We start from the raw sequence: 72,089 nt of genomic DNA, 5'->3' as shown, positions 1-72,089 counted from the left end.
GATTTTAATTTTCAAATTTTATTATAAAAAATAATGAAGTATTTAAATGACTGAAATGAATTTTAGAAATTGTCAAAATTATAAGATATTATTACTACATAACTCAACTTAAAGCAAAAATTAAAAAAATATAACAATCAAACAAATTAACTGTATTTGTACTATCTTCCAAGAATTAAGAGCAAAAACACCTTAAGGATATTTCTGTATTGTCTGTTGCACCAACTCAGGGGTCTATCCCGTTCAAATTTACTGCCGTTTAACGGTACTTTTACACATTCAATTTTAAGAAAAGCGGTAGTCTCACAAAATACTTTTACCATATTTTTGTGCTGCCTTTTTAATGTAATTTTCAAATTTCACAAATTATGACTAAATTTTCACAAAATAGTACCTCTGAAAAAAACTTAGATAGACCCTTGCAATTACAATTGCCAAATATATTTTAAACTAGCAAATTAAAATAAAAAATGCCGCTGTTTGCTTAGGGGTGGCAACGAGTTATACGTTTTGACGTCACTTTTTTTGTGAGTGATTCTGCCACAGATCACGACATGGAAATCTCACCAAATTCTTTCTTTTTGTTATTTTATGCCTGAAATGTCTTAAGCCTTTTTGAAAAATTAAATGGACAAAAAAAAAAAAAAAAAAGAAGATAAAAGAGCCCTAGAGTACGGTAAAAATTAGAGCTCCAGCTCCCGTGAAAACATTCCAGAGCATCCCAGTTCCTTGTAATTATGCATAGATTCAGTAGGCATAATTCATTGAAAAGTAATTGGATATTTCTGTATCGTGATCTGTCCACATCAACTACAAGATGCCAAATAGATTTAAAACTTGCAAAAATTTTACAAAAAAAACATGTAGATGTTTGCCCAGGTGTGGCTACAAGTTATATCTTTCCAGTTAGACCCTTTCTGTGATGTATTTTTTAGTTTCTCACGGGCCGCTGCCCAGACTTGGCAATTATTCTGTTACAGATCACGATACTGAAATCTTCCCAAATAATTTATTTGTGTGGGTAATGTAAAGTAATTCAAAATTAAACTTATTTTATAAATACTTTTCATGTTGTGGGGGCGGAGTTATCGACCATGCCAACCTTCATCTATCAAAAGGTACCTCGTGATTGAATCAAGTTAAAATCTCTTATACCAGTGAATTGATGTTTAATTTTCGTAGTGGTAGTTACGCTACAATACTCCCCCACCAGAATTTTATGAGGGATAGAATTCGATGAATGGATAACACTAGTTGCTGTACTTGTGAAAGACCGGGAGAGCTTTGTTGAGTGCTGAATGTGAGAGGTGTATTAACATCACGTCATAGCGTTCGTTGTTGCATTTTGCAGTCACAAGTCAACTGTTCAATGTGGACTATCCATCGAAGTAGGCGTTAATGTCTAGATTTTTGCGAAGTGGGTTTTACTGCATGTTCAAATCACCTCCGGGTCATCAATGTGGGGGCGGAGTTATCGACCTTGCCAACATGCATCTATCAAAAGGAACCTCGTAATTGAATCAAGTTAGCATGTCTTATATACCAGTGAATTGATGTTTAATTTTCTTAGTGGTAGTTACGCTACAATGTCATCAGATAAAAAATGTGCAGTACATATTCCAGAGACGATAAAAATAAGAATATTACTAATGAAAAGAAATAAATTAATATTCAAAAATATTTATTACCTTTCATGCTGCATACGGAATGCATTTTCATTTCTCGGACATTCAGTTTCACGAACTTTTTCTTTCTGTTGCATTTCCATCACTTCAGCTATAGTCATATTTCTAATGTTTTCTGGATACATCTTTAAACGGTCCATATAAAGTTTCTCAATTTTACAGCATCGTTCAGCACATATACTGTTCATATAATTTTCGAAATTAGTAGCTTCAGCTTTGAATGCATTAAGTAGTATTGAAATGCTTTCAATCTTTGCTTGAGTAAGTGGATCCACATTCTTAACTTTTCTTGCTTTACGTTTAGCCATGTTACTTGTCGGGAAAAATATTTAAAATTTTAATATCGAAGTTTGCTACGCTGTACAACAAACTAAAAAACGTACTCGGCGCTTTTTTAAATGTACGTTCTTAAAATTACTTAAAATTCGCCAAATATCAAGTTCATCATTGGTCAGTTTTGAGCTCCTTAAAGAAAAAAGATAGCTTTAAGCTTTCAAAGCACAATTTAAACTGATAAAAATTTTTTTACAGAATCGTTTTCTTTGCAAAACTTTCACTAATGTAACTTAGAACCTGATTAGAAAAAATATTTGCTCTCAAAAATAGGCTAATCAGATTCCAGCGGATAGCTCTGATATCGCTTTTGTGATTTTTTATGCAGTTAGAATGACTCTGAAGATCACACTTCAGATCCAAAACAATAAACAAAGCTCGTCGCACTCTACAATTCTACGCCTACAAATAAACAAAACCAGTAAACGCAGAGCCGCTACCGTCCAGTTTGGATTTCATTTTTTAAAGAAAACTTGAATTTCAATATTTAAAACAGATATCAGGTCAAATAATAAGTAATCTAAAAAAAAAAAAGCTCTTTTAACGACATAAACCTAAAGTACTGAACCTCTCGCGTACTAAATTAGTTAGGATAATTTATTAAGATATTAATTAAATTTACCTATAAAAATGAACTCTACAAGGGCCTTACATTTTGTTTTTAAAATAGGTGACAGAAAAGAGACTATTAAGTTTTATACGAAAGTTCTCGGAATGAAAGTAATAATTATTAACACATTTTTTAAAAAAAATTTATGCAGTATATTTAAATTTAATAAAATTTTCCATTTTTTAGGTTTTGCGTCATGAAGAATTTGAGGAAGGCTGTAAAGCAACCTGCAATGGGTATTTAATGTTTACACTTTTATTAAAACATTTTATGAACTGAGTTTTCGTTAATGAACATCTTTCTAAATAAAAAGAGGATATTTGTATTTTAGCAACTGAAAGTTACTCGAATGGTGTTAACAAAATGACGTTTTTTCAATGATACTGATTTGACATACTAATTGTTTTACTACTTGAAGATAAGTTGAGAAATTATGTTAAATTTTTTAGATTTTAAATAGTTATTTAGCATAACCTGATTGAAAACTTTCTTCGCTTCAAAAGTTTAGCTCAGGGTCCCAACTTCTAGGGGATGTTAAAATTTTCTGGGAAGAAATAGAGCAGGTTTGTGAAAGATGATTATTCGAAATACTTTTCACACACTTCAATTTTTTACTTGTTTTGATCGTAACATTTTAAAATATTATTAACATGAATAATCAAGTTTTATATTGAATTCCTATAAGGATTAAAATGTTTTTGTTTAATTGCATAAATTATTAAATATTTCTATTTTAATACAGCATTGTAGATGGTTTATGGCCTAATTTAATTATTTTTAAACCAATAAATGTAAAAAAAAAAGAAAAAAGATATAGAATAAATGGTTTATGGCCTAATTTAATTATTTTTAAACCAATTATGTAAAAAAAAAAAAAAAAAAAAAAACATCTTTATCCATCAAATAAGGTTTTAATTTAAAAATAAGTTTTAATTTTTTTTCTTGCTGCATCGAAAAGATTTGAATGTGACCTCAACATTTTAATCAACACATTGTTTCCATCATGGTAAAGTTCTTTATGCTTTTTTTTGTAATTACAATCAAAATTACTCTAAAGAATTAAACATTCAACTATGTATCATTTACACAATCTTTTCATCTTAAAAATCTATGTGAATATTTTAAAACTTAGATAAATTCCTGGAATTATGAACTAAATTGAGATCTATTTAAACTTCATTCATCTGTATTTAAACTTAATTTATCTATTTACTGTAACTTAAGAGAAAGAAGTAGAGGGGGTATATTGAAAGTGAGATATTTGGATGAAAAACTTAAATTCAAATTACATTTTGAGATTAAATAGGATTAATTTCTACAAAAATATTTCATATTAAAAATACACATGAGACACAAGTTTATGTGTGCCTTGCTCAGAAAAAAAGAGGGGGAAAACTAAGCACCTTGACTAACTTTTGATCTAATTATCGGATTATCACGTAATGGAACTTTCAAAGATTTGAGGAACGGACTTCAGATATACTCATTAGTCTGTTGGGATGATATTAAAAGTTTCAAAATCATATGCAAGAACGTATTTTCTCTGAATAAAAATATTTTTTTACGACGGATTATGATTTCTTACCCAAGAAAACAGCAACCTGGGATAGTTTAGTCAGGAGAGCAATTGAAAGTTTCGACCCCTTAATGTTAATTTTACTTTTTGCATTCTTTTGAGAATGTTTTAAGCAAATTAGAATTCTTTTTTTGCACAAAATAATAGAATTAATTCATTCAAAGATAATTCCTCATAAAAATGAATTTTTAATAGTGAAAAAAATTTAATTGCATCATTTTCATAATCTGAACTAAATTGGCTGAATAGTTCCTGAAAAATTGAATTTTAAATGTCTGACTTTTGCGAATACTGGAGACTCCTTTAAGAATATTGGCGTGAAACTTAGAGCTATTACTTTCCTCTCCTCAACCCTTGTTTCTTGAATGGTTTCTTCAGCCATAAATTTCTGGAGAAGATATCTTTCCTGGAAAATGTGGAACTCATTCTATTCAATGTCATACTAGTGGTTTGCAAACTTTTCTTTCCATCATTAGTAATACTTTTACATACAGAATTTTAACTGTAAAAAAAGCTAACCTAAGAATATATCATTAAAAAAACGAAACACCCATAACTGTATTTTTCAAACAGTTTATTTTATAATCGACATCAAACACCCAACCAAATTCTGAGTTTACGACTCTTAATGTTCATATCTGTAGCCTAGTAATTATGAACACAATCCAGAAGACAAGAAAACTCCTAGATCAAGCTTTGGTGGATTAACTTTTGTGGGGAACTTTTTAATGGAGCTATCTCCTATTTGTGTTACATGAGGAGGAAAGCCACAAGAATTTCCCATAGTTAGTCCAATGACATGGGATTTTAACCCATGATCTGTCCACCACTGAGGATATTTATTTCAGCATTGTGTTCGGTGCGAGCCTGGAGCAGAATTCATATTGACCAGCCAACTGTGGGATTTGTGCCTGGGTCACCACGTTGGGAGGCGAGCGCTCAATTCCCAGAGCCACTGTGGCAGAAATATATATTTAAAAAAAAAGGAAATGAATAGTTTTGGGAATATAAAATTTTGGTTTCATTCGGCACCACTGTAATCCAGTGCTCCGGGCGATCGCCTGTCCTCATTTCATTTACATTATTGACATTTTGACTGAAACGAAAGTATATTTAGTTGCAGTTTATTTGTAATATCCAGGCATCTGATTTGACTACAATTATTCTAGACCATTATTTTGTGTGGAAGATGTCTGTATTGTTACCTATGTCTAGGACTGGGCGATATAAGAAATTTTATATCGTGATGCATCGTCAGTTTTGCATCGCGATGTATTGCGATATAGCATTTTTGAAATTCATTTACTTATAAGGCGCAGAAAGTCAGATTTCTATCAAAACTTCATACTCAGATTGATTTAAATCAATTTATGAATTTGATGTATATGTTTTAATTAAGAAAGATATTAATGTTATATTTTCTAAAAATGATCGCGCAAATAACGAAAGATTTCTTAGTTTAAAAATAAGTAATAAGAAAAGAAATAAAATTGAAATTTATCAATATATTTACCTAACAATATAGAAAGAAAATTAAAATATATTTGTATGCTTAAAACAAAGTGCTAAATATTAAACAAAACAAAAAAAAAACTTCTAAAGAAACACTATTTTTTATCATTATTACTTCACGTAAATAATAAAGTTAAATTGAATAATTACCGAATTCTGAACGAAAAAAACAAAGTAAGGTTTAATCTCTTAAAAATAAAAACAAAAGAATTATGATATTCATTAATATATTCAACTGACAATATTGAAAGAAAATTAAAAAACGATTATACTCTTCAATAAAACAAAGTGCTAAATGATTTCCGTTTGTAATAAATTCAATCATGTAAAATAATACTTAAACATATAATATCAAAATTAATTTTCACATTTAAAAATAAAAGAGAAAGTTTTTTTAAAAAAAAAATTTACCTAATTAATTAAGAAACACTTCTTTATATATTCTTTTCAATAATAGATTACGTTCAGAACAAGGTAACGACGGCGATCACAAAAAGTCAGTCCCATTTAAAATAATCTACAAGAAACGATATCAAGTCGCGACAAAGAAGGAAAAAAACTAATCGGTGCGGAAGCGAACATGCCAGATCACGATATATGTTCTCAAAACTGATTCTGATTCTACCACTCATCAATCAAGGCCGTTTCAATATAACAATACGAACATCGTCTTCCCCAGCGCGAGTTGGCATTGGAGCGTCCTTGCGTGTCTTGTATCGCTATATTGTATATCGCTATATCGTTCGTCTTCTTTATTCGACGACTTAAATCAGATTTCTGATGCATCGCCTGGAACGAAAGTCGCTGTATCGGCCTGCCGATACAGCGACTTCCTATGTCAAAATAATCCAGTCCTACCTATGTCAAAATAATCACTAAGTTTTGAAAACTTCAAAGAAGTAATTTGCAAAAAAAAAAAAAAAGGTATCACTAAAGAGGGTTAATTTAAAAGATGAGTCTCTTATCCATTTCTGGGCAAAGTTATATAGATTTAACATTAATTCACTTTAAGTTAAAAAACAGGTCTATTTCAGTTGTCGGAAGAGGTACCAATTTGGAAATATCAAAATTTTATGGGTACTTTTTTATATTTTTGTTTTGTTTATAGGCCATATGATGGAAAATGGAGCAAAACTATGATTGGATATGGCCCTGAAGCTAATCATTTTGTTATAGAACTAACTTACAATTATGGAGTCAAATCATATAAGCTAGGAAATGATTTCTGTGTAAGTTTTGGATATAATATTTTTCACTTCAGACATAAATATTTTTTATTGTTATAAATTATGTTGGTAACTTACGCTTTTTTCCCTTTTAGTAATTCAATAAAAAACAGAGTGGAGATGGGAAATTTTAGCTTCAATTTTACCCAGCTTTGCTGGATAGTTGATTTGCAGTCAATTCGGGATAATCCGAAGTACAATAACATTCCTTTAAATCAAAGTTTTTGCATTCCAACCTCTTTAATTTTTATTCGATGTTAATTTTTCTCAATTACTCGACATTTACTTCTTACAGATTTCTCCCTAGGGTAAAACGGCACTTAGCGTTTTGAAAAGACGCTCACTTAACACTAAAAATTAATCAAACTGTGCAATATCATGTAATAATTAAATTTTATCATCAACAATTTTTAAATTCCCCTCTTATAATATAATATAATATTTTATGGGTATATTTCAAAAAAAGTAATTCTCTCTTATTTTCAAAATAAAAGAAAAATTTGTATAGTTCATAAAAATAATTAAAGGCATATTAAAAAGCAATCTCTGCATATTTTATCATTTTATTTTTTTTGCGAAAAAACTGACAAAAAATGATTAATTGATAAATAACTACAATTTTAACTGAAAATATTAAGAAAATAAGCATTTAAAGTTTTTTTTTAAATATTTATTTAAAAAAATAGTTTTAAAATTTAAAATCACTTAAAAATTTATTAATATCCCCCTAAAAAAAAAAAAATACTTACAAAAATTTAACCATATGAGAGTAAGCCTAACAATCAGAATTAAACCTATTAACACAGATAATTTTACCAGTGTGTAATTTAAACTGAGAATAAATTTTTTTTCAATATAGGATATGAATAAAAGGGCTATGTTTTTTAAGGGATGGCGGCTTATTTTACAAAAAAGGCAAAGAGGATGCTCTTATTGGGATAAAAGGGCAAGCAGGGCGAGCCGCCCTGAAAAAAAAACACTTCGGGAGAACATCGTTTCTTATAATTCATTCTTTTAAAGTGTATTGTTCTTTAAAGCTAAAAGAATACCTTTTCAGACTACCGACGAAGTGAAATATTTTCCAGCTCCTCACACTTGACTCAGCATGCCTTAATCAACACCTGCTAAGTCTCTGAATGTTTTTTTTTTATAAGCATTGTCTGTTTAGGTGCAGTGCCTTGCTTAATTTATTAAATATATTTTTCTTAACATCTGAAAACAACATTTAAACTCATTGAAACTAGTTTCTTGTTATATTGTTTGAAAAGTCCTTTTCTCTTGAGATATTCATTCCTTTACAGTTATCATTTGCAGCCCAAAATCATTTGCCTAGGTGTCAAACATGTCGAACCCAAAATTTAATTGAATTTTGCCGTGGACATGATGTTTTTAATATTGATGAAATGTTTTTTTCTTCTTTTTCAAATGTCTTCCTAATAAGGCAATGCTGTTCAAAGATGAAAATCGCTGCAGAATTAAAATGAGAAAATAGTCTTAGTCAGATTCAATTCTTGTCATTGGTAAGAATCGAAATCGCCATTATTAAAATGTGAAAGCTTTTCCTTTGTAGTCTGAATGTAACAAAAAACTTTGATGGCAACAATTTTTTTTTAAAGATTTTATGAGGAAATTAGTTTATTTCATGTTAAAAAACAAAAAGTAATAATTTTTGTGGATAAATGTACTGTGCATAGTTATCTACATGATTTGAAAACTATAAATTTGCAATTTCTGCCAACAATGACATCAGCGAGATTACAGTCTATGGATCAAGGTATCATAAAGTCTGTCTTAACAGTCTTATAAAGGCATCTTAAACTGTTTTATTATGAATGATTAGTCCGGAAAATAAACGTTATTGAAAACTGAGTCCCAGTTTAAATTGATGTGTTTGTAGTCATGAAGTTGATTTCCAGTGCTTGAAGTAATAATACTAGTGAGATGACAGTGGAAAAAAAAATTTCTGTAAGTATGGATTCTTTAAAAAAATCAACAATGAGCGAGATCCTTGCCTGTGACACTAAATGAACTTAATGAGGCAGAATGTGAAATAGTAGATTTTTCAAACTTTGAAAATATTGCTTTTTGTAGTGAAATTCCAGATGAAGAATTTATACAATCAATCACAGAAAAAATTGATGAAAGTGATAGTTCCAAATGTATCAGAAGCTGGGCTTCAAAAGTTCCCCAAAGACTTAAAGAACAGAGATAATATAGATGCTTTTATATTTTTGCACATTAAAAAAAAATGATGATTTGTTGTTGTTTACAGGGACTCAAAAGTGCTTAATTCAACGAAAAGTCTAATTACTTTATCAAAATGTGAAATTCGATTTAAAAAAAAGTTGTGAATTGTATAATTTTGTTTATGTTTTTTAAACTGTTTTTGTTCTGTGGTTTATGATTATTATATCCAAATTTATTATACATTAAAAAGTAAAACACTGTAAAGTAAAAAGGTAACAAAGTAAAAAAGTAAAACACTTTTGACTGGCATGTTGTAATTTAAAAGTATTTTTTTTTTTCTTTTAGGGAATAACAATAAATTCAAAAGATATATTGGCCAATGCCAAGAATCTAAGCTGGAAAATAAGTCAAGGAAATGAGTTAAACTATGTTGAAGCACCTGGAGGCTATAAATTTTTTGTTGATAACAAACCTTCTTCTAAATCAGGTATTTATTTAGCACTTGCTATTAAAATACCAATTTTTCTCAGGTGAGAAATGCTTTTTACTGATTTAATGGATGGTGGTTTCTACAGCAGGGGGTATTGTACTCTCTCCTTGTGCAAAACTTTCGGGTTATTGATCAGGTCTACTCTCTCCCTATTTGTCTAGCGCGTGTTTTCTTGTTCCCTGCTGTTGATTTTTTGTATAGGTTATTCAAAAAATTTTTCTTGTGAATTGATTTTTTTAACCTCCAACTTTTTATACCTTTCTCAGCAGAAGATTTCATTTTAAAAATGCAAGGAAATTTTTAAATATTTGTGATTTTGTTAAGTGTTTAATGCTCTTTTATTTACTTAATGGAATAAAGTACTTCAAAAATTACTGATTAAAATATGTTTCCTTCAAATGAATAACATGTACAAATTCTTTAAGTCTTCACGAGAAAACATTCACATTTAAAGGTATGGCAATTCAAATTAGTGGCAAATAATTTTGAAGCCAATAACTTTTTGTTTAGCAGCAAGGTTTACATACGACTAAATTATTTCTATACTTTTCGATTAAACTGAAATAAGTATTATACCAGGTCAGTTTGGACACAATCATAGACCTTTAAATTTGCTGTCCTGTTCCAGATTTATGAAAACAAAAACAATTATTCAGATATTTAATTACGCATATGATTTTGACAGCAAGATTTCCAAAAAACAATGAAACAACTGCTGCCAACCTTTATGAAAAAAAAGGGAAAAAGTTGCTGCTCTTGACCGTAAGTCATAATTCTTGTTAACATTCGGTCATAGAGACTGTCGCATCAAATCTATTGGCTTAAGATTTGCACCAAGCAGGTTAGAAAAATTAGTTGTGTTTGAACCATGTTTCTTTACTTAATTTACGTTAAAAATAATTGCAAAGAATCGCTGCAAACTACTGCTTAACTGCAACGCACTGATTACTACACTACTTTTGTTGTGATTTACACTACAAACTATGAAAAGAAGTAGCAACTACAGTAATTTCTCTACTTATAACACGCTATTTCACTACTACTCGTCTGTGTTTATTATCTGATTTAGTAGGTTACCTTAAAATATTGTCTGCGCTAATTAATTAGCATATTTGATGTCACCCCTCTAACCATTAACATTGAATTCTAGAAAGTGAAGATCCGATCATTAGATAAAAAATTAATCCAAGTAATCTGTTCCCCCCCCCCCCCACATTTTACAGGGATTGAATCATCTTAAATAAGTATGGGTTTTTCAATCTTAATTCATTGCTCCCCAAGATTTTTCTTTTGTTATTTTATTTTTTGTGTTTTTTGCATTTGTTAGACATAGTTTTATATAGATATGTCTGACATTAACAAAAGTAGCATTTTGAGTACGTAATATCGTATTATTTTTATGTAGATAGCTGCACTGAGGGTTAGTGCTAAGAAATCCAAGGGATCCAATTTGTCAGAGGTGGATCTAATTTTAATGAAAGAAATTGAAAATTATTTGCGTTATTACTTCAGTCAAAGAAATTAGAAAAACTGATTATAGAATGATTAAAAACTAGTTCTTGTTTTTTGAGCAGTCCTAGTTTTTTTAACATGCAAAATAATTCTGTAAACTTTTTGAAAACATAAAAGGCACCATATTTTAACATTGCTTAAACTATAAATGGCAAGTAGTGTCACCTGTAGTTGTTTTGATTAGTGATTTTGATTAGTTATTTAATAAATTGTTGAAAATGTCTACTTATTATTATCATAATTCTCTTTTTATTTTAACATTTTTGTTGGTTTAAATATTTATTGCAGTTGATTTTTATTTTGTTTCAGACCCTGTCCAAAAGGTTACTTTATCGTGTTCTAATCTTAAATGTTCTGTTGGTAAGTAGATAAACATAAATTGTGCCTTTATTAGTTACTAATTTTTTTCTCATTAAAAGAAAAATTATTAATGTTTTTAGTATATTTAAATTAATCTTGCAGAGCCAAACTTTAATAATACGAACTTTGATAACAAAATTTTTCAATATCATAAAATAGTTTGAATTCCCTGTGTATTTGCAATATTTTTTGTACAAACAGACACCTTTTTTTGCTAAGTATATTTCTATGTCAGCTTCAATTTCTCAAAATATATTTAATTGCCAAAAAACATTTTTCACAACTGCTGAAAATTTAAAATCCTTTTTTTTGTATTCCAATTCCTAAAATTTTGTTAAAGTTTTTTTAATAAATCGTTTGAGATTCTAAAAAAAAAAGGTTTATTATGCTTGAAAAGATATTGACTAAAAATCCATTTATGGAGAAGTAGACATACAAGATGTATGAAGAGGTAAATAATATCTGTTCATAAAAAACAAAAGAACTTATAATTTAATAAATAATTAAAAATTGTTTTATTAGGGAGTGGTTACTGGGAACAATAATGTTTTGGTATGTGATGATTGGGAAGAGTCAAAACTATTAAAGAAAGTTACGGCACTTGGAAATTATCTGAAAAGGAAGATTATAGAGCAAAAGAATTTCAAAACAAGAAGACGTAAAAGCAAAGATATTGACATTGTTTGAAATTAATGTTTATTAAGTTAGTGCATGTTATACAGCTCTTAAAATGTTAGTGCTATCAGATTCAAAAGCGACAATTTGTTGTTGTTTTTGAAACTCAAAAGACTTAATTCAATGAAGAATATCGGATTACTTTTCAAAAATAGGAAATTCAATTAAAAGTAAGGTTGTAAATTTTAAAATCTTTTTTTTTTGTTCTTTACTTTCTTTATTTTGTAGTTAACAAAATTTTTTCTACTAAATGCTCTATTCATGAATTATAATCCAAATTTATTATATAATAAAAGACAAAAAAATGCAAACTAAAGCTAAGTTGAACTTTCAATAAGTTATAGTTTTTCTTTCCCCTCAGATTTGAGTTATCATTCAAGATTTGAGTTATCATTCAGATTTGAGTTATCAAGTTCTGTAAAGATTCATAGAGTGTAGAAGAAACATTTATGTTTCTGTATTTTTGCACCTACAAAAAATTTATATTTTATTGTTTACAGAGACAAAAGGATATTTTATTGTTGTTGCTTACAAAGTTTCAAAAATGCCTAATTTAACGAAAATTGTCGAATTACTTAACAAAGATGTGAAATTCAATTGACAGTAAAGTTGTAAATTTTATAATCTTGTTGATTTTTCTTAAAATTTCTTTATTCTGCAGTTTACAAATTTTTTAAAGCAAATAATCTGTGCAATATTCATAATATCCAAATTTATTATATGCTAAAAAACAAGAAAATGCAAATCGGCTGTAAGTTGAACTTTCAATAATTTATATTTTTTCTTTGGTCCCCTCAGATGTGAGTTATCGTCAATTGACTTTTTGTTCTTCTAAATATACTATTCATTCTTTCCTTATTTTCATTTGGTTTTATTTATTTTTTCAAATAGAATATTGGAATGGATTGCTAGGCATGAAAATTTTCAACCGGGAAGATAAGACAGTATTAATGGGCTATTCTTCTGAACAAGTATTTTTTATTCTTTTATTTTTAAACTCTTGGTTTATATTTCTAAAAAATAATAATACAGGCTTTCAACTTGTATATTAAAAGACTGATATTTTTAAAACTATAAAATAATTTCCAAATTGAACATGAGTGAATAAGCTACAATTTAGAATGAATTTTAAATTTCCATGATAGTTTTATTACTTTTTAGGACAAAAAAAAAAAAAAAAAATTAGGTGTCCTAATATAAAAAAAGGTTAAAGCGAAATTTTTTTATAAAATTTACCAGTTAGTCTTACTGTGATGAATAATTTATTTTAAATTATTTAAATTGTTTTGAGTTAGTAGTCTCAAATGTATTATTTAATCCAATTAGTACCAGCTACTATGATTTTCCCCTAAGCTTATGCTAATTTGTTTTGAAAACCACTATTTGAATGAAAAGTTTGTGCAGATTTTCATTAATGCGATATTTTTGCTAATTGCAATTTTTAAAATAATAATTTTTGTTGTGGTAAAAATTATTGAATTATGATTTGTAGGCAAAGTTCATCCCTTGTGGGATGTTAAAAAATTGCTATTTACCAGCAATTAAAAAAATTTCAACTATTTTTAAAGAAAGCAAGCTTGGAATATTTTTTACATACAATAAAATGTGTTTATTGTTTACAATCAGAAGTACTACAATCTTTTAAAAATTTGATTGTGGTATATATTTGACTGTGGTTAAATATAACAGTTTCATGAAAATATGACAAATTCAAAAAAATTTTGATATTTGTATAATAACATATAGTTTCATTACAGTGCAAACTTGAACTTGTAGAAATAAATGAACCTGTCTGCCATGAACAAGCTTTTGGTAGAATTGCTTTCGCTTGTCCAACTAATGAGGTATTATTAAATGTATCTTCTATTTAATTTTCAACTTTAAGTGCAATTTAAAATTATTTTTTTAATGTATTTAATGAGTTTTAATAACTATAATGTGTGTTGATTTTTTTCTTCTGTTTTTTTAGTAGAATTTGTGTTTTAGTGTTCCATTCTATATGTTTAATTTTGTTTCCTGTTATTAAAGGTAGCCACAAATTTTATCTTAATATTTTTCTAAAATGTATATTTTACAAATAATAATAATGAATGAGTTGGTGGGTGTGAGTTTCATTATCTGTTTGCTCTATTAATATGTGTTAGAGATAATACATCTTGTTGTTCAATTTAAATATTTAAGATATATAAATGAATTTGTATATTAAACAATATATGCTTTTTCAATTTGTAGTGTATATAAAATTTATTTATCTCACTAATGTTCATTACTTCATAATTTGCCAATAATTCTTTTAAAGTTTTGTTCATTAAATTTTTTTTTATATAATTTCACGGCGAAATTGTTTTTTATTTTATTTTTAGTTGTTTATGAGGTAACACAAGTTTGCTTGATTTGCACAAAATCTAAAATTTTACAAAATATGTTTTGTAATTTTCAGAGATTTTTTAATTGTTTGCAAAAAAATACTTTAAATTCCATTTTACGAATTGACTTTTATATTCATATTTACGAAATATATTTTTATAAATAAGGAATAACGCATGTTAAACCACTTCAGAATTAAACAATAATCTTCATTGATTTTATCTAACTTTAATATTTAACTTATAGCATTTTTTAATATTTGAAAAAAGAAAAAATTTTCTAGGGCACATAAATTTTTGCCTTTTTGTAAAAATATACACTACTATTAAATCACTACACAAATGTATAATTACATCTAATAAAACTATCTTCTATCACTGTCTCTGAATAAAATTTTCTGTCATAATTATGATATTTCTACTACAATTGAACTCCAAATATAATGAGGTCATCGGGCTACCGAAGCGGGGGTGCCATCCCCTCTGCAGAGGATCAAAATTGTGATGGCATGTCTTCGGATCATTCTCAGGGATGTTTCACAGACCGTCGCCAATAGCCCATTGTGCAGCTCTAGTGTGACGTAAATGAACAAATCAAACCAAATATAATGAACACTCAATTGCAGTGCATTTTTTTCACTGGTTCCAACTGAACATCTTATTAACTAATGTTATTTGTACCCTCATAGTGGACAGTCAAGAAATTAGTAGTTTGTTTATTCTAGACTCTAATTTCTTTTTTATAGATTTTTCTTTCTTAGTTCTCTAACCTTAATCTTCATGAGTTGTGTCTGCAAAAAGTGGTGTTTCTTTTCAATTTGTCAAATTTTACTTTTTCTTTCTCATCGCTTAAGTTAGAGTCTGCAAGTTATTTGAAAATGTTGTCGTGCTAGTTGACTCTATATCAGCAATCCAAGCAGTTATATCTTTAGAATCCTCAGATTCACATACAATTAAAAGCTATAAAAAGAATTTAGGGTCACTATTGAACCAAAAAAAATATTGTATTGCAGTAGATATCTTCTCATTGTTAAACATGTGAATAATATAGAAATCTCTTCCCAGTGTTCCATTATGTGCTGAACTACTTCCTCATATACCTCTCGAGCCATAAATTGAATATCTTATGCAGGGGTGATTGTGCTCCGGAAAAAATCCGGATTTCCAGATATTTTGCTAACTGCGATCTGAAAGTTTCCGGAAATCCAAAGTCCAGAAGTTTTAAGAAATCATCAATCACATTTATATATAAAAATTCTTCTATATTTTATTTAAAAATAATAGAACCAGAATTTATACTTGGCATCTCATTTGTGAATATTTTTTCTGGTAGAATAATAAATGTGATTAGAGATAAAAGTAAACTTGCACATAATTATTCATTTAAATTATGCTGCATATAATTCACTTAGAATATCTTGTTTTGAACATTTCAATGATTTAAATTTATAAAAATATCAATTCGTTGAATGATTTTACTCAAGAAATTTTCAGGATTTTTGAGTTAGGCCCACAATTATATATCATATGTCACATGCTTATATCATATTTATGTATATATTCTATTGATTGAAAAAAGCAAACTCTGTTACTAATAATTGGTTTTACAGTATGTGGCACTATAGCACCGTTTATGTTTAAAAATTCTAGTTATTTAAATAAGGATCTATAATAAATCTGAATAATAATTTCGTAACTAATAAAACTATATTTACAAAATTATTCCAAATTAATAAATATAGTGAAACCTCCAGGAAGGACCATCTCTATGTAGTGGCCTCTATTTACGACCACTTTTGGGACACATGGAATTTTTTTCATAGACCAGGCAAACCTCTTCACCAAATGCGGAAAAGGTCAAATAAGGAAACACGAAAAAATCGCAACAAAAAAAAATTTAGCAAAACAAATAAGTAGAATAAAATGTATTTAAAATATCTGTGTGAGCTTATTTAGAAAGCTCTTTTCGATGATCTCTAAAAGAGACCTGCAACCTCTTGTTGCAGTCAGAGTGGACTAAAGATGATGAATTATTTATTATCAATGAATTATTTTTGGAGTTGAAGGTTAAATTAGAAAAAAAACTAAGCATCTCAAACAAAGAAACCTCTTCTCAACTAACTATTTTTTATGATACAATCGAACCCCGCTATAGTGAACCGTCTGCGGACTCAGTAATGTGTCCACTATAACTGATGGTTCACTATATCCAAATTTTTTGAAGAATACTTTTTGCATAAGACAGTTGAATGATTGAAAATTGGCTTTGCAATTTTGCATAAGTTATTTAAAAAATTATTAACTAATTAACAGATAATAAAGCAAAAATTGATGGGAAAAGTAATTACGTTGCTAAATATTAGTTTTATTTTCACTTTTTATGAAAAAAATTTGTGATTTTTGATTGAACACAATTTGATTTTAAATTGAGTTCATCAATTTTCTTATCTACAATGTGCAAAGAATGCAAGATTTTTACATTTTGAACAAGATTTCGAACCATCTTAACAAAGCATCTTCTACGTTTTCTCTTTCAGCTCCACACAGTTTTTTCGATGAAACCATGTTTTTGTCGTATGCCGCAAGAATTGCACTTCGATTTTTCCAAATGTTTGAAACTGTAGATTTTGACAAGGAAAATTCCTTACACAGTGTCGATTGATTGGTTCCATCATCAATACGCTTTACAATTTTAACTTAGTCCTCTATTGAAAACGCCTTTCTCTTTAGAGAATTTGCCATTTTCACTGCTTTTGAAATAAAAATCTTGTCTCAAATAGATAATGTAAGAATATGAAGAGAGCATCTGTAGAATGAGTTAAATTGTTCCCCTTCTTGATTGTCAAGGGGTAATTTGTAAAGAATATGGTTTGAACAGATAAGAAAATTCCAAAAATTCAGCAGGTGGCCAAGTTAACTAGTTGTAGAGCAAGCTTGGGGAAAAGAGATTAAGCGAGGCTTGTCAGGGAGGGGGGAGTATAAGATAAATGATCTGTTTGACATTTATTACAGTATAGTTAAAAGTGATAAGCATAAAGGAGAGTAATATGACACATTTTATAGGAATGCATTTATTTTCAGTCCCAACACCTACAAGTTTAAAGATGGAGGACTGAAAAAGATATTTAAAGAAATGAAATTTGAGTCCAGTATAACCGAGTTTCCAAGTTCTAAGCTGTTCACTACAAGCATTAAAAATAACATTATTTAAATAGGAATATGGACGGGACCGCTAAAAAAGTTCACAACATCCGAGTGTTCACTATATCCCAGGTTCACTATAGCGGGGTTCGACTGTATAAAATGAATAGTAGTTTAAACAAAAAACAAAATTGTTTAATTATTTCAGATAGCTCTATCATTAGCTACAGTGATCCAGTTTTTCCACTTGCGGCATTTGCACACCTAGAAAATGACACTGACTAAAATTAAAATCGTGTAACTTTGATAACATTTTGAAGTCAATGGAGGTAACCTCTAAGAACGACCGACCTCCATTAACAACCATTATACTACCTGAGAGGTTTCACTGTACGTAGCATGTAATTAAATAATCAGCATTACTTGAAACATTAATTAAGACAATCCAACAAAATACTAAATAAATACTTAACATTTAACTAATTTTTTAACACTATTTAATTTATACCTATCAAAATGACTAATAACTATAGTAATGCCAATAGATAGGAGCCACATAAGAGAAAAGAGAAATATATAAATAATTAGTATTTTGGAACTTTTTGAAAAACTCAAAATAATTTGCTCTTTTTTTTGTATTTATTTGCTTATGTGTGTTTATATTCGTTGAGTAACCTATTAATTTTTTTGTATTTTATATCATAATCTTTAGAAAAAATTGAAAACTAGATTGTTATTACAATTTTTTTCTTCCTTTTTCAGTTGTCTAAAATACAAGAAACAATACAAAAGGCAGGACATAAAATTATAACTCCTTTAGTAAGCTTGGATACTCCTGGAAAAGCTACAGTTTCTGTTGTGATTTTAGCTGACCCTGTAAGCAATTCATGATTCAAAATGTGTTTTTTTTTCTTTTACAAACACTCTTGTAACAAATTTGATTTTTTTTAAAGAATTTTTAATTTACAATTTTTTATGTCCTTTCAACCTTTGCTATGCAGCCTCTTTGGGGGAAAAAATGTCATCTTGAAACAGAATAACCTTTGGTTTTTTTCCCTTCTGTATACCATAAAAAGTGTTGAGTGGTTAGTTTCCTGTTGCAATTTCATCTGATCTTGTTTGCAATTTCTTGTTTAAAATTTATTTTATGTTACATGAAGTTTCAATGCATTTTGTAAAAACAAAAGAAATGAAAAGTTTATCAACTATCAAATATATATATTATGTAATAAACCAGATACACTAATTATCGTTGAAAATAATGTTTAGTTGTTCAATTTCGAATTAAAACTTTTTCTTAGTAAATTTATTTAATCCTATTTTTTCTCACATGAAGTAGTTTACCTTTTTTAGATAATTACTGCTCCCAGAACCCTCAAATACCCTAATGACTTTTGCTAATTTAAAATACTACTCAGTTTATAGTTATTTAATTACTCTAAAATAAAGTATTGTTCGAAAATTTTTCTATCTTTTTTACCTCTTAAGAAAAAAGGCAGATGAGTATGTTTAAATTAAACTACAAATTTTAATAAAATAATATTGTTTGCCATAAGTATTTTATTTCTTGATCGACTTATTAAAATATATATCTACTTATTAAAATATGCACGTCTAATTTATTAAAATAAAACAAATAATAGTCTAATCCCAAAATGGCATAAAATTTTAACATTTTGTTTATTGTCTCTGTAAACATTTATCACAATCTGAATACATTAATATAAAATGGAAAAGAACAGCTTATTTAACTGTTAATTGTTTTTTTAAATGCTTGCATTTAATGCTTTGGTGTAAATTTAAACTATATATTAAAACTACGAAATCTAGATCATTTATATGGAACAAAGCATAAAAGCTGTTAATAGGAGAGGATTTATTTTATTTTAGTAATAATATTTTTTTACTAAATAAAATTAACTACTAATTTATTTGTTTTTAAGGATGGACATGAAATATGTTTTGTGGGTGATGAGGCTTTCCGAGAGTTGTCTCAGGTTGACCCCCAAGGAGAGAATTTACTTAATGAAGTGAGTAAAACATTTCATGCCATTACTTTTTATATTAATGTCTGATTAGATTTGAGGAAAATAGCGAACTTTTTATGTACTTTATTTATTCACTTCTGAGATTTTTATTGTATATTTAAAATTTGTAAAAAAATATGACATTATAATTTTTTTTAAACATTTATCTAAAGTTTTTAAGAAAAATTATCGATAATTAAGAGAAATTTTTTAGATTGTAATGTGTAAAAATTTTCACATATTGATTCAGATTTTAATGTTAAATGTTATTTTAAAATAGTTCAAGTTATCAAATCTTAACTAAATATTATAAATTCAGTTATTTTTGAGAGACTTCAAGCTGTATAGAATGTAATCAAATGTACTAAATATTCAAATGTATAGTTTTTAAAAATAAGCATTTCACATATACTAATTTCTTAATCTCAAACTTTTGTTATTATTTTTAAACTTAAACTTTCAGTGTAAAAAGTTTTGTAAAATAAAAATAAATTTTTTTTTTAATGCTACTGGAAGAACAACATATTTTTCCTTGAATTTAACTTATACTTGTTGCTTAACAAATAGAGGGTATCTAAAAAGGAACTACTGGCATTTTTTCCATACTAAGTATGAGGTAAAAATAATTTGTTTATTTTAATAATATGTACATTTTTGAGTCTATTTTAATTCCCATTTTTTATCCAGTTTTCGTTTTACCTTTTAGTCTACTTAGTTTGTCCAAATTTATTTGTTTAATACTTGAAAGGTTGAAGGTGACAGGATGGTATTTTTCTAAAACTTAATCTTTTTCAATTTATAACTTTGTTTGTTATCTTTCTTTTGATTATTATTTTTTAAATACAACATTTTTAAATAGTCTATTTAGTTTGTCCAAATTTATTTATTATTGAAAGGTTGAAGGAGAGAAGATAGTCTTTTTCTAAAATTTGATCATTTTCAAATTATAACTTTGATTGTTCTCTTACTTTTGATTATTGTTTTTTAAATACAACATTTTTAAATAGTCTACTTAGTTTGTCCACATTTATTTGCTTAATACAGTACAGAACCCGTTATCCGGAAATCAGAAAACCAAAAAACCTGAACGAAATTCGATAAATTTTCCCGCCATTTTTTTTTTTTTAATGTTTTTTTCCTCATAAGATTTTAGGATTTTTCTCTCTTTCTTGAAAGATGTTTACCTTACCAACATTTTGGAAATAATCATTAGTGTATTACTTCATTGTTTTTTCTTCTTTTTAAGATTATTTCCGAATATTTTTTTTTTAGTTGGGTTTAACAATAAAAAAAACTGCTTTTTGTAGAGATTCAGAAAACCGGAAAACTCAGTTATCCAGAATAGCGATGGTCCCGATCGTTCCGGATAATCGGTTCCCTACTGTACTTGGAACGGTTGAAGGAGACAAGATGATATATTTCTAAAACTCAATCTTTTTCAACTTATAACTTAGTTTGTTCTCTCACTTTTGATTATTATTTTTTATGTACAACACATACATCGCAAATAAGTAAAGAATATAAAAAATGTCTGAAGATGACTTTTAAATTTTATTTACCTACGTTTCAAAAGTTTCTAATTTTCTCCAAAAAGGCAATCACATTCCCAATTTTAAATTGACTAGCATTCGTAAATGTTTAATCTTTTCAAAACTAGTCTTGTGTGATGTTGCAGTATATTTATTTACCTATTGTTTTGCAGGCACTTGAAACTGACAAAAGTGATGAGTGGTTTGCAAAAAAAGGCATTTCGAAAGTAGAGCTGTGATTCCTGCAAAATCAACCTAATGTGCAACAATAATTTATATATAGTTTTTAATTTTGTCTAATTGGTTTACTCTTAAATGAATAATTTGCTAATAAGAATTTTTTTTTATGTAAATAAAATGAAATAAATTCCATGTATTTTTATAATCTTGTTTTGAAACATTCATTTGACATCATTCATTTATGCAATTTCAATAGGTAAAATAGCTTTCAAACTTTTTTATCAACCAGTGATCAAACCAATGTGATGAGTGCCTATAAATAAATCAACTAGATAAATTAAAATTTATTTGACTCATGCTTTAACGCATTTACGCTTTAACGCATGCATTTATTTGACTCATGCTTTAACGCATTTACGCTTTAACGCATGCATTTATTTGACTCATGCTTTAATTTTATATAAAACTTGATAAGTTTGAACTGTCTGTTATAGTTGTATTAAGCGTAGTTGAACAACAAACACATTTAAATTTTGAATAAACATTGATTTCAACTTTAAAAGCTAAAACTACATTTTCTTTTCTATTTGTAATATCTCATTGAGTTTAAGCTCTATTTTGTAGATCAAATTAAATTTATATGCATTTAAATTCAAAATTATTTAGGCAACAAACTTCAGTAATTTTAATTTTGAAGGTTTTATTCAAAACATTTCAAATTATTGTGGGAGATAGCTGAAATTAACATTATCTTTACGAGTTAGATGATAAATCCAACTGACTAGTTTTTATTTACTTAAGTTACTATAGCAGCCATTGATGTTTAATGTATTAAAATAAATTACAATTTTATTCCCCCCCCCCTTTATTCTGTCATCCTTATATTGGCACTTGTAGACAAGATGGTGCACATAGTGTTATTTTAGAGCTATTCTACAGATTACTAATTTGAGAATTCGCTTAATCAAAAAATTTTCTGAAGAAAAAAGTGTTTAACAATGCTTTACGAAAATTCAATTATGGAAATATGGTCTTAATATTTAACTTTTGACATAATTCCTTTATAAATGGAAGAATTGAAAACATTTTATTTTTTCCATAATAAAATATTTTGTTTTCCTTTTCATTAAGCACATGCAGCTTTATGTATATATATATATTTTGCTTCAATGATAAAAATATTAAAATTTAAAAAGCCTTTTGTTTAGCAGCCTCAAATTTTAGTGCAGACATTTTAAAGTGATTTAATGTCTTAAAAGTACAGCGTATTTTGATAATAAAACTAAAGGAAATGGGGAAACATTTATATATATCAAATGGGAAAAAAATCTCACATAAAAGCTGAAGAATAAGATGTATAAACTAAATTGATATTCTAAAATAAAAAAGAATGTGTATAAAGCACAGATAAAAGTACAGAAATTGATATTTTATAGTTTTGGTTTTATAAACCTTCCTCAGTGTCTAAACACCAAATGATCATCCACAAAATTCTTAAATTTATATACTTTCTACATTACATTGACATGTGTTTTATGATATCAACTTTAGAAATAATGAAATAAGTTAATGATTGAGATTCTTTGTACAAATTAATTAGTTAAAAAAGTAGTTAAAAACTACTGTTATCATTGGCAGAACTATAAGATACTTTTAAAATTATATCTTTTTGGTAAAAGGTTATTCATTAAATGGTCATCTTAAAACTAAACACTTACTATTTATCACTGTTATTATAAATAAATAAATACTCAATTTTCAGAATTTATTGATGAAAATGGATAAATAAAAAACAATGTTACTTCTTTAATCTGAATTATTTGATTATCAGAAGTAGGTTTGGTCCCAATAAATTCTTACTGTATATCTGCAGTTTCCATGCTTTCAGTTTCACATTCATTTTAATTACTATGAAAGGGTTTTTGTAATGCCATCCTCATCTTTTATTGAAAAAATTAATTTCCATTTAATACTATTTTTGTCCATTTTCAATCTCAAAGTTATATTACTATTTATAATTTAAATGGTTTAAGTATAGTATAGATAAAAAATTAGTCAATTCAAAGTTTTGAGGTCTTAAAAATATTCCCTAAAAAATCTAATTTCATTGTAAAAAAAAAAAGGAATAAAATTAATCTTAAATGTTTAAAGTCTTTCTTGTTACTGGTCATTTTTGTGATGTCCTAGGAGGGAAACCCCGAGGGGCTTGACACCACAGATAAAGCATACAAGTGTGAAACATAATAGCAGCATAAATAGCCATTTTTTTTAAAGGAAAATTTATCTAACAAATATAATAGTATGTTGAACAGCGTTAAAATAAGGAAATTCGTATATTTATTTAATTTATTTTTTTAACTTCTTTTTCAATATTTTAAATTGAATAAAGTGTTCTCTATATAAAAATAATTATTTTTCTTTGCTAAATAGCGAATAATGGCTGAAAAAGGGACAAAAGTCGTATCAGAAGGCACGCACACATCATACCCCGTAACTCTCTATAATATTAACCTATAAACTTCAAAGTCAACCCGAACTTAGAGTTTAATGTAACGAACAATTGTACCAAAGGAATTTTTTATACACCCATTAGTGGGCCCACAATGACCCAAAATATGTTTTGTTGACTCACCCGGAGGAGGTGTTTTAAGCTAAATATTCTTGGGACTGGCATGTGAAGCGTGGCGAAGTTGGCAGCGCTTTGTGCAAGCTAGACTTGTTGTCCCGGAGACAGTGGGTTCGAAACCCTGCGAGTGTCTACTTTCAAATTTTGTTTATTTATTTTTTATTACTTTTTTAATATATTTTTCGATATTTTAACGTGAATAAAGTGTTATGTATCTGAAAATAACTATTTTTTCTTCGGGAATTAGCGAATAATAGCTAATAAATGGATAAATTTCGGATAATTTTTATTTATTTACTTATTTTATATTATGTTATTCTTTTAACTTCTTTTTCAATATTTTAAATTGAATAAAGTGTTTTCTATATAAAACGAATTATTTTTCTTTGCTAAATAGCGAATAATGGCTGAGAATAGGACAAAAGTCGTATCAGAAGGCACGCACACATCACATAACTCTCTATAATATTAACCTATAAACTTCAAACTCAGCCCGAACTTAGAGTTTAATGTAACGAACAATTGCACCAAAGAAATTTTTTATAGACCAATTAGGGGGCCCACAATGACCCAAAATATGTTTTGTTGACTTACCGGGAGGTGTATTAAGCCAAATATTCGTGGGGCTGGCATGTGAAGCGTGGAGAAGTTGGTAGCACTTTGGACGAATTAGATTTGTTGTCCCGGAGACCCTGGGTTCGAAACCCTGTGAGTGTCGACTTTGAAATTTTTCTTATTTATTTTATATAATTTTTTAAATATATTTTTCGATATTTTAACGTGAGTAAAGTGCTCTGCATATAAAAATAACTATTTTTTCTTTGGGAAATAGCGAATAATAGCTAATAAACGGATAATTTTTATTTATTTTATTTAATATTATTTTTTAACTTCTTTTTCAGTATTTTAAATTGAATAAATATATAAAAAGAATTATTTTTCTTTGTTAACCTATAATATTTATATTGGAATACATAATATATTACCGGATACTAGTGTACCCTACCAGAGGAAATAATTGTAGGCTAATGGGTGTACACAATATGACAAGTTTAATATGTATGTATCAGCAACCAAAATAAAAAATCAATTCAACATGTCAGTGCAAAACTTTAATCAGAAATCCTGGTGTCAAAAGTTCAAGTCAACAAAACATTACTTTGCTCTTCCGCCATAACTGCTGTCTCCTCTGCCCTTAACAGGGTGGGGACAAACCAATCTGGATCAAGCAAATTTTTTTCTCCACAGCCATTTGAATCTTTGAACCATTTATAAACTTGAGAGTGAAATATGAGTTGCTAAAATAAAATTTTTTTAAACTTAAAAAAAAAAAAACATGTTGAAAATAAAATTTTAAAAATTATTTGATAGAATTGAAAACAAACACTCTGGTGTTCATATCGAAAAAATGTTTGATGCTTTTTGTCAATATGTTTTAAGGATTAAAAAATTTTCTTTTTTAATCTCCATATGAATTAGTTCTTGTTCATTTACGTCGCACTAAAGCTGCACAATGGGCTATTGGCGACGGTTCCATATGAATTAGAAAACAAAATGTAAAAAAACAACAAGAACAGTGGCACAGTTAAAGAGGCTTGAGAGTTTAAACTTCTCCCAGAAATCATCCACGTGAATTAAATCAGTTGTCGATAGAACATAAAAGGTATTTAATCCATAAAAAGATGCATCATGGTAATAAGATAATTTATAAATAAACACAATGCAATTATAATTTTAATTTTGGGCAATTAAATTCCTTTTTTTAAGAAGAGATAATTGTGAAACATTTTAATATTAAACAGAAAATATTTTTATTATGAAATGGAACTATGTGTAATTTGTTATTTCTTTCAATCTTAAGTTTATTGTCACACTAGGATTTTTCTTATTGCTATTCCTTACAAACAAGTAAATCAATGAGAAGTTAAGATATAGTTTTATATACACACATGCATAATGTTGAATTTAAACTATCAGTTATTAACAAACTGTGATGATTATTTTATAATTTAGATTGAAAAGCTAAAAATCAAATACATGCACTTGTAAAAATAGTGGCCCCCAATTTACTTTTACAAATTTTACTACTTATGATAAATACGATGAAGAAGTTTTGTTGCTTGCACAAGTCTGAAGCCCCGTGGCAGAATCGTGGCGACACTGTCGCAGAATGTCACTGAGTTCTTGCAGAAAGATTTTTCATTTGGGAAGTAAAAAATTTTGGTTTTCTTTTCTACAGAAATTTTTGAAAGTTTCTATCTTCTTTTCAGAATTATATTCAAAATTATATGCCATTCTTGCGCATCGGAGTTGGAAAAAAAGGCAATAATTTTTCTATTTTCATTTGAGAATAATGAAGTAAAAAGTTTGGTTTTCTTTTCTGCAGAAATATTTGTTCTATTTTTTTTTTTGGCAGTTATTGCTATTGATTTCCAAATAGTTTTTAAAATTTGATATTTTTAATCTGATATTATTTATAACAACAGCTGAATCTTGAAATGAAAACACGCATTTGTAACCCCCCTTTTTAAAGAGTTCGATCTGGGGTGATTTCGCAGTCGATCTTTTTGTTTTTTTCTTTTTCGTTAGTTGCTTCTATGAATTTCACAATTTCTAATTTGTTTTTAAATTTGATGATGACTTACAAAAAAAGAAAATAATTAGTGTATTTTCTCCCTGCAAAAGGCGAGAATATAGAAAAAATAATAGAATAAAAAATTTTACAGATTCAATTTTAAAAATTACATTATTTTTTGCGAAAAAGTTTTTTTTTCTTTCGAAGTTGACGCTTTTGTTACTTTAAATTAGTAACAAATATATTTGTTATTACTAAAAGTATCTTGCTGAAATATATTAATGCTGGAGAGATTTGTCGCAGAAAGCCCGAAAAAATTCTGCCACAGGGGTCTTAAGCAGCTACGTTATTTAAGAAATAGATTAGTTTCATTGCATACTGTTAGTTCTTAGGTTCTTCAACACAAAAACCTATATCTCCCTTGGTTGCAATTTGGTCATGACAAAAATCATTACTGAATCTATCAAAAGAACCGGAGGTATGTTGTACATTTACAAATAGACATGACTTACTACGAGCAAATAACATAAAAAATGCTACTAAAAAATTACCGCTACTACACTATAAGCAACAGAACATAACTATCTTATTTATGCACATAAAAGTTAAAAAGATAATTTTGGGATATCTTGTATAGTGTTTATTAAAAAAATTTTAAACCAACTTAGTTATTTTTACTTTGTTTAATGTTTTGCAACTTTTTTGTTTTTAACCTCCTTGAAAAAGAACACTGCATAGGAACTAAAAGAAAATAATTATTACTACTATTCTGAACTCCTTTTTTTAAGCTCCTTGAAAAGGAACACTGTGGAATTAAAAAAAAATTTCTCTACAATTCTTCATTACATATATTTTCCTAAGAGTAAACTCCAAGTAACTATATTATATTTATAGTTTTGGATATCAATCTTACTTGGAATATTACTTTCAGATTATGACAAAAGGAAATGTATTTCCTTTTAAGTATGCTTTTATTTTGCTAAAAATATTTTTCAACAAGTCCATATGCAAGTAATATTTCATTAAAAGTATTACTTAAAATCCTAACTGAAATTTACTTACCCTGTTATTAGTAAATGTCTCGTGCATTAATTAGATTAACTTTTGTTATGGTAAAATGTTATAATAAAATTAAAATTTGAAAGGGCACAGTAGTGTTTTCTCTCCAAATGATTGATTACCTCATTAATGAATTGATTTAATTTTAACTATAACCCCTTTTTTTAAAATTTACATAGAAATCTAAGTATTATAAATAAAAAATAGTTTCTGAAATATTTGATTTTGTAATATTTCAAAATTCTAAAGTTATAGGCATATATTCTTCTATTTTTGATAATATTTGTTGTTGTTGCAGTCCATTTACGTCGCACTAGAGCTGCACAATGAGCTATTGGCGACGGTCTGGGAAACATCCCTGAGGATGATCCGAAGACAAGCCATCACAATTTTGATCCTCTGCAGAGGGGATGGCACCCCCGCTTCGGTAGCCCAAAGACCTGCATGCAAAATCGAGCACTTTACGGTAGAAAAATTTAACGAGGATCAATACGGCACACCCTCCGTCCCTACACAGACTGATCCAAGTGGTCACCCACCGCACACTGACAGCAACCAGTATTGCTTGACTTCGGTGATCTGTTGGGAACTGTGTCTTAACGATTAGTACTCTGCGGGACTGATAATGTTTACATTTAATGAAATCAAAGCAACAAGACAAAATTTGAAACTGCAATATTTATCTCACAAATCAATCGTAACAATAAAAATGCAATAGAATATTTGGCTTTACTTTCTTGTTCCTATTATGAACACTACAAAATTTAATGACACTCTTTTTGTTTTCTATAAAAAGTAACAAATGCGGAAAATGAATGACACCATTGCTAAATCCAATTTGCACCAAGATTTATTTTATAGAGTTAATAGTTACTATCTAAATAAGTAAATTAGTATATTAATTATATTTAGGACCTCTTGTTATACAATTTCAATAACTCAACAAAACATTCTGAATACAAATGGATTTTAATATAATACAAATGATACACGTAAACCTTTAAGTTAAAAGCGCAGCTGCTTTTCCATTAATTTCCCAATTTATTAGTCTTCATTATGTCAGTAAGAATCAACTCTCTGCATTTTTCTAATGTCCCGAGTTCGCACCAGCCATCTCTTTCATGACAAATATCTTCTCTCCCGTCATTCTGATGAATAAGAGCTTGAACTGATTCCAAATGAATATCGCACAACTGATAAAAACACTGTCTCGCAGTGGGCAGTTCACCAGGTATATATTCCGTCAGAAGACGTCTAGTTTTTAAATCCTGATCGGACATATTTTCATCTTCATCTTTTGCAACAACCAAAAGATCTGTAGTTATAGGAATATTCTTCTGTATAGATGCAGCTTTATTAGAAAGACCAAAATTTTTTGTGCGCGGCTGAATTTTATGCTCATTAATGGGTATGTTGGCATGTATCCTCAGATCCAGAACTTGGAAAGGCTTAGAGGCAGGTGTTGTTCTTGGATCGTAGCCAAACTTAACCCACAATGTCCTCCATGGGCCATTCGTAAAGTAATAAGCTGAACAAGGTAATGGATACTTTAAACGCGATCTATCACATTTCAGTTTATAGGCAATGGCATTCCTGCTCCAAATAGGCTTCTCCTTAAAAAACTCATCGATTTTGACCTTTAACTCAAGGTCAAGAGGGTAAGTTTCCAATTGTTTCAAAGCAAGGGCTTGCGGTTCTGATGGTGTTTCTTTACTATCAAACGTAACGAAGACAGCAAACCCAGCTCTTCTCTTTCTACATTTACCGATGATGTTTTCTGGCAAAGAACGATTAGCCAAACTTGCTTTTGCTTTGTTGGTTTCAATATATCCATTTTGAGGGACATCAAAACGGGAATACATTAAAGGCGGGATAAACAATTCCATTTCTTGATCAAGCCAAGACACAGGATGCAGTTCTGTAGGGATAATGTTTGGAATTAAAGATTTGTATTCGTTAAGCTGTTGGTCGAATGCAATAGGAAGAATTTGAAAATCCACTAAGGACTGAAACTTGTAGGAAGAACAAGAAACTCCTAGTAATTCCATACTGTATGTTGGCTCGTTCTTCTTAACTTCTTTTTTCGAGCTTTTCTTAGTTCGTTTGATTACTTTCATCATGAGGGTAGTGGTTTTAATCATATCTCCGTGCACACACTTGCAGTGGGGATCGTCAGGTCGAAATTTTAGTTCCAAACGTTTCGTACGATTACTAAAAGTTGACCACATTTCAGCTTCTCCTCCTAAAGTTTTTATCATATTATCCAGATTGACAACAGTTCCTGGGTAATCTATTGTTATGAGTTGTTTTGAATTAAATTTCACATCCATATTTTAAATTATTTACGACACGGAATTTATCATTAAGGTTTTCAATCAAACAAGATTTAGAAGAAAAATACAAAAATAGTTCTAAACCCTTTTAACAAATTTATATTAAAAAAGCACCATAGTTTATAGCGTATTAAATTAGAACAACACTAGAATAGCAATATTGAATAGATTTAATTTTAGCATTATGCAATTTTAGCATTATTTTAATGCAAGCATTTCGCCTTCTTTGGCTGTTCATTTCTGCCTTAATCTTAATTATTCGCGATCGCAACACTCGAATACGCCATCTGGGGAGAGACCGGTTTCATGCCTTTAGCCCTTCTCCCTTCCCTCATCTCTTTTTTTCAGTTGTATAGGAATGTACTACGATATTTTCCCTTTTCTTAATATTTTTCCTTTTTATATAATAAAAATATTTCTTAAAATTTCCATGATACTTTTCTTTAGAACTATGTTTAATGTAGTTTTCAGTTCCATATAGTTTTTCAAGTTGAAAGATTTTAATCTATATGAAAATCCAGAGAGAAACTAACGTACTTCCTTCCTCTATGACTTTCCACACGCTAATGGGGAAAGCATGTGAAGTGTTGCCATAGGAAAAGAGTTCTGCTCTACGCCACCTGCAGCCCATTTCGATCGCCAATATGAAGTTAGTTAATTTTTAATTAAAAATTGAATTTAAATTAAAAAAATAATAATGATTTTTAAGTCAATAATATTTTTTCCATGTGTTTATTGTTAAAAGCAGAAATATTTTTGTATTTGAAATTTTGTTGCCATCAAATAATGTAACATTTAACATATCCGGTATCATAATTCTGCTTCCGTTGCAGAATTTGGTTTGTTTTGTTTGCTGTCGTTGCCTGCCGGATCACGGTCTAGAATTCTATTTTTATCATTTTAAGAATAAGTTCATTCCTATCAATTATCCACTATGTCTAAAAATGGACCTTTAATGTATAGAGTCAAACCCTTATATGACTCGCTCCCTAATATAATTCTACCTACTTGTATGTACAAAATGAATAATATTTATGACACCGTGGAACCATCAAGTGTTGTCAGCAATATGAATGTCGAAAATGTAGATCAAGTATTTATTTTGGTTTTACTTTAAAGTCTTCATAGTCAATGTGAAATTTATATGTGACTTTTTCATGTTTCCCGTTGCTAAACTTACGCAGTTTTTGGGAGAATTTATTTATAGGACTTTTTTTAAAGAACATGAGTAACATAATTACTAACATCCGATAAAGTATGCTATAGCTTTAAATGTTTTGTAGCAATAATTAGGGACATTTATAGTATCTTTCTTAAACAATTACCAAGCAGAACTTAAAAATATAGCATTTCTTCCGAGAAAGTACTGCATTTTTTAAATGTTACATCACATGTTTGGGAGATTTCTATATCAGTACATGGGGGATATTTCTGTATCTTGATCTGTCGCGTCAACTACAATCGCCAAGATGCCAAATAGATTTTAAACTTGCAAATTTTAAAAAGTAAACAAACGTGTAGATGTGTTTGCCCGGGAGTGGTTAGGAGTTATACCTCTCGAGTTGCTCCCGTTCTTTGATGTTTTTTTTAGTTTCTCGCGGGCCGCTGCCTGGAAGTTTTAGAGACTTGGCGATTATTCTGTCACAGATCAGGATACGGTTACTTGCACCAAAGTAATTACCAAATAAGATACAGAAGAATTTTTTTTTCTCCTAAAGAAGTTCAAGAAGTACCAAACCATTTGTAAATATTTATTCTTGCAACCACTCTCTGGCAAACCTTAACTTATTATTTTTTTTAAATAAATTTTCTGGACGTTTAAACCAGGGTTGGCAGGTTTTTGACATGCGACAGTTTTTGACAGTTTAAACCATGGTCAAAAACCTCACTGTCGAAAATGTCAAAAATTTATATTCATATGAGAAATTTAATTAATACATAAAATTTATATATTTTTTAAAGGATAGTGTTTCTAAATATGTTCTAGAAAAAATAAATTTAAAATTTTGAAGAAACACTTATATTTTGAATAGTAACCAAAATCTTGTACTTTTGAAAACTCACATCTTTTGTAATATTATGTATTCATTTTCATGTGTTATTGAAAATCTGCAGTGATATTATTAAGAAATTTATTTATAACCAAATTTAGTGTATAGTATAGATTATACTAAAAATTAGACATTTTTAAGGATAAACATTAGCAGTTTTGTACATTAGACATCTTCTTTTAAAGAAAAATCTTTTTAATATTCTTTTAAATCTTCTTAATAATCTTTTTAACATAAGACAATACAAATTTAAGTGCTTTCTGTTAAATACACAGAGTAGTTAGTGTCGATTTACAGTATATTCAGCCTATTCATTTACTATGCTGAAAATTTAGTTTATCCAAATACTTGTGAATTTCATTTTGCTGAATACGATATAGTTTTGTTGAATATCTAAATATTCAGCTGTTGAATAATTACTTCTTGCTTTCAAGATATGCATTATTTGTATTCTTAATACAAGTGGAGAAAAAAAAATTAAGAGATAAAAATTGTTTTAAAATGATAAGTGTAATAATTATAAATAAATATAAACAATATGAATTATATTTATCATTATTCATAAATATAACTACTTTTAAATTCAAATTAACATACTGGATAATAAAGATATTCGGTATAACATTAAAAAAAAATTTTTATAGGACACTTGTATCTTATATCAAGTTTGTATTTATACAACATAACTTGTAAGTTCCTTATAAATATTAGTTATATGTTCCTTATATGTCAAAAATGCATAGTAATAAACTTTTAATTTTCTTAAGTATCAAAAAGAAAAAATTTTTTTTTTAAATATAAATATTTAAACAATTTTTGTGCAAAATTTTTCTGCACATGCATTTGAATATAAATTTCTGAGATTTTAAATCTGTTATTTTACCTTAATTTTAATTAAAAAATATTTTAAAACCTGCTGATTACCTATAGTATAATTAAATTTAAATATAATGCATGGTAACTGTTGGTAGTTTTGAAGTTTATATATTTTCTTGGCAAACTTCAGTTTTTGAAATTTTTGACGGTTTAAACCAGTATTATACCCTTGTCATGTCAAAAACCACTTTTTGACGTCAAAAACCCAACCCTGGTTTAAACATTATGGCAGTTGTAATTCTTGGTAAATAGGAAAGCACTCCTTATCTGCTAGTTAGAAAATTGAATTTTGATAACTCGATTTTTTACATTACTGTTTCCATACCTGTTGTGCCAACAACAATCATAAAGCTGCAAGTGCATTTAAGCTTGCAAAAAGTTTTAAAATATGCCCAGAGGTTCACTTGGAGATGAGCTATAAGTTATAATCTGTTCTAGTTGGTACAATTCTATCTTTTTTTTCTCTTCAGTTGCTTGAAATGACAAGAAATCATTTTAAAATTTTGATCGTAACTGAAGATAATTTTTACGAAAATAAATGATCAACATATACAAAAACCAGTTCGTTCAAAGAAGAGATTAAAATTGTACCTCTGCAACTATTTACTTTAGATTTAACTTTATTTGCAATAAATTCTCTAGTCTGTCAATTTAATTTGTAAATAGCTAACAATCATTATTGATTCTTTATCTTAGTTTTTAAATAATGATTAAATGTACAAATGAACTGTTGATAAGTAAAATGTAATTTCTAAAATGTTTTAACTTTGTAAAATATAAATTATGATTAAGTAAAATAATGATAGAAGAAATTGTATGTCAAATAGAAAAAAATATTAAAATTTTCAGAAGAGCATTAAAATATTTGAAGCAAAAATTTAAATTTGTAAAATAATTTTTCATTTTTGTAGAATTATGTATACCAAATATTTTGTCGACCAGTTAGAATAATTAATGAATGTTGAGAAATTTATGAAATCTGACAAGCTTTTAATTTGAATTTTAGAATTTTTAAAAACAAGAAATTAGAAATAAAACATAATAAATACTTTTCTATTTAAGAAATTGCATGTAAATATTTAATAATATTGAAAATTAATGCAATAAAATATTGAATAATCTTAGGCACTTTTATCATGTATTTGTTTTTTAAATATTTATTCCTTTACTATATCCTACTACTATTTACTATTACATATTTTCATTTATCCTCTGTCTGCTCAATTGTGTATTACTTTCACTTGCCCCCAGAGGTTGGTACACATGTCATAAGTTGGCAAACAGTACTGTAGAAGATTATTTTGAAGATATTAAATTTTATTTTAATATTTTATGATATCAAAGCTATGTAGTTGAATATTTTGTTTATTTTCTAATATTTTATCATCTAAACACAAATATTAATTAAGTTATCCTAATTTTTTTTTATTTTAACTTAGTTTTAATTATTAAATTTTTTTAGGATGATATAAAGTTAATTGAACTAGAAAAACATCAATTGAGTATCATACAAAAACTCGAGGATCTTAAAGAGAAAGTTGTGAAAATGACAGATGAATTAGGAGTAAAAATGGATAAAGTAAGTGATTTTGTTTTTATCAAATTGGTAAAAATGATTTTAAAAAAATGCTATTTGTCATTTGTACCTTAAATGTGTTTTAAAATTTAAATTTTTTTTTTTATGTTATAAAAAAGTTATCTGTTGATAATAACTTAATGCATTTGTTTTGACCAAAAATTAAATTTTTTTATTGCACTATAAAAATGCTCACATATTTTAAAATGATAATTCTGATACATTTTGCTTCGTTGCAATTTTTTATTTCAAATATCATCCTTGTGATAGAAGAAAAATTTTCGACTTATAATGAAAAGTCAGGGAATTTGAAAGTGTCTTCGTACTGGATATCCTGGGCTGTTTATCATTGTTAAATGAAATGATGACTGGGCTGGTTTTTAAAAATATTGACTTCTTTTTCTTTTGAACTTCATATCTTATTCTTCTCCTTCAATACACATATTCTCATTCAATTTTATATTTTTTGATTATTATTGCGTAAAAAAAGTAACAAAAATTTATTTTGATTTTTGTATAAAATTAAGTATCAGATGTCGAATATTGTAGCAAACTGCATTATCTTTTATAAGTTGTATACAGAATAGCACTAAAATTGAGAAGATACTTTCATGTCTATAAATTATAGAGTTTGACTAAAATTTCTTAAAATAAAATTAGTGTAACACGACATGAATGTAATTTTATTCATTTGAAAGTAATACTAATTTTCTCTTAATAATTATTTCTTTTCTTCATAGTTTGGTTCAAAATAACTTTATTTTCTGAGATAAAGTAAAACATTAAGGATTTTAAAAAATGTGTCTCCAAGGCATCAAAAAAGTTGCCATTGATGGAAAAATAAAGCAAAAAATAGTTTCTATCTCATTCTGGCATTATTACTATTCAAGGGGCAACAGCACTTGTAGAAAAATAAACTACCTCTTTGTGTCATGTTTCTGGATGTCCGCTTATCTTATGTAACAGCCCCCCTGTTACGATGGAGAATTTAGAATTGTTATATTGGGACTTAATGAGCACAAAAAAGTTTTTTTTAAACATTTTTTTGGTATTTTTGGCTAAAAAAAAATGAGCTATAATTTAAAAGTTTACAAATGGTCAACTTAATGCAGATGTTACTGAAGCCTGTCATGTTCATACTAATTTTATACAAAACTTACTTACCTATAACTTTTGTATTTACACTTTTCTGATGTAGCGCATTGTTTTTGAGAAATAATTAAAGCCCTCAAAGCACCCTGTTTCTGATCAGGTTTTTTGACCTAAGAGTTGACACTCACCTGGCCTGAGAAGGTAAACTTTGTATTATTAAAATATTACCAATGTAGTTAAAAATAAAAAAGCTTATGTCATTATCTTTTTTCTATGAATAAGCTTGTTTTCTTTACTAACAACTGGACTACTTAGTTATTGAAAGGTTTTGCTATTCAAGCATGTCCTTGATCAGTAATTGTCGATAATTTAAAAGTAACAGTTTATGTTTTATAAACAATGTATACATCAATAATGTGTAAAATTTTGTAATGCAAATTATGTACTGGTTATCAACATTTATGTTATCTTAAGTATTTTTAATGATTTAGAAGAAAAATGTGTTTAAAAAATTTTTGGTTTTGATAACTACTAACTTAATGTTTTTTTAATGTGAAATAGCCTATATTAAAAAAATCTTTTTTTCCACCAATTTTCATATTAATTTTATTTTTTTCAGCCTATTGAAAGCATAGACAAGTTTCAAGACATTGTAATCAGGGCAAATCCTCAAAATCCACCACTTAGTATTTGGGTGTTTTATCAAATATTGTCGCAAAGTGTTCCGGCAAGATTAGTTACTCATCTGCATTCATCTTTAAAAAGTATTCCTGAAGCTATCTGTCATCTCCCAACCTATAATGCAGAGGATAAAAGTAATATTTCTCTGACTGTAATTTGGAGAGATGGTATGTTTATTCCTTGATTCTATTATTTCAAATGTAATCTTGAAAAATATAAATTTTTGCTTTGCTGAAACTATGCAGAGCCTGACTCATATGGAAAGATATTGTGCTTCTTCGATCACTTAAATTCCATGTAAACCAAATTTTAACAGTTCAAGAAATTTTGTTCCAACACCCATAGCTTTTATCACATTAGAATGGCCATCTTATTCATCAGATTTAAACCCTTGATTTTTCAATTTGGTCCATCTTGACAAAAACATGGTTTATGCTAAACCTCATAATAATTTGGCATCCTTAGAAAAATGTTGTAGTGATAAAGGAATAAAAAAATTTATTGCTACCCATAGAATAGAAATTTGGAACGTTTGCTGCTTTGCACCAAGATTAAATACGGTCACTTTGAGAATCCGAAAACTTTTTACATGTAGTTTTTGCATCTTTATTTGAAAGGTTGGTTGTGATATTTCAATAAATTAATTATTTATTTTATTTTTTATAATATGTGCGCTCTAGTTATTTCTTGTCATTCTGTCATTTTAACATATTCATATTTTTTTTTATGAAATATGCTAAAATTAGTTATTTTCTGAATAATAACTTTTTACCAATAAAAAAAAATTTGTTTATGTATTGTTGTAATATTATTATTCTATTTAACGTAAGTCATTGAAAAAAATTCTTTTAAAATATTTTCCCCAAAATAATCAGAATTATTGTTTTTTTCTTTCTTTCTTTGTTCTTCTCATTTTAAAGTGTTATTTTTGAATGAAATAATGCATATCTAAGAGCACTTTTTAATTTCAAATTATTCTACTGCTTGAGATTTTAAATTCTCAAAATGTTTTATCTCATTCTTAAGCATATATATATAATTGAAATAATTAACTCTTAACTGAATATAAGTTTTTATAATTTGTTTTTCATATAATTTGAATTTTAACTTTTGGCCCTTAATATTTTAATCTGATAATGTTGTTATTTGTAGTAATAAATTATACATAGCTTGGATTTTCTGCTAGACCTTTGCATTGTACAAAATTTTTTGTAATTGTGGAAGAGTTTCTGTGAAAATTCAATGTAAAATATGTATTGTGCTTAGCTTATTGCTTGTTTGAGATTTTAAGTAATACTACTAAGTAATCATGTAAATTTCAAATAGAAAGTAGTTTAAATAGTTCAAGAATATTTTTTTTAATCTATATTTTATTCAAAAATATGTTACCTCTATATAAAAGAAATTTACTATCTTTTACTATTCAAATGTAAGAATATAATAAGGCTCATAAGGAGAAGGTAGGAATTAAGATAATTTGCTCAAATTAGAATGCACCTTAAATCTTAATCAGGTAGATTTTTTCAAAATGGAAACTATAATAGGCAAAAATGAAAATAAAAATGTATAAAAAGCCTTACTTATAATAGTTTTTTTTATTTTTTTTATTTACTCTGACTGGAATAATGTTTAAAAATTTTTAAACATATACATAGGGAAAAGTGGGGTTAAACCTGGTAGCTAAAATTTAAAAACTTGTTAGGTCTATATTGTTTGACCTAATCTGTCAAATTTTATAGAGATATTCATTGTTTAGTTTTGTACAATATATCATTTTTGAACAGGTTAGAGATGCACTACTTTTTTACAAAGCTAGAAAATACATTATTATATTAAACAATTGAAATCTAATGTTTTATTGTCTTCTTTGGAAGATCAATTCGTCTTAATTCTACAATCGTCTTCATTCAACTTCATTTAACATCAATTAAGGACTTAGGTTTTTTTTGACAAAACTTTTGTTATTTTGATTCTTCATATGCTTTTCTTTTTTGTTATTTTGTTTTGAGATTTTCATTTTTTTTGTGGAGTTTCTGCACAATGACTTTCTCTTCCTTGATAGCACTTTTTTAAAATCTTGAACCTTGATCTTTTCTTAGCTCTCATGATATTATAAATCGGCCTTATATGGTGATGTTAGTACCTGGTCTTACCCTCAACGGCAGAGATTAGCAAAATGAAACATAAAACGGAACCATGCTACTACTGAACTTAGTAATCCTTATTGCTTGTTTGGGTATGAGTCCTTGATAAACATATTATAAACTTTCTGGTTCCAAAAGATTTTTAATTGTAACTCAAGAACATCAGAGAGTTATCATGATAAAACAAACTGATCAACACAGATGCCTTGAATTCAACAACAGCAATTCACTAATATGGCATCTCCTTTTTACCTGGTAGATTGTAATTCAGTGTCTGTTCTCTAAAAAGCAAAATTATTTTCACTAAAATTTTAGTACCCAGTTCCATCCCATAACCTGGTTTTATTCTACTCTCTCTCCCTCCCTATATATATATATATATATATATATATATATGTGTATATATATATATATATATATATATATATATATATATATATATATATGTATATATATATATAACTAACTAACTAACTCAGTGGCGCGACAGCCCATTAAGAGGGCCAGGGCCGACTGTGCCCATCTCAGTTTTCTTGACCTTGGGCTCTGGGGTGCAGGAGCATATGTTCCGGTCAGGTGGTCAGCCGAACGCGGAACCCCCAGTGTTAGTTCCCAAGCATGCTTGGTACTCATTTTATCGACCCACTGAAGGGATGAAAGGCTGAGTGAACCTTGCCCGGCCCGAGGATCGAACCAGGGACCTGTGGCACGACAGCGCGAAGCGCTACCGCTCAGCCACCGGGCGTCATATATATATATATATATATATATATATATATATATATATATATATATATATATATATATATATATATATATATATATATATATATATATATATATATATATATATATATATATATATATATATATATATATACATGTGTGTGTGTGTGTTCAAAATGAAGAATAAAACAAAGAAAAATTATAGACATATGAAAAAAAGGGGGGTGGGAAATAATAAGTAAAAAATAACAAACAACATTTTATGTAAGAAAAAAAAATGAAATGTTAATTAAAAAACCGGAAAAAAAGCCGAAAAAAAAGATATAATCTTATCTTCAGCCCACACGATTATATCCGCAAAACAGAGTGCTTTCTGATATTGTATCAATAAAGCCAAAGCAAAATATATTTATACAATAGTGTGAGGAGCACTCAAAAAAATTTTTTATAAGATAACTACAAATAATAAAATAGATCATAAAAAGTAAAAATAACATGTAAAAACAGATAATAAAATAAAATAAAAAGAAAAAACATTAAAAAGGGGGGACTATACTATATATATATATATATATATATATATATATATATATATATATATATATATATATATATATATATATATATATATATATATATATATATATATATATATATATATATATCTGTTACGCTTTGAAAGCCTAAACATTGTAAGTTCGTAGTGTGGCCGGTGCTTCTTGAAAAAGATACAGGAAAATACGGTAATCATAATCTAATTTTATTAACGTAAGGGCCAGAGCCCCAGAATGACAACATTACATGCTGGTGGATAGGTATAGAATAGCACATTTGACCTTGGAAAGATAAGAAGACAAAACAAAGAGAGAAATAACAGTCCTCGTTCTTCTTAACCACACCCACGCATTCGAATTTCTAATCCAAGGTTACGAATCATTTTAGAAGCGAAAGTCGATTATCAAAAGATGTATTCAATTATTAAATTAAATATCATTTTCAGTTTTCAATAATAATTTTTCGCGACAGGAAACTATCACTGCCGACTTATCTGTTACGCTTTGAAAGCCTAAACATTGTAAGTTCGTAGTGTGGCCGGTGCTTCTTGAAAAAGATACAGGAAAATACGGTAATCATAATCTAATTTTATTAACGTAAGGGCCAGAGCCCCAGAATGACAACATTACATGCTGGTGGATAGGTATAGAATAGCACATTTGACCTTGGAAAGAGGGTTTTTATATCTTTCTGGACAATATATTTAAATGTTAATGGGTCTCAGTAGCGTGGGACTGATCAATTTCCCAAGCTGCTAAAGCCACATCATCACATTTTTTGAGATAATTAGATCAATATTATTACTTTCTTGTGGGAAAGGTTTTTAAACGTTTGCGCGTTGGATAAATGCTCTATTTATGGATTATATTTAATATATAATTGTTTTAACATTACATATATATATATATATATATATATATATATATATATATATATATATATATATATATATATATATTTCTGTGGGATTCATGATTATGAGTTTGAAGCTGTTGATGAATTTAAATATATTGGGACTACTGTAACCTTCAAAAAATGACATAAATAATGAAATCGATAGCTGTTTAGCAATGGCTAACAAGTGCTACTTGTGTTTAAAATGTTGTTCTACTTGTTCTAACTAAAAAGTAAATTTCTTAAACAAAAGACAAGCGTTAACATATACAAACCACTCCTACGGCCTGTGATCCTATATGGTAGTGAGTGCTGGACTCTTAATAAAAAAGAGGAGAACAAATTGCTGATTTTTGAGAGAGGGATACCTAGAAGAACTTTTGGTGCAGTCTATGAGAATAACAAATAGCGCACCATTTACAATCATGAGCTATATAAAAAGTATAAACTAACTGGAAAGCCATGGCAAGGAATAGATCAAGATGGCAAAAACTTATTGAGGCGGCCTTGATCTGTCATAGGCTGTAGTGCCCAAGAAGAAGAAGTGTGTGGGATTCAGTCTCGGCAATTGCTTGACACATAATGTACTTGACAGGAAATTATTAATTATTATTTATCATTGATATATTATGATTATTAATTATCCATTCCTATAGAGAGGGTGTTTTTAACCTATCTCATTAGGAATGGAATTTTCAGTAACGTTTGAATGCTCTTTTTGATAGCTTTAATAACAATTTTGATAAAGTTTAGTAAAAATTTCTTATATTTGAATTATGCTTGTAATTACATGGTTCTCATAAAGGCTTTTTAATATTAAACTACCATATTTTAAAAATTTCTTCGTCAAACCTATGATCTCATAAAATCTAGACTTGTATTGATTCAGTTCTTCTGTATTCAAAAAATTTTGTATTCAAGTCTTCTTATTTTTGAAACTGAAAGGTATTGAAATGAATATCAACTTTTAATTGTTAAAGTTATGTAGTCTATGAGTTTTATTGTAAAAAATCTCTATAATTCCCTATGTGCGGAATATTATTTATGTGCTGTAGAAGTTTGGTACAATTTTGTTTTATTTTCAAAAAAATACTGGATATAACATTTCATATTTCTTAGACATTATTTGTCATTTCTGTTTATATGTTTAGGTTCAAAAGATCATGAAATGGTGGTTAATCCTATTCATCAAGGACCTATTGAAGGTGAAGTAAATATTGCTAGGTAAATACATGTTGTTCTTTATCATCTTTCATTATTTAACCTGATAAAACACTTTTTTCTTTTGTGTTCTCAAGTGTCTTACAATTTAGTTTCCTTTATAATGTGTCTTTATTTGCAATTTAATTTCCAATAAGCTTATTTGTTTGTACAATTTTAGTGAAGAACTAAGATTAAAGAAAAAGTTTTCTCTAATTTAATTAAAAAAAAAGTAAATTTTTTTTTAAAAAATTAGTTTTAAAAAGTAAAATTTTATTTGTGAATGTCCTTAATACATATGTTGTTATGAAACAGATTATTTAATAACCAATTTATGATCGTTTATTATAAAAATATATTTTTATTCTGTAAATGCATTTTTAAAATTAATTTTTATTAATTAAAAGAAAGAGTATTTTAAGGCGTTTCTAAAAATTGCCTTTGGAACTTATGATTTATTCTTTATGTTTATCTGCTTATATGTATCTCTTTTCTTTGTCAAAAAAGGATGTCTCTTTCAAGTTAAATTTTTTTTATAGCTTGTGCCTAAAGACGTGTCTGCAAAGGTGCAAATTATTACAATTTGTCTGTAATTATTAAGATTTCATTTTCCAGATTATGGTGTTAGAAATAAACTCCCCCTCCTTTACTACCAAGAGTTATAAAATCTGTCTGCAGCAAATATTCATGAAGAAAGCAACACTTAAGCGTTATTTTTTTTTTAAATAGTAAATTCATGCATTACTTATCAATATTAGGTATATACCTATATAGAATATAAGTTTATGCTATATAGAATTAAGCAATTTGAGCTTTTTTGAAGTTATATGTATTATTGCTTTCTGAATTTGAAAAGCAGACACCCCTATGTCTGTAATTGCTCTACATGTCTTCATTTTAATGATAAATGTTTGTATCCAAAATTTTATTTTTTGAAAATTAGTTAAGAAATTTCAACTACATGCCTTTCCAGTACCAGATTAGAAGATTTTTTACCTGTTGCCATAGTTATAATTTTTATCATTTGCCGCAGAAAATAAAAGATTTTGCATTAAAGTGTTTACTATTGAATATAAATTGAGTAGCGATCTACAACAGTGCATAATAATTTTAAAAAGACTTTTTCTATTGTAAACGTAAATTTTAAGAAACAGAAAAAAATATTTTTTAAAGAAAATTTCAATAATTAAACTCAATAAATATTTATGGGACAGGTTATATCTATAATTTACTAATGTACTTACTTTTTCAGATTATTTTCAAAATAAACAATAAAATATAGGGTCTGGTGTAGTAAATAGGGTAAAATGGAGATATAAAAAACAAACATATATTTCTCCTTTTAAATTGAGATAATTTGTTTATTATTTTTAGAGACATTTACTGTTTGCAGCAAGCATTTACATTTTAGTTTTAGGAACTGATAAAAAAGTTTAATGTTTGCAGACTATCTGTTTATGATCAACTTACGCAGTGTGTTAGTTTTATTTGCTGAGGAACTTTCTTCTAATATCATTAAAACCTGGCAAAACTATTAATTTTAGTTCATACTTGTAGAAAAACGTCTAAGGAGCAAATAGGCATAGGAATTTAAGAATAAATTTAAAAATTCTTTTTATTATGAATTGTTTTCTATGGGTATACAGTTAGGCTTAGCTAAGTGGTGTATAACGGGTATTTTTTTTACTTCTGTGTTAGTTTTATTAAGTTTCTAATAATCTGTAATTTATAACAAAATAGCTAAAAAATAATCTACTTATTTGATTATACTTAATAATTTTTGCACTGAAAACAAAATTTCTTTTAAATAAATTTTTTTTTTAAAGAATTAAATGGTAAGAGGAAAATAATAATATAACGAACATATTATACAATTAAGAAATATGACTAAAATAACAGAATGGTACAACTTAGTGAGCATATTTAAAGATATAGCTGAGTTTTAACATAAGTTTCTGCCTTCATATCGCGGTTTTTTCATGGAAAACCAAACAATTTCTTTAAAATAACTAATTTGTATAAAAATGCAGGTCTACTATAAATAGTAAAAACATTTTAAATTATCACTATAGATATTAATTTTTACTCTCTCATTCACATATCAAATATATCCAAAACTATTTCACTTGTCTTGCTTTTTTAAGAAATTGTGTAGAGTTTAGCAAATAATGTTGCATCCTAAGTAAAACATAATTTTGATAGCCTAGTACATTAACTCTTTTATTTAATAATAAATAAAAAAGTATTTTTTAGCTTTTGTTTTTTTAAATATAATCAAAATACATTTATTTAAGTGCATTTTTATTTCTAAAACAATATTAATAAAATATACACTAATTTTATAACTATATCCACTTTACCCCAAGGCTATAACAAAACATGTTCTTTTGAATGCATTACTATAAGAAAACAAACAAAATACATAAATTATGCTTCATATTTACCCCATACAAATCTAATGTTTATAAAATGTATCAAAGTTTTTGTTAAAATTAATTTAATAGTTTGGTTTTTGAGCCTTTTTTATAAAAGCTTTATTTTGTACCCAATCCCACCTAACTCTACTTCAAAATAATATTTGCAAAATAAATATTAAGACATTGCAAATAAACCTATAAAGTATTTTTTCACATTTTCAACTTTACCTTTTTTGGGAGTTCTATTTTATGCATACAGAATTTATTGAATAACATTAATAATGCTTGTGTTTTTACCTTTTTACGTGCTGTTAGTATTTTTTACTATATATAATTGTTTTAATCTATAATTTTATTCAGTTTGCAAACATCATATCCCCTTCGTATCATTTTACCCAGTGTATTTTATATTGTATTCCTACCTTTTTATCTGACTTTATTTATACCTTTTATTCGATTATATAAACTTACTTGTACCGTTTTATCAATAATAATTGTACAATGAAAGTGTTGTATGCACTTTGACCTTTGTTTTTAAACTGTTATACCGTATTGTTTGGTGGAGCATGCCCTTGTTTGAATTTTGTGCCATTAAGCCCTACATTCAATCAATAAATCAATTCACATTTTTTACTATCGTTTTTCTTTTTATATATAGGTACATCTCAAGACTATTATCTTTCAATTATGAAAACGATCCAATTACCTCTACACTCATTGATGATTGGTTAGAAATCGCTCATACTTCTGTACTTCATGGCAATACTAAAGATAGACAGGGTATTCTGCGATCTCTTAATTCACACTTTGGGAAAAGCACGTTTCTGGTCGGTGATAGTCTGTCAACTGCTGACATTGTAATGTGGAGTGCTCTTATTCAGGCAAAACTTCATATAAATTTACCAACTAATGCTTTGAAATGGTTTAAATCACTATCTAATAGTGAGTTTTTTCAGAAATACAATGAGTTTATTTCATTATAAAAATGTATTTAAATAGTTAATAAACATTTTACATGTATTTTGTCACTGATTGTTTGATTTCTGTTATTAATTTTTGTTAATATTATATTACAAAAATAAAAAATAATGGCACTTTCTGTAAATTTATTTGCAATTTAGATCAGAGTAATCACCTTAATTTGTTCACTACAATTCTAGCTCAAATATATATATATTTATATACATTGGGATTATAAAATAATTTATCCTACATCTAATCCCTTGGACAGCATGTTTGAGAAAACAGAATGAGAACAAACCATTAAATTAATTTAATATTAGATTTTTAATTGTAACTAAACAAATCTTTATTTCAAAATTGACTCCTGGTGGCTCAGTGGTAATGGGTTCGATCCTTGGACCAGGTAAGGTTGACTTAGCCTTTCATTCCTTCAGTGGGTCTGATTTTATCATTGAGTAATAATTCTCCAGACTTAAATATAAAATGTACTTAAATTAAAAACATACCTCTCAATGACTTTTGTTTCAATAATCATATTTTCAGATTCTAATGATTCAGTCTTAATGGTCAAGAAGTAGACTTTAAATATACTAACTGTCATACTTTAAACATTTCCTAGAAACTACGCTTTTTTCGACTGATATCCATCATAAGACTTGATTATCAATTCTAAAATTGAAGGATGTGATTTGTTAAAGAGAAAATTATTTAAGGACTACCTTGGATACATTAAAATTTCTTCTTAGCATTCAAAAATAATATTCTGAGGAGGATTATTATTTATTTATTTTTTTGCACACTGTTCATTTTATATTTAATGTAATTTAGATGGAATCATGGTTCTCATGATTTAAATCACCTATTTTATTTTAAATAATTGATTTAATTCAATTAAATTTGTTTGAAGTATTTAAGTTGAATTTTTTTACATAATGTAATTTATTAATATATATATTCTTTAAGGTTATGATTTTTTATTTATTTTTTCTGATTTTAATGATAATGAAGGCTATATCTAAATAATGAAAGAGGGATATTTATAAAATTATTTTTTGATGTCCAAAATAGAATTATAAATGAAGAAACTAAATATGAATGAAAATTAATTAAGAAGCTAAATAGATGAAACTTTAATTATAATTTTCCACTGTTTGTATGTCAAGTAGTTTGATTTTAATAAAAATGTTTTAGTTAAATTCATTTAGATTTAAACTTATTTAAAAACATGACTTTTAAAACTTATTAAATATGTAGTTAGTGTATATATTTAACTTGTTTTTTTATATTTTTCAGTAGTTAGTTAGTTGTAATAAAATAATAAATGTAATCATTTTAGTTGATAAAATGTATTATTTTAGATATGTTTTTGAATAATAATGAATGTTATTAATATATTTTATCAGAGCTTGATTTAAAAAAGTAAAATTATCAAAAAACCGAATTTAATTTAAAAAAATCTAATTTAAATAACAAAATCCTATTTTTATGATAACTTTTTTAAAAAATAATCATTTTTGATAACCCTGGACCAAATTTGAGATTTATGATTTAATAGTGTAAGGGAAGAGAGACACATAGAATGAGGGAAATTTTTTGGGAAAAAATTGAGATTTATCGTATAAAGTTTTTATTTTAGTCTTATTTATCTATATAATATTAATTTGACGCCCGGTAGTTGAGCGGTAGCGCTTCACGCTGTCGTGCTACAGGTCCCTGGTTCGATCCTCGGGCCGGGCAAGGTTGCTCAACCTTTCATCTCTGCAGTGGGTCGATAAATGAGTACCAAGCATTCTTGGGAACTAAACATTGGGGGTTCGGCTGACCATCTGACTGGAACATCTGCTCCTGCACCCCAGAACCCAAGGTCAAGAAAACTGAGATGGGCACAGTAGGCCTTGGCCCTCTATGAGCTGTTGCGCCACTGAGTTTAGTTTAGTAATATTAATTTATTTAAGTTTTAATTCCGATGATTTCCATGCACTGTGCGTAGCGTTTTTAAAAAGTGCTTATTTTCGTTTTTTAAAAGCCCTTAAAGGGGCTTTTTTCATTGGAAGTTTTTAAAATGTGCTTAATTTTCCCTTTTTTAAAATGATATTTTTCCTTTACTAAGTTGATTTTCGCTTCAAATTATGCAAAAAGACTGAGCTCACATTTTTCTATTAAACGTTTTCACAATTAATTCAACCCCAATCTATTTCGGCGTATTGTTAGTCCGTGGCGTATGAAAACGCCATTCGTTTTACATGATTTAAAATTTCATAATTTTTGACAATTGTTAAAAACAATGCCAAAAAGCTTTTTTTTTTTTGACGTGACGGTTAAAACAAGATAAAACCGCCAATTGTCAAAAACTTTCCAACCCTGCCTAGTTATGATATTTTTTAAAGTGCTTAAAAATATTTTTGAAGGCTTCAAAAGTGCTTAAAAGGTGCTTATTTTTGTTGAATAATTTGGTTACGCACCCTAAGGATCTAAGTGACAGTTTCTTTGTCAAAGAATGACGTAAGTGCATTTGGCAGTAACCAATTGACGAGTAGCTTTAGAAAACCTGTTGTTGCCCAAGCAAGCCTGCTTGAAATGAAGGTGCGTTTCTTGTTTTTTAAGTGGCGCCATCTATAGCCAAGAATACGACTTCAGCTACCCATACGTCACAACCCGTTTTAAAGGTAGGACCCAATCATACTGCTTTCATTCATCCACCTAATATTATAATTTTGGCCTGAATCGGAGAACGATCTATCTCCAATTCAAGTATTCTTTCCAGAGGTATTGATTTGTTATGGGTATTTGGAGAACTTTGTGTTTCCAACAGATTTAATGTGCACCAGTCACCATTTAATACAAGGTGATTCTTTTTCGGGGGGGGGGGATTCGTACTCACGAATAAGAGTCCCATGTCCTACCAACCAGGCTATCCTGGTCTTTTAGAAAAACCTGTCTTTTTAGAACAGCATTTGATTTTCTTTTCTTTAAAAAGTACGGGAGAAAAAATAATGCACGATATTGGTAGAAAACATATATTAAACTCAATACTGTTTTCAACCTGCGCTTGGATATCATGTTTCTGAAAGTAGTTGTTTAAGTGCAACATAAAACAAGGGAGAAAAAAAGACAAGAAAGAAAAAGAATGCAATGATTAACACAGATTAAATATGATGATAACGCTCTTTTTTACGTAATGATAAAAAATCATCAATCCTCATTAAAAGAAAACTTCAATTTGCTAATTAGAGAGAAGAAAATCACACCCTGGGTTTTCTTCTAATTCCTTTTGAACTCATCGATATCTGTCGAGCCTATCAGTTGAATCAATCAGTTTTGTTCAGATTTAGCAAATAAATGTTACAATGTTAATATAAAAAATCAATTAATAAAACTAAAATAGGAAACCTATCGTAGTAAGACTTAAAAAGTAAAATCACTCTGAACTCATCGATATCTGCTGAACCTACCAACATCGGTGAACAGAATAGTCAGTGTTGCTTTCACTGCACGAGGACTCTTTCGGCGGTGAAACGCTTTTACAGAAACAGGACGAATTATCAATCAGTTTTGCAAATAATTATCACCATGTTAACTTCAAAAAGCATTTTAAAAAAATATTATAGAAAACCTATTAAAGTAAAAGTTATTTCAAATTTTTGAGAAAATTGGTATGAAATCATGATAAAATTGAAAATTTTAAATTATCGAGACAGGATTTCATTGCGAATCAATGTCTTTAGGAAAAAACAAGCAATTATCGATATAATTAGGATACACACATAAAAATATGTCAGTGCATCATAATAATACCTATTTTTATGTAAATACCTAAAAATATGTAATGTTATGAAGATATTATTTTTTTTCTCAGACGAATTATTACCAATATCAGTTTGCAACTAGGTAATTTAAATGAAAATACTAGAGGGCTTTATCACTTGCTTGCTTTGTTCACTAGCCCCATCGTCTGCTACAACATTTTTCATTACTTGATGATGACTGACTGCTGCATCTAAGTTTAATAGCATTTAATTGAAAGATCCCAAAATGTTTTATTCTATTAAAACAATTTTGGTTTTTCTGATTTAGTTCTCGATTTCATTAGGATAAAATTTAAACCTAATTATTTAACTTGGCAACTATATTTCCATTTCATCTATAACTTCGGTTTTTATTTTTTAAGTTTTTTCATTTTTCAACAAAAATTTCTAATTGCTTTTTAAGAGATTATTTAGCAGTAAAAATAGTTCATTGTTAATAATGTTTTAGAATCCTAATGTTTTAGAAAAAGTAAACATAACTTATTTATTGTTTAATAATTGTAAAAAGGTTAATAAGTTTAGATAATGATTTTTATCGTAAAATGCTACGTAATAAGGTAATATTATAGAATTATTTTATAATAAAGAAACAGTACTTTCAGTTTTGAGCCTTTAATTTGAAACAATATTCAAAATAACTCAAAAATGTAACAACAAAGGACGATTAAATATTACAGGCTAAATATAATTAAAAAACATTACCTATAAGTTACATGCATAAATATTAGAGAGGCTTTGCATAGATCATGTAAACGCTAACCTTATTTTCTATTCCTTTCTGTCAGCGCGGGAAATTTTTGTAATACTTATTACGAAGCTTATTGTTTTTTAAAAAAATAAACCAGAAAAATTTAACACTTTTAGTATTTTTAGTTTACGTTTTATTGAAGCTAAAGTTCGTATTTAATACCCATACGTAAAATTACAATTATTTTAATCAATTGTGAAATAGAAACTAAAAATATGTTTTTTTTTGAAAAAAAAAACCTTTTGTTAATAATCAAATAGAAGTTAAAGCAACGCACTTCTTCATGATACATAACTATAGTATATTTAGCTACTATATGTGATATATTAATTACCAATTACTATTGTGTCGTATTTTTAGAAATTTTCAATTAATAAAATTTATTATTTGTTTTAACTACTATTGTATAATGTTTAGAACTAATTACACAGAAACGTTTTTATTTTCTTTCTTTATGAATAAAATTTCATTACATAACGAAAGTTATATCATTTTTTTTATAGCAGAGGTGTTGAAGTTCACGTAAAAGCAAAACATTTGAAAAATTTCGACAGGGCGCAGTTAATTAAAAAATAATATTAGAATCCAGATTTTTTATTTTTTTTGCAATATGAATAGATATATATTAAGTTTTACAATCTTTTAAAATAAATTATTTTGTTGAAGTTCAGAAGTTTTAAAAATGTCTATTTTTTTCTAAAGTGAACCCCATTTAAAGGCACAAAAATCATTAAAAATGTTTAAAATTACTGGCAACATCAAAGCAAATGTAAACTCTTGTAATTAAACTAACTAGCAAATAAAATGAGAAAATAAATATTTTTTTTATGTTCGTTAAACTTTAAACATTTATTTTTTTAAACTAATTATGATCAACATATAACTCGGTTTCTAAAATTTTATTTTAATCAAGCAAATCCTACAAGTTTAAACGAAATTTTAAGGCGCTAACAGCAAAAAAACTGAAAATATGGCGGATTCTGAAGACATCGACTCTGAAAAAAAATGAGTTTATTGTTTGATTAGATTCAGTGAATATATGCTGCAGGAAAAATTAATAACTCCTGTAGTTTTTGGTGTAACAGCAAAATTTTGGTATCAAATTAAAAAAATTAAAAATTTTGATCTGAAACACCCTTTAAGATAAGTTTTTTTTCTCAAAAAGATCCGATAGATTCATTTAAAAGTAGGTTTACCAACACTTTCTTACACAAGACTGTCATAGTAATTTAATGTTCCTTTTTTTTTCCACCATGAATATTGTATTAAGTGGATTGAGACACTTAATCTTGTTTCTTAAGACGAAGAAAAGCCTTAGAAGAAGAAATGAAGCCTCTGGAATGATCAATCCGTTTAAGACGCTTGACGATAACATTATGTCAGGGGGTATAAAAGCGTTACGGAACCATGGTAAGTTCGCATTCGTGCAAAGCAAAGCGGTTCCTAGTGGTTCTGTTGGCTAGCATTCTTCTACAGAAGCTTCACAGCGCTACCTTGCGGGTGACTACTGTAGATTTGGAGATTTCTGAGCTTTAGGTATAAAAAAAATTTGATTATTATTATAGATAATGTTCAGCATTAATTTTCTTATCTGGATATTATAACTTCAAGATATTTTTCTATTCTGTTAATTGGGTATAATATGAAAAAAGCACAACTACTTCCACTTACTAGGAATAACATTTACCTTTTAGTTTAATTAATAAACTGAGTTTTAAATATGTTCACTAAACTCATAAACTTCGGTAAATCAACAATATAAATTATTTCCAAAGGAACTAGACTAATACAATTCCAACCTGGCGAGTAGCGACTTATAAACAAGACACTTCGTTTGATGCTTTTACTTGTTGCTAGAAATCAGGTTCGCAGAAAATGCTGTTTACTAGTTAAATTTAGTAGGAATAACACGATCTGTGACGTAGGCTATAGTATACCCAATTATCGATGTTGCTGAGTCGGTAGTTGAAATGTTCGACTTCAACTATGGACTTCTTTGGAATATTTGAATATTAATTCTAACTTATGATCTTTTAAAACTCTTTCACCGAATCTTAGAAAAATAATAGTATTATTACTATTTTCTATTCTTTTTTCACATGCGTGTGATTAGAATGAAGGTTTCAAATTAAAAATATAAGCTATATTCAGCATTAATTTTCTTATCTAGATATTATAACTTCAAGATATTTTTCAATTCTGTTAATTATCAATGTTGCTGAGTCGGTAGTTGAAATGTTCTACTTCAACTATGGACTTCTTTGGAAGATTTGGATATTAATTCCAACTTATGATCTTTTGAAACTTTCACTGAATATTAGAAAAATAATAGTATTATTACTATTCTTTTTTCACGTGTGTGATTAGAATAAAGATTTCAAAATAAAAATATAAGCTATGGCAGTATTATTTTAGGAAATATTATTAAAAAGTAATTTCATACTTTGAATAATTGTGACATTTATTATTATTATCATTGAAGAAAACAAGATAACAAAACGTATTACGAAGTATAATAGCATTTTTTTCCCTTCAAAAACTTAAATAATGAGCTAATTAGAATTAAAAAAAAAGAGTATTCTTCGATTGGAGATCTGAAAAAACTTGAAACAATGATATATTTAACTCATCTTCTTTGTTCGGAAGTGCATTTGGTTGGTATGTCTTGAAATTTGGATGCTCAATTATGTTACTTTAAATAAATAAGTGTTAATTAATTTAACTATGTTTAAATTAATAAAACAAGTGTTAAAGAACCATTATTTGAATAGAGGTTTTCAAACCGTATCTGACTTTTTACCTCATCTCAAGTTAGTCAGGTCGTGGTCACTGAAATATAAATTCGCCATTACATCTGATACTTTAATTCCTAATTTTTTTTTATTATAAGCATACATATTTCAATATTTTATTAATTAACATGTGAGTAGATGCAACGTGAATGATTAAATTACGTACAAAAATTATCGTTTCTACAAATAATATTTAACACTGGTAATTAATTAATAGAACTAATTAATTATGATGATTGAATCTTTTACGAATTTTTCTCGCATTTTAGAAATCGAAATATAGCTATAATGTTCACTTCAATGAGATTTAAAAATTATGATATTTGATGTTTAGCCTCTTATCCGGATACCCAAAGATATGGATCTCTTATCTGGAGTAACTGGACACCCAAGGTGTTCTGTAATCACCGAATTTAATATGGATTTTTAGAATCCTTGTCAAAAATGAAATCTAAAAAATATGCAAATTAAAGATCCTAATTATTTTAGCGAGGAAAAGAAGAAAAACACTTATGAAAATTGGGGAATCACCATTGACATTTAAACATCCAAACCTGTTTGATTATCCTTTGAACAGGGAGGAGAGCTATTAAAAACATTTTTAATTTTATTTAGCAATCAAGAAGGCTTTGATGTTTCTAATCCTACCTTTTTTAATAGTTATTTCTCAAATTACGAAATGGTTTTCTTTTACACTTGCTTAAATATTAATTTGCGGTTACCAATGTATATATTTTTGACTTTATTATTAATAAGGATAGAGCACTCGAATGAGGTAACCCGGGTTCGAATCCCAGAGATGGCAGGTCGATACGATTTCCGAACCTGGCTCGCACCAACCATACCCTTACGTAACATATCCTCAGTGGTAGATGGATCATGAATTTGAGTGTTCTTGCCATCAGGCTAACCGTGGGAGATTTTCGTGGCTTTCTTTTCCATTTAACGCATGTGCGCGTCAATTACATCAAAAAGTCCTCCACGAAGGCAAATTTCTTCCAAAACTTTATCCATGAGTTCCATTGTCTTCTGGATAGGATTCAAAATTACAAGGTTATGGAGCTGAACATTGGTAGTGGTAAACTCAAAATTCGGTCAACTGTTCAACGACTGTTATAATATAAAATAAAATTCGAAGTTAGCTGGAACCACGGTGCTAAATAAGCATTATTTTCATTATTTTTTAAAATGGTGCTCTTAAATGCACATTTATTTGCATAAGGAAATACTGAACTAAACAAACTTTTTTTTCTTTTTTTTTTTAGCAAGTTTACTTCTTCCGTCATGTCTTCCAGTGCCTTTTTGGCTCCTCGCGGAATGCTTGGAGCACCAACAAATCTTGGTGCAGCAGTGCCTTATGATGGTGCTTTCTATCCCTACCAGAGAAATGCCACCGTCGTGGACACAGTGCCTGCTGACATCTTGCATATGGTCCACGAGCACTGGTATCAGTTTGCCCCGATGAACCCATTATGGCATAGTCTTCTGGGTTTGGCTATGATCATTTTGGGAATCGTCAGTGTAATCGGCAATGGGATGGTCATCTATCTCATGACATCAACCAAGGTAAGTTGGTAGATTGTTGTGCAAGGTTTTCTTTTACATAAAAATGTTGCAATATGTTATACAAATATACGATCGTTTTTTTATACAAATATGTTTCATAAAAATTAACAAAGCAATGAGTAGTAAACGACTTGTTTAGACTTCCTACTGGAGTTTAAGAAATTACTTGTAAAATACAATGTAAATAAACAATAAATTAAAAAAAAATTATAATATTAAATTGATAACAATTTAATCAACTAGATTATCTTAGCTAACTATTATAAGCCTTATTTTAATATTTCTTGGTTTTATGTTCTAACTCAGGGATTAATTATTCCAACTTTGATTAATGTTTTTTTCTTCTTCTTTAAAACACTAATTTGAATTTGTTTATAAGGTAAGAAAAACCATTAACTGATATGAGATCTCGGAGAAAGATCTGAAGACTTTAGAAAAATCTATAATCCTTAGACTAGATAAATCAACAATCCTTTTACTTAATTTCAGGTTTAGATAAATCCACAAAATTAATATTTGAATAATGAAGCAGTTAACTTAATTATTTCCAAATTTATTATTTCTTTATTTAAGATGTTATTTGGGTAAATATTTTAGGTTTATTACAAAATCGAGCCAAAAAGCGAAATAGTTATGTTGTTAGGTATATGCCCTCATATTCATTAAGGAATTTCGGTAGTTTCAGGAAATACTTTTCCTACTGATAGCAAACGTAATGTACGTATATTTTAAAAAAATTAGAATTAAAAGAATTTAGTTCATCATTAATTTAAAGAGATATATAAAAAACGTCAAATAGACATTAGGTCATTTACTCCAGTTCTGATAAAAAAAAATTTAAAAATTCAATTTGCTTAAAAAATATTTGCCAGTGATGTTTGAAAAAAAAATATTTTACAAAAACAAACGTGTGAGATTGTGTAGATGTTAAATGCGGCCGTTCCTCGACACGTAGCTTTTGGAACTCGCTCCAAACTGTTCTGACGATGCCGTTCGAAAACAAAACTGAAAAATTTAACCGGTTTTCATTTTAAGAGGAGATATTCTTCCTCTTTTTTTGTATGTTTTTATAATTTTGTGTAGAATTCAAATGTTTCAGAAACAACCTTTTCATTTTAATAAAAAAAATTTTTTTTCCAAAGCTGCACCGATAATATTGTTTGGTCATTTGTTTAATCAAAATAGAAATTCATATAAAATATACACTTAGAAATTAAGAAATTGATTGGTGCACTTAACATTTTGACGCAGATAGGACACCATTGTCCTTTTTATATATTTTTTTCTGAATCTTTAATTATGAGCAAAATTATTTTTTGGTATTTTTTAATTATGAAAAACATAATCAAATAATTACTAAAAAATATCTGTTAGGCTACCAGAATTATATTTGTACTAAAATATAAAATCCAAAAAAAAGTAGTTCGAAAAATTTTCATTCATATTCAAAAATTTATCAATGATTTATTTTATAAAGATTGATTTTATATTTTTTAAATGATTCTATTAGATCTAAATTGCTGCAAATAAGTTCACATTTTAAAAAAATATTGTTTGGAAGATTTTACCATTAACGCAGAAAAAAGCCATTACCATAAATTATTAAAAAGCTAAATAAAATATTTTTCTAAATATATATAATTCTAAATATAATATTTTTCACTTATTTTGATCTAAATGAATACAAAATAAGGAAAACAAAACATGAAAAATATGCTTAATAAAAGTCCTGCATCAAAGGATTTAAGAATAACGGTCAAACAATATTTAGTAGTAAACAGCAAGAATATTCCCTAAATTTGTAAAAATTGTGAATTGTATTTTATTATTCTTTAAGATTTCAACTTTTTTATTGTACAATAAACTTCTCAAAAGTTGAAGAAATTTTGAGCAGACTCCAACTCCGTGAGTGAGAGCTCCGTGTCGCGGAACAGACTTAATAATTTAATAGTTCACACATAACTTTTTTTGCAGAGCCTTAAGACGCCGACGAATATGTTGATCGTGAATCTTGCCTTCTCGGATTTCTGCATGATGGCCTTCATGATGCCCACTATGACTGCTAATTGTTTCTCTGAAACTTGGATTCTCGGACCCTTGATGTGCGAAATATATGGAATGGTTGGCAGTCTCTTTGGCTGTGTTTCCATCTGGTCTATGGTGATGATTGCATTCGACAGATACAACGTCATTGTAAGAGGCATGTCTGCTGAACCTTTAACATCCAAAAAGGCAGCATTCCAGATTCTCATGGTCTGGGTATGGTCTGGTGCCTGGACTATTCTTCCATTCTTCGGATGGAACAGGTATTATTTCAATTATTCTTTTTTTTAGAATTTATATCTGATTTAACATGGTGATCGCTTCAAGCAGGGCCGGTTTAACCATTAAGCTTACTAAACACGTGCTGAGGGCACCACAAAGAGCCAACGTAGTAGAAATTTCAATTGCATGTTATCATCGTTATAAATACGAAAGCGAATTAATTCAGTTAATAATAATAAATGCTGTAGGTAATAAGAAAACTTTTATAAATTCACAGAGAATTATCGCAGGTTTCCAAACACTCTCAGAGATAAAAGAAAAGTTGTTTGTTAATTTTGTTGATTATCAATTCCATTTTTATACAGTATTAAGCTTTTGTAAGTTTTTTTTATTCTCTATAGGAATTCATTAAAGGTTGATGATTTTTCCTTACATGAATATTAACTTGAGATCCACAGTAAAGAAATAAAAAAAAATTTTACTTATTTTTTAGAAATAATTTAAAAAGCATATTAAACGATATTACGGAACACTCGGAAAGTTTGAATAAACAATTATGTAATATTTCATAGAATTAAAATGAAAAAAAAAATAGCTTGTGGGACAGGGAATTTTTTTAAAAATAGAATCAGAATTGCCAAAATAATTTTAGTTCGACTTAAAGATCCCAAAATATGTGGTTGGCGTTGAAACCTTTTCAAAGAGATTCTTCTTTTATTTATGATGATATTTTTAATTACATTTAAGGAGCATCAAAAACTTTTAAGTGCTCTGAGGATCTTAATCCGGCCCTGACTTCAAGCACAGGTGCATTGCCATTCAAGTTCAACGCATATTTAATTGAATGTTACTTGCCCAAATATCCAATAGTTCCGTTATAAATTCCTCATTGGTAGATGGACCGAGGATTAGAGCCCCTTTTCATCAGGTTAACCGTAAGAGGCAAGTATTGCTCTAGATTATAATGAATACTTTGGTAGCTTATATTCAAAAATTCTTTTACGAAGACAAATTTGTCCCGAGTCTTCAATTTGCTACAAATCTTAAGCAATTAGTATATTTTAGAAGTAAAATAATTAATATCCTCAAAAAAATTTTAAAAAAAAAACGTCATTTGTTATGTCTTTAAAATCATGCTACATCCATACGGGGAAATGGTTAACGATTCATACTCCGATTAAAAAGGAGTTTGAATGGTTTATATTTTAACTATGATGCAGTTATTAAGACTAGATCTATTTAACTGTGTAACCCGCTCTATTCCCATTCGTGGTTTCATTTCGACGGTCTTCTGTAATGTTTAATTGTTTGATGGCAGCTTTCAACTTGGCTTTAGTTGTTCATATTTCTGTGAAATATGCAAGCATGTTTGAGGAAAAAAAACAGTGAAAAAAAAAAAGAGAATTGCCTTAAGATTTGTTTAGAAGATTATCATAATAATCTTCATTTCTAATAAATGATTTGAAAGCATTTTGCATATTTTCATTCGTATATAAGTTTCACTTATATATTTTACAAAATAAATCATAATTTTAACAAGTTTAATTTTCAAACTTTTATAAGACTATTCTTCGATTTCAATTTTCTGGTAAACTTTTATGATTTAATTCTTTATCAAAATTAAAAAAAAAATACTTTTTTGTAAATAGTAAAAACTTTTTTGTAAATAACTCTAAAACATATGTAGTTTTGAAATATGTAATAATAATAATAATAAATTCTCAATTTTTGAATCCATTTCGATAAAAAAAAAAGTTATTTATACTGTGTGAATAAATTTATATAATTTTCTTTAAGGTATGTACCTGAAGGTAACATGACCAGCTGCACTATCGATTATTTGACCAAGGACTGGAGCTCATCTTCCTACGTCATCTTCTACGGATTGGCTGTCTACTTCACACCTCTGCTCACCCTGATCTACAACTACACTTTCATTGTACGATCCGTGTCTAACCACGAAAAACAACTGAGGGAGCAGGCCAAGAAGATGAACGTTTCATCCTTGAGAGCAAATGCTGACCAACAAAAGCAGTCAGCTGAATGCCGACTTGCCAAGGTAATTGACAGAGTTACAGCAAGGTGTTCGATAACCGCAACCCTTTGTCAACACTTCAAGAGTTCTTTTCATATTTGTCATAAGAATTCGTATATTATTCAAATATCCCCGGGCACTTTTTTACCAATTTGATATTAGTCATTAGTTCTGTTTTCTGCTGATAATGATAAACAGAGCTATAATGCCATGCCGTTGCAATTTAACCAACGGAATCTGGGAACAACAGTTTGCTTGTTCCAGTCTTACAAAGGTCATAAATTTTGATTTTTAGCAGGAGGATGCTGTACTGTAGTCTGATAATCCAAAATGAAATCGGGCAATTTTTCAAACAATTAATATAAAATATACATTGCATTACTTTTTTCAATTCAGCTCATTATAGATTTATTTCAGATTTAAAAGCAAACAAAAATCATTTAATTAAATACTTATGATCAAATGTTACGTTGTATAGTTATAACTTTATTTGAAAATGGGGCATTTATTTAGTAAGTGGGTAATATATATTTCTATGAATATAAGATTTCTAATTTTCTTTATTTCTAATAGATTTTCTAATTTTCTTTAAACTTTTGTTAATAGCATCACTTCTTATTGGGCTATAAATAAACTCGTTTTACTTTTCTCCGGGAAAAAAATTATTGATTAAAAAAGTAATAGAACAGTGAGCTGAACGGCTAGAATATATTAAACCTCAGACTAACAATGACTATTTTCATCTAATGTCACTGATTATAGATGGAACCAATTTGGCTCTAGTAGGCTATTAAATATTAGTCTATTCTCCTTGACCATATAGAGGGAACACTTTGGTCCTAGTAGGCCATTAAACTTTAGTTCGTTCTCACTGACTGTAGATGGGACAATCGGGCTCTAGTATGCTATTAAATGTTAGCATGTTCTTTTTGTCTTCGATATTCTTAAACTTACATAAGTAATCAATCATTTGTTTGAATGATCCAGCGTTTCTTTCTTTTCTTTAGATTGCATTGATGACTGTTGGACTGTGGTTCATTGCCTGGACTCCATACCTCAGCATTGCATGGAGCGGTGTTTTCTCTAACGGAGCACGATTGACTCCATTGGCAACCATCTGGGGAGCTGTATTCGCCAAAGCAGTAGCCGTCTACAATCCAATTGTATATGGTATAAGCCATCCTAAATACAGAGCAGCTCTGCATCAAAAATTCCCAAGCCTCGCTTGCGCTACTGACAACGGTGATCACGGATCAGACAACAGGTCCGAAACCACTGAGTGCAATGAAAAACCACCCAAAAATTCAGAAGCCTAAAAAATGAACTCTTTTTAAAATGAATTTTCTGTTTCAAGTTTTTTGTAAAGTTACACGCTTTGTTGACTTCAGTAATTTATTTTTGTTTGTATATGCTTGTTTAGAAGTTTCGCTGTAAATGCATTGTTAATAAAACAGCATTGTTCAATTTAGTCTTTTTCTTTTTTTCGCTTCAATTTTACTTTTTTTCATAGATGAACCAAGCAAATCTCTTCTGAAGAAATATAGAGTGTTCTGTAATCATCGTCTTGTCTTGAAAAAAAAAAAAAATATATATATATATATATATATATATATATATATATATATATATATATATATATATATATATATATATATATATATATATATATATAAATGAACATAATATAGACAGCTATAAATATAATAAAACTCTTAGTAGAACTATCTTTAATTATAATGATATCAGCAAAAAATTCGAGAAAATTAATATATCCGATTATGAATATCACTGTGAAGAGAAGAAATGTTTTGAATTTGTTGATAAATATCATAAGCATATTATTACTGGTAATTTAAATATAATAGAAAATTTAGAACTGAGAAATTTAATGTTAAAAGGCACAAAATTTTGACCCATTTACCATACATCAATTAATAAAATTCTAAAATACTTTCTTATGTTCTCAATAATTTTTTTTTAAGACATCAAATAGATTCACTTAGGCATGAAAAAAAGAATGGAAAATGGGCTCTTTATTATTACTTTAAAAACTTTATTTTTAATAATAAGGAAAATTTAAATAACGGTAACAATTTCACAAATTTTGTCAAAAGTGATCAATCAATTAAGCAACTGCAAAAAATATTTTGTAATTATCCCTATCGACAAAGCTAACAATAACTATGCAACCTTCTGTAAAAAATTCTATGTTGAACTTTTAAATAAGGAGTTAAATAATAGTAACAATTTTAAGTTTTGTAATTTAAATAATAATATTAACATTAAAATTTTTTTAGCTTTATATAAGAGATTAAAAATTAAAATTAATAATATACAAATTCCATACCTAGTAATCAGGATAAAACTTCATAAAATTCCTATTAAATTTAGAACAATCACTTTTGGGTCTAATTCTTACATAACTGAACCTGGCACCATTTTCTCTAACTACTCAGATAAAATTCTTAACAATTTTATTAAATAAGGTTTTTCTTGGATTATCACTAATAAACAAACTATTTTAGAATTTATTAAACAAAATAAAATTAGTTCCAATTCGACTTTTGATTTCCAAGATATCTTTAATAGCATTCCCCTTTCTAAACTTAAAAGATGTTCCTTTGAGTTATTACTGTGATCATAAAAAATATCCTTTATTGCGATTTTGATTATTGGAAAATACTAATTAATTTAGGTCTTTTTAATAATTATCTTTACAATGGAGAACATATTTTTGTTCAAATTGATGGAATACCACTAGGATCTAGTTATTCATCTCTTTTAGCAACTTATTTTTACACTAGTATGAAAAAAAATTATACTCTTAATTTTTAATTTTAATTAATAATGATTTAATTATCTTTAATTTTCAAAATTATGCAGTTTTGCTAAATAATATTTACCACGAGGATGAAATATAGTTTCAAAATCATCACAATAATATTAATTTTAATTTTTTGAATTTAAGCTTTATAAAAAATAAAATATCTGCATTGCTGGTTTATATGATAAAAGAAATGATTTTAAATTTAATATAAATAAACTAATTCTAACGTTTCAAAAAATATTTATTTAAATACCATTTTTAATGAAACAAATAAAATTAAAAGAATTTGTAATAATGTTTATCTATCGAAAAAACAAATAGACGAACTGTTCCAAAATTTAATAAAAAACAATGGATATCCCACTAACGTAATTAAATTCTATATAAAATCGTTGAGTTAATTCCCATGCAGCATGAAGGGGCAAATAAACGTTAAAAATACGTTCGTTCGGTATAAGGTTTTGGACTTAACGTTAAAATTACGTCAATTTCACGTGATGATTTTCACCATTTCTTCATTCGTTAAAACGTATGCGTTAAAATGACGGTATTTTAACGCTATCAATTTTCCCTTTAAATATTTCGTTAAAAATGAGTACTAAAAATACGTTATATTAACGTGTACATTTTACCCATTTTTTTACCGATTTTTAAAAACGTTTTATTAACGAAAAAGTTACGCTTTGTTGCATAGTTATGTTTACGTTAATTTTTTGGAATTATAAACGTAAATTCAATGGTAAAAATGTTTCTAAAAAAGAATGTGAGTGCCCAAGAAGGATATTATTTTACGTCTCTCTTAAATTTGAATAAACTGAACAGTGTAGATTTTTATTACAATTTGTATTCTATTTTTAAATACTTATAATTATTTTTGTTTATTTAAACTGGAGATAAATATTTGTTTGTTGATAATATTGAGTCTGCTCATTGTCAATAACTGACAAGGAAACTATGAGTTTTAATTCTTATGAAACTAAACTAAGATGAAATTAAAGAATTTCCAAAATACTGAATAAAGTAAAAATTTGTTACAACTTGTCATGTAACGAACATAATAACGTAAAAACACATGATTTAAATTTAAATCTTCTTTGTCAGGTACAAGAGTCGTGGTGTAGTGGTTAGAGCGTTCGCCTCAAAGGTACGTTGTTGTAGGTTCGGTCCTACTCGGAACTTCGGTGGAATGTTGAGTTCCGGATCTTGCAATTTTTTTATTCAAAGATCATAAATTAAAAGACTATATATTTTTTTAATTATGTAAAAATTAATTCTCTTTTTTTTATATTGAAATTATCGCTCTCCATATGAGTTTTTAAAAAATAATTATAATAAATTACAAAGAAATTTATCTACTTTTAAATTCCATGTTCTTATTGCAATGAAAGAAGCATTTACTTTATTTTAAAATAATGATTTAATGTTTTTTTGTATCGCCTAAAAAATGTATCAATCTTGTTTCTTTAAAGTAGTATATATATTCATTACTGAAAGAGAAAAAAAGCATACGTATCAAAAGACAGATAAAAAGGAATTCTCATAATTAGTTTTCGTAATAAAATTTAGTGTAGGAAGTTTTAAAATATTTGTTGTTATTAAAAAACGTTTTACAACACAACAACATTTTTACAAATTTATTGAATTTTGCTTTGAATCTTGAATTTTATAATCTAGAAATTATTTAAATATAAAATCTCAATTGCAATGAGTAAATTATTTATGAAAATCATATATAGTAAAAAATAATATAAATTTATAAAATATAAAAAATAATATAAAATAGCATAAAATATAAATAATAATTGTAAGTTTTGTTGTAATGTCAGAAAAATTTTTTTTTTATCGGAGCAAGTAATGATAATTCTTTATTTCTTCGCAGAATATTATTTATGAGTGAGTTTTTGTGTATGTGAAATTAAAGTACTTTTAAAAATAGTTTGAGCGTTAGTTCGGTTTCTTTTTCCTAACTGTCAGTTTTAGTTTGCATTGAATAGCCTGTTTTTTTTTGTTGTTTTTTTTTCCATATCGGGCAATAATGTTACATAACAGGGAATTTACCTATGGACACAATGCTTGGAGGGTTTTAAATAGTTAATGCAGTTAAATAAATTGTTTTTTAATTATTTAGATCCTATAAAGAAAAAAGAAAAAAATTTAAGTTAGGGAAAGAGAAAGTTCCTCAAAAATTTTAGTTGAGACCTAAATTTTGCAATGCTAATACATAGACCCTAAAAAAACAAACCCACCTTTAAAAAAAAAAAAAAGAGAAAAGGATTTAAATATTTGTCTTTTTGCATTTTGACATTAGTGCGACAATTTTTTTCTATGTTCTTTGACCAAGATTTTTTCGTTTAAACTTAGTTCCGACTTAATAGGGGTTTTAAGGGCCATTCTAGTCCTTGACGGGGGCGGTGCTCGATTCTCGACACCACCGAGTACATGCGATATATGTGCTATTAAAATCTGTGGAATCGAGAGGCCTGTGGTCGGTCGCATTGCTGTGCCAAATGTACAGGGATCTGGAGAAAATTTCCTACCCCTTCAGATTTAAGTCTAAATGGATGATAAGCCTAATGTACAGCTCTAGAGCGACGCAACTAAAACTCCTACCTTCATTAGTTCGTTGACAAATTATCTGTTTACACTGTGTTATCTGGGAATACAATTTCAACAAAATCTTTTAAATATATACATACATTGCTTTTAAAAGGAAGGCAAATATCAGCAAGAAAAAAAACAGATTCATAAAAATTTCCTTTTTTTTATATCTAAAACACTGAAGAGGGGAAACGGAACGTTCAACGAAAATGGATCCTTCCAGCTAAAATTAAATATAAAATTTTTAATATATTATAAGAAAATAACTTGATCCACGGGGAATGTTAACAACTCGACGCCCTTTTTTACCCTTTTTGTTATAATAAAGTTTTCAAATCCATTATATTACCTCTTTTTTTTCTTTTTTTCATTTGAAATCGTGATTTAAAATGTGCTTTTTATTTAAATGTGTATTTTTTTATGTAATAAATATTTTAGGAATTTTTTCAAACTATTATTTTTAACACGGTCATCACCAACAACTAAAAATGATACCTAAATCATGAGACCATGCATTTATGCATGCCAATTAATGTATGTAAAATCTTTACCCACGCAGGCGAGAAAAACAAAAAATAAGCACGAAATTTGAGAAATAACGTGTAATCACGATATAATAATTAAAATTAACCAGAGATAAATAAATGTACATGTTGATCCCATATTATGTTATTCGATAAAACTTTTATATTGGTGGATGTAGTTAGATTAAATCTTTTTGATTTGATGGAAGACCTAACGTAGAATGTATTCTACAATATCTTTCTTACTCTCATTTCAGATGAAATAGAAATCCTACAATTTATGGTTCATTGATCAGCCTATCTGATGCACAAAAAAATCAATGTACATTGTTAGTTTTACAGTTTTAAAATATAACATAGTTAATGTCTCATTTAGTTAAATTACTATAGTACGATCCTCTAACTATCAAATCTTCGATTGGAAATGAAGTTACTGGTTAGAGGAAGCAAAAAAGTGTAAAGTTTTAAAATGAATAATCACGTATTTTAAATAATCTTGTATGTCTTTCGGAGCAGTTATCTTAATTTATAATATTTATCCATGTTTTTCTTTTATAATAAATTATTGTTATAAAAATTTTACATTTCCAGAGCATAAAACAGCAATTTTTATGAATTCATAAAAATTATAAAAAGCATTAAAATTGGGGTTTTTTATGTACAAGCTATTCAAATAATATTATACTAGTTAAAATAAAATACTATTATATCTCTGAAATGATAATAACACTACATAACAAATAGTAATACTTTTTTAAAAATGTAAAATAGTAATAATTTTTTAAAAATGCTCGACAGTTTTATTTAACTTTATTAAAAATATTATATGAAAGTTATTCTACAATGTAGCATTTTATTCCAGGTTTAATTAGAATAATAATAAGAAAAATAAGATGAAAAATCAAAAATAGACGAGAAATAAATTGATTCACAATATAGATTCAAAAGTAATGTTCCACATTGCTTCCAGTTATTTGAGTTTTTGTTTTACAAATGCATTAAATGATACTGAGTTTCAACTTTTCACTCCTTTTCCGTGGGCACAATTTCTACACAAGGACTGCTACCCCTACACTTGACAACGCTTATTTACATTTGTTGCACGCGTGATATAGCTATTCTATAGTGTATTTGGCTGTTGCTTGGCTGACCGCTTTTTTAATAAATAGAGGCATTTGATTGGTCGATTACATCATCGTTTTCATCGTTATCGCTTAATCGTTTTGTCAGGTTTACTAGAATGGCGCTTTTAGCATTTTTGCTTGGCAGAATTTTAATAACGCGCATGCTCAGTTTGATAATTTATTTAAACCAATCGAAGTACTTCGTAGACAATGAATATAGATGCTTGTATCCTCTCCTTTGCTTGCGTATACTCAAACAAAGACATAAAGATGGAAAGATCAATCACTGTACCAAACAGATGTCAGGGTGAACGAAACATTGGACACATCACCGGTCTCTATTTTTTTATTTGATTTTCATAAATTGTTATGATAAATAATAACATTCTGTCTCTGTGCCAGAAAAATCTGAACAAATTTTTTTTAAAGATTTATAATTTGTAAATTTTAAATGAAAAAATTAATGTATTTTAAAAAATTGATTTTTATATTGTTCTGAAATTCAAATACTTGAAATAAATATTAAAAAAACAATTTAAGTGCTTATTAAAAATATATAAAAAATATAAAAGTAACTAAAAAATAAATAAAATAATTAAAATAAAATAGAACAGTTTTATAAGCAATCTAAGCTGCCCAAAGCATTTAATTTCATGAAGAACAATAAATTGGAAAATGTTAATAATTGCTGAGATAGAGTCTCATAATTGCCTGTTAGCGTTCAGTTAGTTAGTTATTAAAACTTTTTCATGGTTTTCATTTGTGCGTAATCTAAATTCTAATTATTTTCATTCAAGAAGTCTTTCAAAATATAATTTCATTCCTGTATTTAAATTACAAGTAACTTTGATATCTGGGTGGCCTACAAAAATTCAAAAAAGTACAAAAAAAATTTAGAGCATTTCACAGCATTTACTATTTATCAAAGATGATTAAAAAAAAATTATTGATTATTAAAAAATAATTTTATTGCGATAATCAACATTAAGCTGGAAACCTATTACTATTAAGCAATTTAAAAGACTTTTTCGTGGTTTTCCTTCGCATGTAACACAAATTTGATTACTTTTATTTAATCTTCATTAAAATAAATTATTCTTATAACTTTCATGAATATGATTGTATTCTGATACTTAAATTGTTAATTACTTTGATCTCTGAATTGAATTAAGCATAATAAGGGTGTTTCATTACATTCACAAAATAAAAAAGCTCACACTTTGATTTCTGGGTTGAGTTAATAAGAAGAGCTTTTCGTTCTGTTCAGAAAGATGGTACCCTATCTATTAAGGATAATAACAATGAAAAAATGTTTATCTATAATTTTTTCTCCGATACTTAAATTGCAAATTATTTTATTTTATATACCAATAACAGCGATCTGAAAAACATTTTTGTCTGTTTTTCATAGCGTGTAACGCGAAATTTGATAATTTTAATTTCAATTTAATCTTGATTATAATTAATTATTTTTACAACTTAATTATTTATTAACTTAATTATTTTAACTTAATTTATAATTAATTAATTAAAATAATTAATTAACTTAATTATTTTAACTTAACTTTAATTTATTTATAACTTAATTATTTTTATAAACATAATTATTTTTATAACGTAAATATGGTTTTATTCCGATACTAAAATAGCGAGTTACTTTGATTTTCGGTTAAAAACTACAAAAATTTGAATAACATCTCGTTATAGTCACAAAGAAGTCTCTCAAAGATGCTGAAAAATGATTCATTATAAAAAAAAATTCATTGCGATTACTGAACTTCTAAATGGAATCAAGCCATCTGAAAGATATTTTCGTGGTTTCCCTTCACGTATAATGCAAAATATGATTGTTTTCTCAAATTTTTATTCAAGCAAGGAAGAAAAATATTTATACCATTATTAACCACTCCAAAAACCAGAGTAAATGCTTTATTATAAAACTGATACGTCCAGAATTTGGAATTATGATGAACTTGCCTGTATAATTTGATTCAATAAACTGATTTATTTTCTGCTTCCCTTCTTACCATTATTATTATTTTTTTTTAAGTGAAAAATGATTCTTCTACATTACTGTTAGAAAATTTGACGTTTCATCAGGTTGTCCTTTGTCAACATCTGAATAAAATTCGAGCAAATAGTATTATATTTGTAATGGCGAAAATATCCAAATGATAAAATAAACATGAACTTTTTTTACAGTGTTAAAATTAAAAAACTTAAGTACTCGGGTTCCTATGATTTTATTATTTTACTAATAACTTATTCTAGTATGTCATATTGAAATATCTGATATATGTTATATTGAAATATCTGATATATGTATTTTGAAATATCTGATATATGTATATTGAAATATCTGATATATCTGGAGAAAAAAAAATTTCTAACCAAATGTTCTTTGAGGTCAGGAAGAGACAAAAAATACCTGTTGATTTTTTTGAAATATGCTTTCTATCACAAACACCTAAAAAATTTGTTCTCGATAAAAATAATTTCAGATGATTTTATCCTTCATCTCTTATTAACCTCGTTATATCATGCTTTTGATCAAAGTTCAGCAGCGTGTGCGTTCTTTCTCTCCTAAATATTAATTTGATCCCTACACACGTTTTTTATTCCATTACTTATAAGGATTCGTAAAATATATATTAACTGCCCGGATTAGAGAACAACTGAATTATCTTCTTCAAAAATGGCAGTTATTTAATTTAAATTTGATACTTTTGTGTGTGATCATATCTCAGTGTCAACCATATCGGTGTCACGTATCAATGACATCCAATAAAAATCTAACTGTCAATGAACTTAACTGAGGAGAAGGAATTAACTGAATGCTTAATAAAATAAGAGCTTTCTTTGATGATATGTTTTTTAAATTAGTGGTGAAATCGTCTAATAATTATTTTTAAAAATCGTTGCAAGAAAGTTTTGCAAGCGTATTTTTTTTTTCAGACTCATGCGAGTTAATTCAAATCAAATAAATATACTATATGTACTCTCTTTTTCTTTCTTCCGGATTCTAACGAATTAAATAGTATTCATACTTATCAAGGTATTTTACAACAAAGTGCTAACATAGTACAAAGGTACATATACTTGTATTGATTTCTGTGTATAGATTTTTTTTTCCTTCTATATTTGCTTTCGGAAATTTAGCTGTATAATATTTTATACCCAATTATGTAATTCTGTTGCGATCGTAATTTTTCTTAGAAAATTATTATTTAGATGATTAGTTGAATATTCATAAAGTACGTTAAGAAGAGGTTTGAAAAAAAAAGTAATCAATATCATGCGTAAATGCTTTGGTTTTTTTTCCTTCTTTTTTTAATAATGTGTTACGTTTGTTTTTTTAAATCATTCATTGCCACTTATTTAATTTAATTACATATAATGTCAGGATAAAAGCATATCTCAGTTTTTACATAAGCACGTGAGAATGTTTTTTTTCATGAAGTTTTCCTGCTGGTTTGTGTTTAGAGTGATAAATATTTGTTTCAAAACTATAATTTATGTATCTGCAACTGTATCTCAGGACTGACGTTTAGCAGTTAATTCAATAACTAGCATTTTATTCAAGTGTTCCACACGCACCCGTAACTCTCTAGAAACTACATCAGAGCCGTTTTTAAGGATGGGCCCAGTGGGCCCTGGCCCAGGGCCCCAAGTTCTGATGGGGCCCCCGAAAAGTCTAAAATCTCATTGCATTAATTGTTTTTTTTTTTAATTCTAACTCATTTATTATTTATAACTCAAGAGGGTCCCCAGATCCCACTTTTTTCCTTCTTTTTTTAAAGTTTTATTTAGAGATTTATTCAGATTATTTTTTCTTTTTTACATAGTCGGATGCTTTTCAAAATCTAATAGAAGTGTTTACAATTATAAAATAATTGTTATTCTTCACTTTTCTAACCAAAAGAGCAATAAAACGATTTTTCCAATGATGAAAATATCTCCACTTTCGTAGCTACCACCCAAAGAGTTGTCAAATAGCCTCCTCACTTTACACTGTGAGAAAATATTTTTAGCTTCTTCATATTGCCTAGGGGCTCTTTTTTCCTAACTTCGTAAATATCAGATATCCACAGAAACACCCTTTTGTTTGATTTCTGGTCATAAATTTCTGAGAAGAAAACATTTCTAGGGCTGTAAATAGGGGGAGGGTCTTGTTAGAATCTGTTTTGAGATTTCCATAGTGTCTTTAAATTGGAACTCGTTCAATTCGAATTTTTCTCTCTTACAAAATTTAGATATTTTTTCTAATTTATTATAAAAGCTTTTTTTTCCTTTAATCTTCCTAAATGTTTCAACTAGCCTAACTGCTTAATTTATTTAATTATTGTAGTTGATTTAATTTTGTTATTTTTCAAATCAATCGTAAGAGAATGAAATAGGAATTTCTATATCAAATTTTCGTAGGATATTAAGAAGACATAAATCTTTCACGTTAGAGGTAAGCAAATGTTTCTAATAAATCAATTTTGGTAAATCAATTTGATTTTAGGGAAAACGTGAAAGGTTTACGCATTTTTTTATGTATACATTGAGATTTTTTTGTTTATTTATTTAAATGGCGGGCCACTATTCAATTTCCTCTTTGACTGGCCTGTTTGCCTAAACTCTTGATTTGGTCTGCTCTGGATAAAAGTGATACAACAAATGTCATTTTATTTTAATTTTACTTACTGCTAATAGACAGAAACAGCATATGATTTTGTTTAATAGAGCATTGAAATCAAATGATCATCAGCTAAAAAAATGTTTAAATATGAGAAATTTTTTTTTAAAACACCTGTATGCATACCTGCCAACTTTTACGCATTTGGCGTAAAATTTTATTTTTATATTCAAAGTGGTAGTAAATATATACTAATTTTTTCTTTTATAAAGTTATTTTTTAATGTTTTAGAACACCACTATTCTTAAAAAAATTAAGCATATACCTTAATATGTGTTACTATCACGGTTGTCAGCTAAAGCCTTTTAAAATATAACGTATTATTTTGATTGCAATTGAAATTTTAATTCTATTTTACTACCACTGGGAAAAAACAAAATGGAACGGATCAAAAGTTGGCAGGTATATGTATGACCAAATTTTCCATGTTTCCCCTAAATATGAAATATGTTTAATTTGTAATATTATATTTCTTACACGAAATTAATTTATTTAGTTAGCTTATGATTTAATTGTTTATTGATGATATTTGTTTCTATTTTTAACTCCTTTTTGTTGTTATTATGTGTTTAAAGTTAATAAGGCTTTTAAATTTCCTAATCAAAGTCGAAACAATTTCTTAAAATTATAAATCGAAACTATATATGAAATTTTGACAGCTTTGTTTTTATTTTAAACGTGTGCATTTATTTAATGAAATAAAAATAAATAAAAAAAATTGAAAAACTATAAATAAATGATAAAGTAAGAGACTTCGCTGTCATACCATCTTTTAAATAATTTGAGCATTAATAAATTATTTAAAAAATAAGCAAATTTTCAGTAATATGCTCCATAGGTAAGGTAATTATGCTCCATCATTCGATCATGAGACTATTTAATATCTGTTCCTAAGGATCAGAATTCTTTTTTATTTTACTTTATTGTAGAAATGATATATAACTACTTATTACTTTCATGTGATATGCTGCAGTTTTAAATACCTAAAAGATGATTGAAATTGTCAATTCAAAAAACAATTAATGCTTTAACAATTGATGCGCAAAAAAGTAGTAAAAAAATATATTGTCGCAAACAAATTAATATTAGGTAAGAACGAAACAAAAATGATATCAAAATATGCTGAGTGAGACAGGTGGGATGAAAGACATCGAAACCAATTTGATTGAATAGTAAAACTAGAAGATGTTTCGAAAATCCGGAAATCGATCAGGATTTAGGTTTTTTTTTTTTTTTTTTTTTTTGTCACGAAATTTATCAGAGGCTATTCGTTAGATTTCAATATGGGTTATGTTTTTTCTTAGATTAAATATTAAACATTAACAAATATTTATCTTTTAAAACCTTTCACTCTATAATAATTATTAATTCTATATTCCTTCTATAATAATCTTATAATAATTATTCTATAATTGTAATTCTAAAACTAATTGCTAATTGATATAAAGCTTTAGTGTGTTCCATTGATACGTTAAATGTCTTCCATCGGCGGAACCCCGACATTACAATTAAAGTTTATTAAGGTAATTACGAATATTATAACCCAAAAACTGACTATTTTTAAAATATTTAATTCGAGGAATGTAGATTTTTCGTCGTGTTATCATTTTCAATCTTAAATAAGGTTTTATATCCGACAGTTAAATTTGCAGTCCTTGTGTTATATCTAGTCTAGTTTTGAATTTATTTTTGGTGCATGTACATAAGCAGAAAATGAATAAGATAAGTCAAATTATGGTTTATTATAAATGAACTAAACATACTTGTTATAAGCGTTAAAAATGGTAATTTGGAAAGCATTTTTCAACAATGTCAAGTATCCAAATGACTTAATTTATTAAATTAAAAATAAAAAAAAAAATAAAAAAATATCCGCTAGGCAGGTGTGTATATTTGGGGCTGATGATTATGAAATCTAACACAAAACTCTGAGATTGTGGGTTCCA

General features: G+C 27.6%; 5 protein-coding genes across 6 annotated transcripts in view; 3 read left to right on the top strand and 2 right to left on the bottom strand.

The window, feature by feature from the left end:
• Nucleotides 1–2,359, bottom strand: part of borr (borealin-related) — a 15,122-nt gene extending 12,763 nt beyond the window's left edge. The window contains exon 1 of the mRNA XM_016065591.4: nucleotides 1,689–2,359. Coding sequence (XP_015921077.3) covers nucleotides 1,689–1,993 — 305 coding nt within the window. The 5' untranslated portion in view covers nucleotides 1,994–2,359. The remainder of the gene's footprint in view (nucleotides 1–1,688) is intronic.
• A 9-nt stretch (nucleotides 2,360–2,368) lies between these two features.
• On the top strand, nucleotides 2,369–21,614 carry LOC107449916 (glyoxalase domain-containing protein 4). Its single transcript, XM_087166178.1, has 10 exons — nucleotides 2,369–2,738; nucleotides 2,815–2,864; nucleotides 6,825–6,945; nucleotides 9,475–9,616; nucleotides 11,441–11,491; nucleotides 13,058–13,137; nucleotides 13,924–14,010; nucleotides 18,436–18,549; nucleotides 19,617–19,703; nucleotides 21,403–21,614. Exons 1-10 carry the CDS (start codon nucleotides 2,649–2,651, stop codon nucleotides 21,466–21,468), a joined length of 888 nt encoding a protein of 295 aa, XP_087022304.1. The 5' UTR covers nucleotides 2,369–2,648; the 3' UTR covers nucleotides 21,469–21,614.
• A 6,718-nt stretch (nucleotides 21,615–28,332) lies between these two features.
• Nucleotides 28,333–30,248, bottom strand: l(2)37Cd (general transcription factor IIIC subunit l(2)37Cd). Its single transcript, XM_016065587.5, has one exon. It carries the CDS (start codon nucleotides 29,997–29,999, stop codon nucleotides 28,698–28,700), a length of 1,302 nt encoding a protein of 433 aa, XP_015921073.2. The 5' UTR covers nucleotides 30,000–30,248; the 3' UTR covers nucleotides 28,333–28,697.
• A 579-nt stretch (nucleotides 30,249–30,827) lies between these two features.
• On the top strand, nucleotides 30,828–45,242 carry AIMP2 (aaRS-interacting multifunctional protein 2). 2 transcript variants are annotated; one of them, XM_016065590.5, is made up of 5 exons: nucleotides 30,828–31,086; nucleotides 34,392–34,508; nucleotides 36,217–36,445; nucleotides 41,749–41,821; nucleotides 44,873–45,242. In XM_016065590.5, exons 1-5 carry the CDS (start codon nucleotides 30,937–30,939, stop codon nucleotides 45,195–45,197), a joined length of 894 nt encoding a protein of 297 aa, XP_015921076.3. In that variant the 5' UTR covers nucleotides 30,828–30,936; the 3' UTR covers nucleotides 45,198–45,242. The 2 variants fall into 2 exon arrangements, with proteins under 2 accessions (XP_015921076.3, XP_015921075.3); XM_016065589.5 differs by having other exon boundaries at nucleotides 30,836–31,095.
• A 5,909-nt stretch (nucleotides 45,243–51,151) lies between these two features.
• On the top strand, nucleotides 51,152–59,853 carry Rh6 (Rhodopsin 6). Its single transcript, XM_087166176.1, has 5 exons — nucleotides 51,152–51,267; nucleotides 53,789–54,089; nucleotides 56,064–56,395; nucleotides 58,152–58,413; nucleotides 59,397–59,853. The coding sequence occupies exons 2-5, from the start codon at nucleotides 53,808–53,810 to the stop codon at nucleotides 59,703–59,705; spliced, it is 1,185 nt and encodes a 394-aa protein (XP_087022302.1). The 5' UTR covers nucleotides 51,152–51,267; nucleotides 53,789–53,807; the 3' UTR covers nucleotides 59,706–59,853.
• The last annotated feature ends 12,236 nt before the right edge of the window (nucleotides 59,854–72,089 follow it).

The sequence above is a fragment of the Parasteatoda tepidariorum genome, chromosome 6, assembly GCF_982258835.1.
Source record: "Parasteatoda tepidariorum strain Cologne lab strain chromosome 6, Ptep-v5.0, whole genome shotgun sequence".
Classification (NCBI taxonomy): Eukaryota; Metazoa; Arthropoda; class Arachnida; order Araneae; family Theridiidae; genus Parasteatoda; species Parasteatoda tepidariorum.
The sequence above is the reverse complement of the archived record's forward strand: the minus strand, read 5'-3'. Positions and strand labels throughout refer to the sequence as shown.

Bases quoted from the DNA above. Each gene is read 5' to 3' on its own strand.
- LOC107449916 (XM_087166178.1), top strand. From the start codon at position 2,649: ATGAACTCTACAAGGGCCTTACATTTTGTTTTTAAAATAGGTGACAGA. The intron at 9,617-11,440 runs GTATTTATTTAG...ATTTTGTTTCAG, and splicing joins CAAACCTTCTTCTAAATCAG to ACCCTGTCCAAAAGGTTACT. The intron at 14,011-18,435 runs GTATTATTAAAT...TTCCTTTTTCAG, and splicing joins TCGCTTGTCCAACTAATGAG to TTGTCTAAAATACAAGAAAC.
- AIMP2 (XM_016065589.5), top strand. From the start codon at position 30,937: ATGTCTAAAAATGGACCTTTAATGTATAGAGTCAAACCCTTATATGAC. The intron at 34,509-36,216 runs GTAAGTGATTTT...TATTTTTTTCAG, and splicing joins TAGGAGTAAAAATGGATAAA to CCTATTGAAAGCATAGACAA. The intron at 41,822-44,872 runs GTAAATACATGT...TTTTATATATAG, and splicing joins GGTGAAGTAAATATTGCTAG to GTACATCTCAAGACTATTAT.
- Rh6 (XM_087166176.1), top strand. From the start codon at position 53,808: ATGTCTTCCAGTGCCTTTTTGGCTCCTCGCGGAATGCTTGGAGCACCA. The intron at 54,090-56,063 runs GTAAGTTGGTAG...CTTTTTTTGCAG, and splicing joins ATCTCATGACATCAACCAAG to AGCCTTAAGACGCCGACGAA. The intron at 58,414-59,396 runs GTAATTGACAGA...TCTTTTCTTTAG, and splicing joins CTGAATGCCGACTTGCCAAG to ATTGCATTGATGACTGTTGG.